This window comes from Mytilus galloprovincialis, chromosome 6, assembly GCF_965363235.1.
Source record: "Mytilus galloprovincialis chromosome 6, xbMytGall1.hap1.1, whole genome shotgun sequence".
In the NCBI taxonomy this organism is placed as follows: Eukaryota; Metazoa; Mollusca; class Bivalvia; order Mytilida; family Mytilidae; genus Mytilus; species Mytilus galloprovincialis.
The window spans coordinates 95,397,630-95,453,395 of record NC_134843.1 but is presented as its reverse complement, the minus strand read 5'-3'; the positions used below and the strand labels follow the sequence as shown (position 1 = coordinate 95,453,395).

The 55,766-nt window shown below is 32.4% G+C and overlaps 1 protein-coding gene across 3 annotated transcripts; it reads left to right on the top strand.

The window, feature by feature from the left end:
• Nucleotides 1-24,681: 24,681 nt before the first annotated feature.
• Nucleotides 24,682-55,305, top strand: LOC143080802 (universal stress protein in QAH/OAS sulfhydrylase 3'region-like). 3 transcript variants are annotated; one of them, XM_076256850.1, is made up of 5 exons: nucleotides 24,682-24,824; nucleotides 25,632-25,719; nucleotides 27,736-27,819; nucleotides 43,961-44,073; nucleotides 55,217-55,305. In XM_076256850.1, the coding sequence occupies exons 2-5, from the start codon at nucleotides 25,641-25,643 to the stop codon at nucleotides 55,265-55,267; spliced, it is 327 nt and encodes a 108-aa protein (XP_076112965.1). In that variant the 5' UTR covers nucleotides 24,682-24,824; nucleotides 25,632-25,640; the 3' UTR covers nucleotides 55,268-55,305. The 3 variants fall into 3 exon arrangements, 2 of the variants coding, with proteins under 2 accessions (XP_076112965.1, XP_076112964.1); XM_076256849.1 differs by lacking the exons at nucleotides 43,961-44,073; nucleotides 55,217-55,305 and adding exons at nucleotides 35,685-35,797; nucleotides 36,211-36,649 and having other exon boundaries at nucleotides 24,685-24,824; XR_012979802.1 differs by lacking the exons at nucleotides 24,682-24,824; nucleotides 43,961-44,073; nucleotides 55,217-55,305 and adding exons at nucleotides 28,966-29,095; nucleotides 29,509-29,947 and having other exon boundaries at nucleotides 25,700-25,719.
• Nucleotides 55,306-55,766: the final 461 nt, after the last annotated feature.

The window sequence follows — 55,766 nt, the reverse complement described above, 5'->3', positions numbered from 1 at the left end:
AGGAAAGGCGTGTTATGGCTCTGTTTCGCTCCGGGGCTCTACCGCTAGCGCACGAAACTGGCAGATACTCCAGGCCGCCTACACCCGTAGAAGATAGACTTTGTTTGTTTTGTGAAAGTTGCAGTGTAGAGACTGAAAAACATTTTCTGATGGAATGCGCACTTTATGACGATATTCGGTATAACCTTTTTCATGAATGTTCAAAATTAATTCAAAATTTTAACAGCCTTGATATAGATAATAAATTTATTGAAATTATGAACTGTTATGATATACAATATTTCCTATGCAAATTTTTATATAAATTTTTCTGGCGAAGAAAATTGTTTAACAGCTCTTTATGAAATTTTTACTAGCTTCAGAGTTTTATCATTTTAATTTTATCAGGAAAGTCAGATTTCGACAATTTTTATATATATATATTTATTGAATTTAGTGATTTTTGTATTTTAATGGTGATTTTTTTTGTGACTTGTATGTTTTTTACGGAATATATTTGAATTTTTATAGAATTTTAAGCTTTTTAGTGTCTCATAAGTCGTTTTTATGGCTGGATATTGATTGTTTTATGTGTATATATTTATATAATGTTGCTTATATTTATGTCAATCAATATGTGACACTTTAATAAACTATTTACTTACTTACTTACTTACTTACTTTACTTACTTACATAGAAAAAAGAAATGTCATCAGCGATCAGCTGACATATCACACCTGTAATTATTACCTATTAGCCTGTGGCACGGGACGTTTGCGCTTTTTCATAGGACATTTGCGCTTTTTTTTGTGGACACTTGCGCTTCAAAACATAGGACATTTGCGCTTTTTAAAAATGGACATTTGTGCTTTTTACATAGGACATTTGCGCTTTTTTTATATATATATCTATAACTTCCCGGCCTCCTCTTTTATCCGGGCTTGGGACCGGTAGGTTTGACTTGGCAGAGTTAAAGTCATTCTTTATGGTTAAAAGTTTAAAATTCATAGCACCTTCATATGTCATAGTACATTGTTGATATATGTTTAAAGTTTATGTACAGAAATAAAATCAAGTACTGTCATCACAATTACAGGTCAGTTTTAGCTTGATATTTGAAGCCCAATGAGTGAACAAATTTTGCTCTTGTTAACTGTCCTAATTGGTACTTAGCCCACATTTCAATTAAATGATCGAGTTTCTCCTTTTCAACGGTACATCTCCTTGAAAGGTCTCCAATTTTTAGGGTTTGGTCGAAACGATATAAAAATCCATCAAGACATATTCATTTTTTTTCTTTACTAGTCACTATAACTTTAAAATTCATGTTCACTGTGTAAATGTGAACTAACTAATGACAAATATAAGTTAAATTTATTTATGTAATGATTTACTTCTCATTAAGATTACAGGTAGTCGACTATAGGTAAAAAGCGCAAATGTCTGGTGAATTTAATACAGGTGAATCAAAATTAAAAGCGCAAATGTCCATAGTATTTGAAGCGCAAATGTCCTATCGTTTTACAGGTAAAAAAGCGCAAACGTCCTGTGCCCGTCTTACATTGCACCTTTGTGTTTTGCAAGACACGTGGTAAAAGTTGATAAAGCAATTACAGAAAACAAGAGAGCCTTGAGGGGCTACCTGAAAATGTCATTGACCGTGAAATTACTTTAATTGTAATTCTTAATTCAATATTAAGTCATATTATTTTGATGTTTATTTAGTGATGAGTTTACAAATTACAAGCTTAAGGTGGTATGGGTGTCTTTCGCCATCTTGGATTGTAAAAAACAGAGAATCTAAGGTCCATATTTTCTATCAAGTTAGCAAAATTTGATGCAGGAATGCGGAATTTAATGTGAATTTTCATTTAAAAGAACCAATTTGTAAGAATATAACTTAGAAATATTAATATTTTTACAAGTGTAGATTAATTTTGGTTGTTTTTGAATATTTTTCAAATTGGCATTTTAATGGGAGGTAACTCTATAACAGTGCACTTTCTGAAGGACTCTACATGAAATTTTCCTATTTTGTCTTTTAGCCGGAAAAAACGTACGGTGACCCTATCTTTTCTTATGATATTCTCAAAGCATTGTCTGAAAGCAATCTTTTTCTAATTTATTTTACAATTCTATCATTTTGTTTAGTTTTTATTCACAAAATGGTGTTTTTTCCTGTATAATCCATACAAAATTTGTCATTTTGTCACAACCTGTAGCTTGAGAAAATGCACGGTGACCTATCATTTTTATAATATTTTTGATCATGTATCAATAGATACTACATTTTGACAAAGTATGAACAAATTCTATCATTTTTATTTTAGACTCCCATACCACCTTAAACTGGAATTATGACATAAGTATTCTTCACTGTATTTTCACAACAATTTGATGTTTATTTTATACCACAGAAATGTCAGAAAATCAAGACAGTAAAATGACAATTGTAGAAATACTGGTAACGATACAAACAATAGAAGAGAGAAATCAGAATCAAAACAAAACTTAATAAATACCCCATACAAAAGAAAACAATTAAAAAAAAAAAAAAAGAACTGACACCAAAAAAAAAGGAAAAAAATAAAAACGTGCAGGAAAAAGAAATGATTACAATAGAAAAGTATGAAATGTTTTATTTTGGTGCGTATCATACTATATTAAATTTGTTTCTTGTTTCTGCAAATCGCAGATGAAGTGTTTTGCTAAGGTACCAGTATTTAAAAATAGAAGCACACCCTTTCAAATTATCTTTTACAACCATCCGATGGTACCAAAAAACACAGTAAAAAGATATTATTCATGAATGTGTGAAGTATGTGAAATGCTTTCTTGATTTAGATACAAGTTACTGTAATGACAAGTTTTTGGTAATGTTTTATTTTTTTAGTTTGACTCTAAATTTATATCAAGAAGGATTCCTCTTTTGCTTTGAAGAGATTTTGAAAATTTTAAATTGTTTTCAACGAATAAGGACAGTCCTCTGGCATTTGAATGAAATCTGCGAATCTGTTCTTTTGGATTTAAGACTAAGTGTTAAAACTGAACAACACAATGTTAGTTTGGTCGAAATTTGTCACATTTATTTTTAGTTCTTTGAGATTTTAACAAAAGTCAGAAGTTAGGTGACATATTTTGGATATTTGCTAAAGGAATCTGACCATTGTCCGAGTCTCTGGACAAATAAAGAAACCATACTTGTTACACTATCAATGCTGAAAATATTTACATTATTAATCAGAATAGAATCGCTAAATCACAGATTGAGTACAAATATTTGTTCAACTTTTGAAGAAACTAAATAGAAAAATTTCAATTAGTTAAATCTATGTATCAATTTGAATATATATTGTTGTAACTGCTCGTTAAGGAGACGGGAGTGCTTGTTCATAATTTTATCTCTTCTGTTTCTGATCGTTCCCATGCCCAGGTGCGAGTTCCAAATGTGTATTTAAAATGACGAAGTTTTAAAAAATGGTCTTAAAATTTAAAAGTATGTTTGTTCAGTAAACATTGACATAATTTAAAACATCTGTGGCTTTATTGATTGTAATGCTGTTTTTGTATTTGGAGGAAATGCCTGTTTTTATGAATATCAAATACTTCCGCCTTAAAGTACTTTGGTGTATACAAAAATATGTTGTTTTTATTATATTTGTGTAAGAAGAAAAAAAAATCATAAACAATGGAACTAATGGTCATCTTTTTTTTAAAGAAAAATAGCCTCATATACAATGATAAGTTTAAGTAAAAGACCCCCCCCCCCCACAATGTTTCCTGACAAACAAAGATAACACTAAATCTCAAACTGTGTGCCATAAGTGGAGCAGGAGCTGTTTATCCTTCACCAGGACCTAATATCACCCCCGTGTTTTAATGGGTTTCGTGTTGCTCCGTCTAAGGAGTCCTATGTTGTGTTTTTGGATACTATTGTTTTGTCTATGGTTCTTTTCAGTTTTAGCAATAGCGTTGCCAGTTTATTTTAATAACATGTTTGATATCTTTCTTCTCTCTTTTAATTGTTATGTCTTATAATTTTAAAGACTAGTAACATTGATTCGCAAAAAAATAATACAGGTGTCAACAGATTGTAGAGCCATGAATGTGTAGATGTATATAACAATAATATTTTATAGTTTGCTTTTAATTTACTGATAACAAAATCAATATTAATACCAATTAAAACAATATTCAAAGATCTAATTATAGTGATGATTTGGTAACCTTTTGGAATAAGTTTATTCAAAGGATCGACGAGATTAACAGGATCGTTTCTAAATTTCCGGGCCCGGTAAACAAAATCTCCGAAGCGAGGATGTATTATATGTTATATGAATGTCTACCTGTATCTTGGCATGACAAAAGGTTTTTCTCTGACTGTTTTTGACGTCTTTACACTATATACATATGATTTTTTATGTGTACTGATTGATAATTTTGTCTTATAGATGCATACTTTTATTGAATTTGTTATTGGTTTTGAACTAGCTGTCAGTAACTGCGAGTACTCTCAGGTCTGTCCTTAGTGTTTTTTTGCGTGTAAGAACCCGGTCACGCCCACTCTGTGTTTTTGTATTTCCACTGTATCCATCATATGAGTAAAATTTTAGATTTCACTTTGAAGCAAAAGTAGCTGTTATATCAAGCAGACGATGTAGTTCCGCCACGGACTTCCCGATAAGGACTACATCATCAGCAAATAAAAGGCAATTCACTTGGTGTGAGGATAGTTCGGCACAAAAATTGTTGGCTTCAAGCATATTTATGAGATCATTCATTAGAACGGAAAAGAACCGAAGACAAGACAACCTTGTTTCAAGCCAAATTCTTGATCAAAGAAGCCTGTTTCACAACCACCAAACAAAACTTTGTTTGATACATTACTGTAAAGTGATTTGAGCAGTTTCCAACTCTTACCTTGAATACCAGTTTTCCACAATAAATAGAAAAATCCATCACGCCAGACTCTATCGAAAGCTTTTGATAGATCTAGAAAAGCTAAACACGTTTTATATTTTTTAGCTTTTCGAATAGAACAAATACCTTGTAGAGTAAAAATATGATCCTCTGTTTTTCTATTTTTTCTAAATGCCCCCTGAACTTCGCCTAAAATATTATTTTCTTCTAAGTAGGTCATTACAGATACCTCCAAAATTTTTCGAATATACCTTGTACACATTAGACGTTAAACTGAGTAATCCCCCTATAGTTATCAATATCATAGACAGACCCAGCTTTGGGTAGGGGTTTGATGATGCCATTTTGCCAATCATCAGGTACAGCTTCAAGGTCAGTAATAATGGTGAAGAGATACACGTGCATCGCCACCTAACTTTAAACACTCATTGGGAATCTCATCGATACCACTAGCTTTGTGCGACTGAAGATTTCTTATAATTTTATCTACCTGCTCTCTGTCAATTTTTACTGAGATGTGCGAGTCGGTAAAAACTTCATTTTTCTTCTACACTCGAAAGAAATTCCTTAACATCATTTTGCATATTAAGTTTTAAGAAGAATCTCTGCCGAAAGAGTTAAAATGGTTACTCAAAACAGCATTTATGTCTTTTTCGTCCGTAAAAAAATCGGATTTTAAGACTTATTCTTTGGGTTCATAATTTTGATTGGGGACAGTACTCTAATTTTTGCCTTTTAAAAGGTCACAGAAGCCTTTAACTTTATTGGAGAAGTCAACACATTTGTCATGAAATTGTTTTCAATTTCAGAGCGTTTTCCTTCTTTTTAATAGCTTCCTGAACTTTGACTTTCCTGAGTTTATAAGTATTAGTTAAAAGATTGCCCGTCTCGCTATTACAGTCACGGGTTTTGTCGTGAATTCTTTAGACGGTTACTTTTTTTTCTGCTTTTAATCAAAAGGTCAAGTTCTTTGTCCTAGAATCTACGGTATTGCTTAGAATGATTTGCTTTTCCGATAGAAAAATCAGCAGCATCATGAACGGATTTTTTCCGTTGACCCCAAACAGTATTGATATTAGATGTTATTTTCGTGATAGGCACTGATGCGTTAAAATTTTGTTTAGGGTTGACCGAAAAGTGTGCCAATCAGTATTATCGTTTATTTTCCAAATGAAAGCAGGTTTTTTTTTTAATTTTTTATACTACACATTTTTACATTTATTTCAGTCCGTATTATTACATGGTCACTATATATATATATATGTAGACCGAAACTATAAAGACACGTGTAACGTTGCGACTAAGGGCTTCTGAAAGAAGAACAGTATATATAGTCTATCGCGGACCTCTGGTTGTTAAAAATACGCGTATACAATCCTTGGCAAATCGCGAGGCAATTATTAGCATATAGCTCACTTGCTTCTATAAACTGATGAAGCCTTTTACCATTATAAGATGCCAATTCACGCATGATATTAAAATTAGTAATTTGACACTTCTCGATACATTTTCCGTTAAAGTCACCCATAAGTAAAATTTCAAATATATTTCAATATACAAAAAGCGCAAATGTCCATATCTAAAAAGTGCAAATGTTCTAGGAATGGAAGCCCAAATGTCAATTTAAAAAAGCGCAAATGTAATATGAAAAAGCGCGAACGTCACGTGCCGATATATATAAGCACAGGGTTAACACTTAAAATTTTCATTTCGATTTTCCAAATATAAAGCGCACGGCTTTAAACTTAACATTTTATTCTGAATTCCCATATATATGATGCCAACGGGCTTACATTATTTTATTTGAAGTCCCATCTATAAAGCACACAGCTCTAATTAAATATTTAAACAAGTAAATCATATATATCACCAGACTTGATTTCTTAATTTTATACGCACCAAGTGGCGTCGTCCTGGAAAGACAAAAATAAGTGAAAGATGTCAAATTGGACCAAGACCGGTTGTAATCCACACATGCTTTTTGGGAAAATTAAACTAAGTTAATCGTCCAAAACCAATTTTGTGATATATGAACACTTATATGGATGGACAATGATAATACTTGATGCCTTGGCATTCTTAGGATATATAGATAGTCTACGCTGAAACCGCTGAAGTATCATGTAGTTTTAAAAAAAATCAAACTAGCCAAAACGAATATTTGATCGGATTAATGGAACTGTAGAAGTACAGGGAAGATTCCAGCGACAAATATTAGAACTACTATAGTGCTAGAAACATTATGATGTGTTAACGATACTATAGTACAATGTCTACGATACTATAGTACAATGTCTACGATACTATAGTACAATGTCTACGATACTATAGTACAATGTCTACGATACTATTGTACAAGGTCTATGATGCTATATTACAAGGTCTACGATACTATAGTACAAGGTCTACGATACTATAGTACAATAACAAACATGTAACAGGTACTTCTATCAAACAAAGCAGTCGATTGACTATAGAGAGTATATAATGTTGGAAAATCTTGTCACAGCTGCAATCGTGTAGCAGATCCATTAGAAACCTGATGCTTTATATTATAACTTTATATCAAAATATCAATATTGTCAATTATTTGTGAAAATTGTTTTTCGTAGAAACATAAATATTGAGAGCAAATGAATGAATTAAAAAGAGCTACCTAAATGTTATACTCGGGAATTGGGGAAAATATTATTGGAGAAAGTAAAAATATTTTAGCATGTTTACACCTGATATACCTACAGACTTAAATCGATTCCAACTATAGAAGCAAAAATATTTTGAGGGCCAAACAAATTACTACATGAAGGCCAGAATTCGCTACAGGGGAGAAAATTTCGTGGGAATTCTTTGACATCCGATCAAGCAGAATAGTTTGAATTTATTAATCTCTTATTTGTTGATTTTTGTCAATTAAGAAATCTTAGGGTTTAATTCCCTGTGTCAATATATTCTTGTAACTTCATTTTATCCATTTCACTTTCAGTTTTAAATTATAAACGGTCATTTCCTTTTAAACAGGGGCCGTGTCAATGAAAGTATCCTAGGATATGTCCTAAGATATGTCTTAGGACGTTATTTAGGATGGTCTTAGGACGTGTCTGAGACATGTCTTAGGATGTAAAACAAAGCTGTCTTAGGACAGTCCTAACTACGATGGTCCTAGGACCATCCTAACACATTTTTTTAATTGAAAAAATATGTTGAGATTGCTATGACATAGATTTAATGGTATTTTAGTATCTATATATATGTATAAAGAGAGGGAGGAGGACTTTTATATGGAAAACAATTAACGCAAAATAAAAGTTTAAGATTTAGTATTTATTTTTAGATAATAAATAACGTTGTTTAATAATATGATAAAAGATATATAAATGAATTTAATACGAAAACAAAAGTAAATAGAAAGGAAACATTGTTAAATGCGATATTCGTGCTGCAATTTTAGTCGATGAACTAGTTTTGTCCTTAGGTCCACTCGATTTTATTACATGTATCGAATGAGGATTAGTTTAAAAAAAAGTCATATTTTCCCCATTTTTAAATTAATATTGCACCGTTTTTAGTTTAGTCGCAAAAATGTTGTTTTAATGCTTGTATGTTTTAGGCTTCAAAAAAGGCAGCACGAAATAATATAATGTAATACAATTAAATCTTTAACAAAAATTAAAAAAATATTTGTTGTATTAATTTAATTCTCATAACAGTATGATTGTTTAATATTGTATATGTATTTTTAGTTTTGAGTGTTTGCCATATTTGTTGTTTTTAATACGTTTTAGGACATTGTAACCTTTAGGACTATCCTAAGACACCTATTTGTATGTCCTAACTTTAGGACCAAATTTAGGACATATCTTATTTTAGGAGACTTTCGTTTACCTGACTTAGGACTAAGACGTGTCCTAAGACCATCCTAAGACATGTCCTAGTCCTAGGACAGCTTCGTTGACACGGCCCCAGGTGTCTCAAATTTAATTATTGTCTTCGGACTACTGGACTTAAGCTTCATTTATTAATTGTTTCTATTGGTGAACTATATGATTCTGTTGCCCAAAGGATTGTATTAGTCATAACAGAACCTTGGATTTATTTTTCTAATGTTACTAAATGCACATCATTTAAAACAACTGCTTGGCAGAACAGATACTTTTCATAAACCCAATATAAGGATAACTTTTAACATTCATAATGATGCCGCTACATACAATACAATATACAATATATAGGTGCATTGTCGACTCGGAAGCTGAACATCTTCGCTAGCCAAAAGTTACGATCAAATGGATCCAATGGATCGTAACTCTTGGCTAGCGAGGATGGAAGCTGATACGAAATAGAGAATATAAGAGGCTTTAAATGTGCAACTACAAAAGCAAAAAAAAATATTTCTGTATACATAATAAATATTTATTTAGTTATAAGCGAAACAAGTTACCAATATCAAAATATTACATTGCCACAATAAAATAACACCAGTGTGGACAGTTTTTACACTTGCTAAATATTTTAATACACCTTCCAGAATTTGTTTCTTTATAAATTTAAGGCATAAAAAAGTAAGTATGGGGGTGACATTACATGTGAAAAAAATTTGGGCAACGAATTTCAAGGTAAAGTTCAAAAAGCACTTTATGCTCTATACAAGAAGATACAAAATATCTCACTCCCTATTGATTTACAGTTAAAATTATTTGATGCATTGGTGGTTCCTATTTTGACCTATTCCTCGGAAATATGGGGGTTTGAAAATAAAAATAATACTGAAAAATTACATCTACAGTTTTGTAAGCGCATTTTGGGGGTGCGATCCTCTACGCCAAATTTTATGGTGTATGGAGAACTTGGAAGATTTCCACTTGAACTGCAGATCAAGTTAAAAATGGTATGTTTTTGGCACAAGCTTGCAACAAACGATAAAAAAAATATCGGGTAAACTGTACAAGTTACTTTGGTACATGCATGAGCATGAAGGTTATAATTTCAAATGGTTTAACTATGTAAAATCCGTGTTTAATGACTGTGGCTTTTGTGAAGCATATAATATTCCGGTGCAAGTTGATTATAATTATATTAAAACTAATGTGAGGCAGCGTCTCCAGGACCAGTTTATTCAAAAATGGTTCTCTGATATAAATAACTCATCAAGGGGGGAATTTTATTTACACTTCAAAGAAGAGTTTTGCTTAGAACCATATCTGTTAAAATTGAGACGGGGTCATAGAGTTAATATATGTAAACTAAGGGTATGTAATACAAAGTTTCCCATTGAAACAGGAAGATGGAGAAATGTACCACGAAATGAGAGACTTTGTCCACTTTGTAAAGCTGGTCTTGGGGATGTGTACCACTATATATGTATATGTACCAATTGTGAAGTTAAAGATTTAAGGGGGAGGTTCATACCTCTATATTATTCAAAATATCCAAACGTTAAAAAAGTACTGGGTATGCTTAAATATTGTAATAATAATGTGCTGTCTAAGCTGTCAATTTTTATTCAAAAGGTAGAAAAGATGCTTGTCTGATTTAAAATTGCAATAAACAAAGATTTATTTCTGAAGATGTATATTTAAATATAAAAATGTATACTGAATGTATAATGAAATATGTTGTGATTTATATTGTGCATAATATGCTCCTGTTACGCAGTCTTCTGCGGCTGAGTTTTCTTTAATAAACAATGAAAACTATGGTAATGGTTTGGTCCAGTCACGTTGAAAACAATAAGTATATCTGAATCTGTCATGAACTGAATTACAGACAGGGGGTCTTTAATTCAGTTCATGACAGATTCAGATATACTAATTTTTTTCAACGTGACTGGACCAAACCATTACTTTACCTTGAAATTCGTTGCCCAAATTTTTTTCACATGTAATGTCACCCCCATACTTACTTTTTTATGCATTAAATATATAAAGAAACAAATTCTGGAAGGTGTATTTGAATTACAGACCCCCTTTAATAGATTGAAATTGTCCATATTTTGAGTTTTCTATAATTTTGACATCATTTGTCCCAATAGTAGTACACTTCACGTTAACAATCATTTTTGGAAAGAGCATGGGTGCATACTTTTCAATTTGCGTTTTTGTCTATAAGAAAATACTACGAAATAACTGTTCTCGAACGTCGGGGTCATTTATCAAGACAGTGAAGCCTGCATGGATTGTATTCAGCGACACGTATATATATAACACATCCCCGGTTTGGACATCCTATATGCAGCTATTTATTCGATCACTGCAAACAGGAAAACACTTTTAGGTCAATCTCCCGTTTTCACCTTTTCATCATGTATTCAGTTATATACTGAAAGAAAATTTTTTAACACTACAGCAGTTGTTTATCTCTTCTTTTTTTTTTGCACCTAAATGAGAAAGTGCATAGGTACATTGAAAGTGTGCAATTTTTAAACCCTTAACGCATTTAAATGGAATGCATCCTTATTTGCCGGTTTTAAATAAATTTTAATACGACCGACTATGTTAAAAAAAAAAGTGTTTACAAATAAAGTGCATATTTCAAATTAAAATTAAGGACAGAAAAATATAATATAAGTAATTATCAACAAAAAAGTTCCGAAAATGACACCGAACATATATAATCATAAATACAAAAAAAATGATCACGCTATAGTTGAAAATAAGATTATTTTGTATAGTTTTTCTAATAAGTAAATAATTACACAAACAGTCTGCTTTAGTCTCCCTATTCTACTAGCTCTTTATGTAAGCTTTGCTTGAATTTTTAAAAATATGCAAAATAAAGAAGTTTGTGATTTCTTTCTTCTCGTCCAAGTTTCACAGAAATTAAAATCTAATTATAATTTCTTAAGTCTGTGAAATTATTTAATCAACAAGGAAATATCTATGTGAGAATAAATGAGAGTATTTTTAAAATTTGTCATCGACGAAAAATTTGTAACAAATTCCTCTAGAAGACTTTTTGTGAAATATTAATTTGTGTAAATAAGATCATAAATACGGAGCACTTTTCTTTTCTTTCAAATGACCGTTAATTTCCATTAACAGTTATATTGCTATAAAAATATGATCATTGACCAATAAAAGTGTCAAAAGTTTTCACTTAGGTCAAGTGAAATATTTGACGCAATTTGTAACCGAAAATTACGAAACAATGAAAAACATTAAGAATAGCACTATATATAGTTGATTGGTTTTAGTTTGGTGTCGACGTGTTGTTTATACAGCTTGAAACTGACAAATGTAACACAAATGTACGGAATACTACTCCAGTCTTTTCTATGTGAGAAAATTGTATAACATCTTCAAATATACTAATGTATAATACTATTATATACTTCTTGTTTACGTGGATATTTTATAAATTTTATTTAGAACGTTTGTATTGCGAAACGTACATTCTAATATTTATTAAGAAAAACATATGATAAAAATATTCAATTACAAAAACCTTTAATATTCAATTCATCTGAATATTTGAAATTGGCCTTAAATCAGAATCTGAAAGCTGATTTCAAATTGTTTTACGTATTTATTGTTAGTTTTGATATTTTTTCTGATATTTCTTCTTTCTTTTTATAAAATTGCAGTTTCAATAATATCCAAAATTTCTCTCCAAGGCTCTTCTGAAATCTAAAAGAATATCATTTCGTATGTAAAATGTCATAATTGGTTGCATCTGTCAGACAATTTATTTTGAATTATAATTTTCACCTGCATGAATTAAGTAATAAATATGTTTTTTCTAAAACTTTTATTGATAATTGTTATCAAATGTTTCAATTAAATATTTTTGTAGTTTAAACAATATTTCCGATCTTTTCAAACTTAGAAATCCTGATTTAGCTTAATAAAAATATTTTCAGTTCGATTCATTGCTTCAATTTCATTCAATACACAATAAAACATATTAATTACTTGAGTGTACATGTGCATTTGTGTTGGGAGCAGCTAAAACCCTTAAGTTAAATCTTATCTCATCATGTAAACATTGACATAGGATTAAAAGATCACCATAATTAGATAAAAGTGACACTATTTTGTGATGTATCCCTCCAGCAAAAAACATTCAACGATACGACCAGTCTTGTATAGGCAGATTCTTCGTTGAAATTGACTCTTTTCAATCTGGAAATGAAATCTTGATGACTTAATTAAATTTACATAAGATATGATTTAATCCTTTAAATTCTGTCCTGTCACAAACTAATTGACAGCACAAGCCAGAAATGATGATTTCATCCCGTTAGCTATATTTCTGTCTCTGTTACCCGTGCCTTTTTCATTTTGTTTGTTTGTATTTTTATTTTTAAAAAACATCATAATTTAAAAAAAAAAGTATAATGATATTTATTCTGTTAATCTCCCCCCCTACCAACATTAAAAAAAAAAATTACTGATGTATATTAATGGAAGTACATCAAAAGTTAATTTCAACAAAAGTCATTTTGCTTTAAGACGGATAGGAATGGAAAGACTTTTTATGGCTTGTAAAAACACCTCAGATTTTAAACGATAGTTCAGTATAGATGTTTGTATGTGCTACTGCTATATACTGCTCACTGCACAGATTTATTTGAAGTCTTAACTTTAATAATACTGTTTCTCAATACGCAAGTATATTCTGAAGGAAATCAGGAAGATGGTACTAAGGAGGCAATACAAATAACTTTATACTGTTAATGATGAAATATTATTAATGTCTCTCAAAATGCTGAACACTATTATATTTTGCTTCGTTTACACATTTTAATTTTGGGCGACTAAATGTGTACGATTTTGTGACAATGTCAAAGACGTTTCTTATACATGCATATAGCTTTTTCCTACAATAATCACTACGAAAACCAAATAAATTGTTGACTCTTCAATCAGATTTTTAAAACTAACATGAATAGTTATTTACAAGGGAAAAAATCGAATCATATAATGATTAATAAAATATTATTATTGTTAATGAATTATTAAAATGTACATTTTTACTACTTCATTAAACTTTCGTCTTATCGAAGTTGTATCTACCAAATTCAAAATGTATTAATTAAAGTATTAATCGAATCCAATAAAATTTGTATAGAAGAACATTCCAAGGGTATTTACAGGCTTTGTCGGGAGTAATGGAATAGCGCCTAAGTATGGTGGTATTAGTCAAACATATTGTCAGTTATTGTAATTAAACTCTTCAATTGACCAATGCATTGAGGGCGAAATGGTAGCTTTTGTTCTCTTAAAACTGATTATCACAGCATTACATGCTTCGGTAATACGCAACGACACTTGTGATAATATTTTTGTTTCGCATTTAGGCGGTCCTTTTATTTAACTTTGGTCCACTAATGGGTTTTAAGGTAAACAATAACCGTAATAAATTTGTTAAAATGTCCTTTTTTGTATTGAGGAGTAAACACTCTTATGAGATAGGTCAATGCATGCACAACTCTGTACAAATGTTGTTCACGGAAACGTCTTATGAAATAGGTCAATGCATGCACAACTCTGCACATGTTGTTCACGGAAACGTCTTATGAGATAGGCCAATGCATACATAACACATGCCGACAAACTGTACATATGTTGTTCACGGAAACGTCTTATGAAATAGATCAATGCATGCACAAAACTCTGCACATATATGTTATATCGGTTGATTGAAGTGACACAGTTCTGTTTAAAAAATCTAAACATTAAAATGGACAAATAGACAAACATTTGTGTTGCAGCTGTTTATTTTATTTATGACATTGCTTGCATGCATCCAACCTAATTATGTTATACAGTCCAAGATTACCGCCAGTAAACTTCGAAAATTAAAAAAAAACATAAAATGCTAGCATACATTTTCGTCCAGACGGACCGAGTTTATGTTATAGAAAAAAAAAATCATTTGTTTATGCAAAGCTCTATTGAAATGTAACAAAAATTATATTTTAAAATTACGATCGTCAAAAGCGCTTTTCTATAGAAAAAAAAACATATATAGAAAGTCGAAGATGTATATATAAATACATTAACATGTGAGGCGCCAAAGGACAAACTTTGCTCGAGTTGGAACCTAAGATTCTAAAGTTCACTATTTTTAATCAACGTAGATTTCAAACCATTTTTTTTACATTTTTTAATACATTTAGTTAAAGCTTTTCTACAAAAGAAAAAAAATTGAAAAAAAAACATTTTTACGAATCATACATTGGTTTTATCTGAGACTACACAGATTTTTAATCAAAAATAAATCAGAAAATAAAAGGAATGTGTATTCCTTTCAAAGTCAATCGGATATTTTCTTGAATAAATACAATATTTTCAAAGTTTTCGTTGTAATATATTCCAGATAGAAACATATTGACTTAATTTTATTCAAATATTTCATTTATTTGTGCAGTTAGGAGTTTATTTAGTTAAAGTATTTCAATTGCCCTTGATAATATTTACATATATTATTGTGTATTCAAAATGATAAATACCTTTAGTTCTTCAATTTGTAGCTTAATTTAATTTTTAGAGTCTACATAAAGGAGTTCGCAGTTCGTTAAATCAACGCCACATACAATCTACCAGTTAAACAACGTTTTGGTTTATAAATACGTTTAAAAAGCAACAGAAACTAGACAGAAACTTTGTAATGTCTTGAAGGTGGTGCGAAACAAATAACATTCAGTTGATTTTTACAGAGTTGTCTCCCTGTGGTGTTATGAACCACCTTAAGAGCCAGTCTGTGATGAAACCATGCAAAATGGTCCAAATCCAAAATATTCCAATCAGGCTGATATTTTGTATTTTAGATAACTTATATGTAATAACTATTTGTGCAAAATATTTTGAAAAAATATTCAGCCATTATATGTGTATGCCGAACATTCGAAAATTGTCCATTTCTGTACTGACAAATGGCCATTTTAAGCCTAATTTAGGGTATTTTGACCTGATTTTTTTTTGTTTTATGGAAAAAATTTAGCTTAATGATAACATATATCTTAACAAACAACTTGAAATAAAAGGAAATTATGATAATTCAAAAAGTTGTGAGATTTCTCAATACCCCTACTGACAGGTTGAAATTGCATGGTTTTGAAAAAGTGCCGATTCAGCAAAATTTGTATATTTTTAAAGGCTTGAATCTTGTAAGATCATGTTTTATTTTCAATAAAATGTTATATTTCATGAAGCTTATATATTCATCTATAAAATTCTAGAAAACAGTGCTCGGCAAATGATACCTTATTACGATAAAATAATAATTAAAGATAGGCGTGATGGCCATTTTGCCGATTTTTTGATTTTTTTATCTGTTTCAATAGAAACTTTTTAAAAGTATGTGATAGTCAAAATATAAGAAAAATAATGACTGAACTAATGTTAACTGGTTATATTAATTGAAAAAACCAAGTTCAACTAAGTTTAAATTAGAAAATATACTAAAGGAGTAAACCTGGGGAGACCGCTTTTTTGCATTTTTTTACCCTAAACTGAGCATTTTTACAATATGTTTAAAATATTAACCTATTCAAAAGAAAATAACTTTAGTAACTTAAAAATGGGCTGTTTTATTTACAATACTATGCACACTCATCAGGTAATATCACCATGAGATCTTTACAAATTTAGCATTTTATAGTAGCCTAATTTTTAGACGCTTTTTGTCTAAATTCAAAGTGGCCACAATTGAGTTCAGTCTTAAATTTTTAAAACATGTTGTATTTGATAATGAATCATAAATGTGAAAGCCTTGTACATTCATGTAATTTATTTCCAGAAAAGAGGAAGATTTAATAGTTTTGTGAATTTCATAGAATTGTGCCTCTTACCTAGAAACGTGCTATATTTTCCATATTATGATACAGCTTTATGCCAAATATAAAGAGACTACTCCTAGAAGTTCCTGATAAAACTGCAACTGAAATTTTGTGACGCTGACATGAACCAGTTAGTTATCCCTATGTCAATTTTGGGAGAACAGTGGACATAACAGTAATGTTACGTTTCCTCCTAGAATGTAATCTCTAGCAATTTAAGGCTTGGGAATAAGACATGTAAAATGTAGTTGGCCTATTACTACCAGCTGAGACAAACACAAATATTTCAAATTGCAATAAAATTTATTTCATAACCACATGTAATAACCAGATACTCGGCAGGGCACAGCTTTATACGACCGCAGAGATTGAACCCTGAACATTTGGGGCAAGTATGGACAGAACATTTAAGCTTGATATAGCTCTGCATTTGGTTTGGGATTAAATAGTTGAAACAACACAATGAGTGTGGTCTAAGAACTTAAACTTAAAAAAAAATAATTTAACATTTACCTATTATGGTCCAATATCCAAAATCTAAATGCATGGTTATATTCAGCATATCATAGAACCCCAAGAATTCAATTTTTTGATGAAATCATATAATTTTCAATTTTAGTCCCTTAAGACCTCAATTTGGACCAATTTGATAACCGGTCCCAAATATTAAAAAACTAAATACATGGTTAAATTCAGCAAATTGAAGAACCCCATATATTCAATTTTGTTGAAATCAAACAAAATTTAATTTTGGACCCCGATTTGGACCAACTTGAAAACTGGGCCCATAATAAAAAATCTTAGTACATTTTTAGATTCAGCATATCAAAGAACCCTAAGAATTAAATTTTTGTTAAAATCAAACTAAGTTTAATATTGGACCCTTTGGACCTTGATAAACCAATTTGAAAACAGGACCAAAAATTCAGAATCTAAATTCACTGTTAGATGTGGCATATCAAAGAACACCAATAATTCATTTTTTATGAAAGCAAACAGTTTAATTTTGGACCCTTTTTGGCCCCTAATTCCTAAACTGTTGGGACCAAAACTCCCAAAATCAATCCCAACCTTTCTTTTATGGTCATAAACCTTGTATTTAAATTTCATAGATTTCTATTTACTTATACTAAAGTTATAGTGCGAAAACCAAATGTCTTTGGATGACGACGACGATGACAACGACAACGTCATACCAATATAGGACCAAATTTTTTCAATTTTTGCGGTTGTATAAATACAAATATACACAGATAAATGGTTAAACTGTTGAGCAGACATACAATTACCCTACCACGTCCACTTGTATTTTTGTCCATCGGATGAGTTGAGCCATTTTCAACTGATTTTTATAGTTCGTTCTTATGATTTACTGTTATACCACTGTCCCAGGTTAGGGGGAGGGTTTGGATCCCGCTTACATGTTTAACCCCACTACATTTTTTATGTATGTGCCTGTCACAAGTCAGGAGCCTATAATTCATTGGAAGTCGTTTGTTTATGTGTAACATATTTGTTTTTCGTTCATTTTTTATATACTTAAGGCCGTTAGTTTTCTCATTTGAATTGGTTTACATTGTCTTATCGGGGCCTTTTATAGCTGACTATGCGATATGGGCTTTCCTCATTGTTGAAGGCCGTACAGTTACCTATAGTTGTTAATGTCTGTGTCATATTGGTCTCTTAATTGTAGACAGTTGTCTCATTGGCAATCATACCACATCATCTTTTTTTTATTGTCATTAAAATGGTAAGATTTTACTGTTCATATACATGTAATATTATTGTGGTCTACCGTAAAGAAAAACGTGCAAAATGGTCTAAATACAAGTTTTTAGTCATGAATGAACATTATGAAGGTATTAGCAAAAAAGAGTAAAAGTATGATAGATCTAAAAAAAAAAGTTTCACATAATAAAGTCATCAATATCTATTTTAACTAAATATTAAACAATTTTGCAGCATCAGAGTTGAACATATTTTGATAAAAACAAGCATTCTGCGAGTAATACATGGCAATACATAGTCCCCAACCCGTTACAAATTCATTGTAATGGAACAAAAATTTGATCTATAATTTGTCATAATGTAAACTACATAAAAATATCGAGACAAAATCTTCCAGCAAAAAAATTGAATTCTAGAGAAAGGGCTTCAACTGAACAAAGAGAAAATCTTAAGCGTGAATAATGAATTTGACCTGTAACTTGTCATGATAAATCAAATCAAAATCTACAAGCACAAAAAAAGTCTGATTTGCCGACAGATAGACAGACTGACAGACACGTAGTGCAAACCTAAGTCCACTTAGACGTTAGCCGTTAGGGGACTAAAAATCAAAATCTCAAAGTATCAACAAACACGAAAGAGATGCTCTTTGGAGAGGGAACATTCAAGATAATTTTGGAAAAGCTTTCAATTTTTGAAGAAGTAGGGTTACCTCAAATGTCTTTCTTTTATCTTGATTTAATCTGAGATATAAATCAAAAACTTTTATATGGCACATTATAGTAAGTAAGTAAGTAAGTAAATTGTTTATTATAGTGACATGTGTTAATCAGCATAAATTTGTACAAAATATAATTACATGTATAATACACCCGGCCCAATGGACCAATAAGTCACCTTTTACTGTTAGTTCAATATAAATGTTCTAATATCACGTGTCCATTGCCAATTTAAATTTAAATACAGATAATTATAGATTAAGAATTAACGATTGTAAAAGTACATATATTATTCATCTAATGTTTGTGAAAAAGTTTAAGAATGTTAACTAGAGTAAACTGTTCGTTTTCTACGGAAAAGTGACGCTGCTAAGTATTTAGCTATTTTCCTTGGATGGTTCACCATTAGAAATGTTAATTTTCCCTGCTCATCTAGTTGCGTAAAGTCAGGCACCATTAATATCTCGCTAAAAACAGTTTGTCTGATATCATTATAAAATGTGCAGTTTATAAGAAAATGTAGCTCACTTTCAACATTTTGAGAATTACAAAATTATATATGCAAACATAATCTTTTTTCGTAGATAAAAAAAAAAATACGCTCTAATAAACACAACTTTCTAATCAAGACACTCAAAGAGTGATTGGCCCTATAATTGGTTGCATTCCAATCAAAAGTTTCAAAGAGGAAGATTTTTTGAAGTACAAGTATGTTCACAACTCTGTTTCATATAACAAGCTTTTTAAAAGACTGTCATCAATTGAAAGTATGTGAAAACCAGGTGCTCCGCAGGGCGCAGCTTTATACAACCGCAGTGGTTGGACTCTGAACAATTGGGGCAAGTTAAATATGGTCAAAATGTTCAAGCTTGATGCTGTCTGAATTTGGATTGTGATTGCATTTTTGACCAAAAAAAAAAGGGTTTTTGTTACAAAATAAATGTGGCCAAAGATCAACAAATCTATTGCACAATACTGTGCAATTGAAGATTTCTTGTTGAAAATTTTCAAAATTTGAAATTTGAAATTAAAAAAAATAAAAAAAAAATCCCTTAATTTTTTTTTTAACAAACCCCCCCCCCCAACTTATTGTAACCCCTCTTTCAGCAATATCCCTTAAAACAATCCCATCCTTTCCTTTTTAGTATAGAACCTTGTAGTACAATTACAGAGAGATCCATATACATGTTCTTAAACCCAAGTTATTGTTTGGAAACTAGAAATGTGCTTTTTTTCGGCCCTTTTTTGGCCCCTTATTCCTACATATTTTGGACAATTAATCCAAAACTAAATCCCAGCCTCCCCTTTGTTATATGTAGTATTGTGGTACAGTTTGAAAGAGATCCATACAATTACACACAAGTTATCGTCTTGAAATAAGAAAAATGCTTGTTTTGGGCCCCTTTTTGGCCCTTTATTCCTAACTTTGATTCCATGACCCATTTAAAGGAATCCAAACCTTCTACTTGTGGTTTTAAACATTATGATACAATATCAGAGCAATTGAAATACTTATGCACAAGTTATTATCCTTAAACTATAAAATGCTTGTTTTGGGCCCCATTTGGGCCCTTAATTCCTAAACGGTAGGGACCATCATCCCCAAAATCGTTCCAAAGCTTCCTTTTGTGGTATTGAACCTTCTGAAAAAAAAATCATAAAGATCTATACACTTAAACTAAAGTTATTGTCCGAAATATAAGTCTACTTTGATCAGTTTTTATTAGTTAAAATGTTAAGGGCCAAAAACTATTACAATAGTGCATTTTATAGATATTTGGGGGCATTTTTTACTAACTTCTCATTATTTGCCAGGCTAAATTTTTTTACTTGTCTTAGAACTGATATGCACCTTTAAAAAAATCCTAAAAGTTTAAAAAAATAAATATGATCTTGAGAGAAAACACCTACTGAGTACGCAAGTTATCTAATACATCTGTTGCACGAATCTCTCTGGCAACCTGCCAAAAAAAGTATGTCAAAATGCATTTTTCTTTTTTTTTTTATAATGTTCTTTGCAAAATATAACAAGATAATACTATATTTAAGAGATATATCAATTATTCAGACCTTTAAAAAGTACCTAAATTTTGGTGATTTTTTTGCATTATTTTTTTATAATTCACAAATATGCAAATAAGGCTGTTAAATGGAAAATAGTGTGAATTAACCCCAAAATTTTTTTTTTATCTTAACTCCTAAACACCCAAAGATTTTGGAAAAATATATAATGTTGCAAAGTTATTACTACCAATTTGGACGAAATTTGAGATTTTGCATGGTTTTATGGCAGACTGGCTCTTAAACAACGCAACGGTCAAGCTCCAAAAGTAAATAAAAATGACTTTTAAAAACACAATGTCGAAACACTGCCCAACGTACTCTTTAAAAAATTGCATATTTTTGCTACAGAAAGTTCCATATTTTTGCTACAGAAAGTTCCAATGTATATTTGCTTTCCTTATGTACCATTAAACCTGAGGCAAAATACGAATATGCAAATAATTATATCGGTATTCAAAGCAACACCCATACTAGTATAGTAGAAAATAATAAGTATATCGGTATTCAAAGCAACACCCATACTAGTATAGTAAAAAATAATAATTATATCGGTATTCAAAGCAACACCCATACTAGTATAGTAAAAAATGTTAATTATATCGGTATTCAAAGCAACACCCATACTAGTATAGTAAAAAATAATAAGTATATCGGTATTCAAAGCAACACCCATACTAGTATAGTAGAAAATAATAATTATATCGGTATTCAAAGCAACACCCATACTAGTATAGTAAAAAATAATAAGTATATCGGTATTCAAAGCAACACCCATACTAGTTTAGGGGCCAGCTGAAGGACGCCTCCGGGTGCGGGAATTTCTCGCTACATTGAAGACCTGTTGGTGACCCTCTACTGTTGTTTTTTATTTGGTCGGGTTGTTGTCTCTTTGACACATTCCCCATTTCCATTCTCAATTTTAGTATAGTAGAAAATAATAATTACATCGGTATTCAAAGCAACACCCACACTAGTATAGTAAAAAATAACAGGCCAAATCATGACAAAATGTAAAACATTTCAATAGAGTCTTATTATGAAAAAAAAAAACCAAGAGTCTCTCAGTTACTGAAAAATAGGTCGAAACTAATTCCAACTAATGATAAATAAAACATGTTCTCCAGGACTATCAATTTTTTAAATTTGATCGACGGGTTGTGGGTATTACAATGGGCACTATTTGTCCCAAATTTAATACGCAATTTGGGACCAATATAGTGCCCGTTATAATACCCACAACCCGTAGATTAAATTTTAAAGGCTTCACAAGACACAACAACAATGATAAAAGGGGATAATATAAGTTGCAAAACTTGTTTCACAATCCACTATAAAGAAATATGTTTAAACTAATGATAAAAGAATCGAGTTTCATTGTCGTTGCACATATTTCATCTCTCCAAGATACAAGGGTAATAACTATAAAGATAGCCATTTTTTCTGTAGCGCTAACGAGTCCATTTTCCATAAATTTAATATTTCCAAGGGGCATTGATTGCTCTTTAAAAAAAATTCGGTCGTCCACAACTTTTCGTAACCCATAGTATAAGTTTTATAAAAAAAAATAGCAAGAATTACTGGTATACCCGCGAGAGCGCTAACACGACCGGAAGGACGGACGGATGGACTCCTGATATTTCCATGTGCCCCGCAACGCGTTGGGCGGTTGACAACAAAAATGTTCCACAAAACATAATTATTGACAACAAGAATCCCAGCGGAAACTCCAAGTAAACCGGATGGGTTATTAATTATGCTTCACTAAGTGGCAGCCTATCTTATTTCTCATGACAATTAAAACCCAAAAGATACGTCGCATTTTGCAGTGTCATAAACGAGGAAAGGTCGACCGGCCGGTGTAAACATTTATAACGATAAACACATACAAGTTTAACAGCTATCATATAGGGTATAGCTAGTCACATACTTTTCCGGCCGCTTGGCATTAGAAAAGATCCTTCACTAAACATTCCTTTGCCAACAAAGGCCTCGATGTGATTGTCGTAAGCTTTGAAAGTATCCTTTACCACAATTTGTGTCAAACCAGTTCAATCGAAAATACAAATGATCACAAATGTACCTCCCTATACTACTTTAACAAAGATTATTCTGTACCTATCATTTCTTATACCTATACCATACTGATTACAACTCGCCAATAATATATTCGTGTGTGAATCACATTACATAAACAGATTTATAACGGAATAAGGTATTGCTACTTCAAAAAAAAAAAACCCACAACCTTGTATATTCAAAGGTCTGTTCATTTCGACAAAAGAGGAATAACTCGATTTCGCTTAACCTTATTGGATACTTTAATTACACGACAACGTTACATGCTAGACCCTCAAAACAACCATTTAACTTCAAAAAGTGGGGGGTAATTTTTTATAGTTTTTCGACACTGATAGTCAAATAATTTTTTTTTATTTATTTATCACTATATGTTTTGGGGAAATCTGGATTCAGAATAATTTATTTGGTCTTCTGCTTGACCACAATATTTGTTTTCCATCAAATTGGGAATCAGATAGGTTTTTTTTTTTAAACATACCCCCCCCCCCCCCCCCCCCCCTTTAAAGTTAATTGGTCGTTTCCTTAACATTTTGTTTTTTTAATCCAAAGATCTCAAAGATATTGTGCCTCTTGTAATAGTATAAGACATTTAACTTTTCTACTATTCACACATGTATAGGTATTCAGATCCATTCCAAACTAAAAAAGAATTGTTCCTATAATACTTTGTTTCAAATAAAAAGTACGACCAACGTAGATCTATACATATACAATGTATCTTGTTTTTGTGAGGGATAAATCGTACTGTGTAAAACAAACAAATCGTGTTCAAACCAACATGTGTGTGACGTTTGGAGAACGTGTTAAAAAAATAATCAGCATGAAACATGGGGACCCCAATTGTGTATTTCTTGATTCTTTGGAACTTGTTCCTTTATACATTTGAGCTGACTTCTTACAGGAGTTTCTTAGGAAGAACGAAAAGAAGCAATCGTTATTTTAAACGTCATTTCAGCTATATACACGATGTCTTCTCACAAAAAAAAAAGTTTGGTGACTTATCTTAGTTGAATGGATCTATCCCATCGAACTTGAAATAAAATAAAAGACACAGCATGCAGATACAGTTAAGTCGGCCTCATGTCATGACTTACATTTAGAAATTGACAGTTAATGAGGGTCAGTTGAGAACATAACTTAACGAAAAGAGAATAGACCTCGGCTTCAAAATTGTGAACGTGTCATTTCTATGCAGCAACATTTCAGCGCCTGTGAAGACCGGTCCTGTAAAGTGAGTATTAATATACCACCCAGTTGATACGGTATTCCAAAGCTTGCATTTTCTATCATGATTTCTTTGATATGTGATTGTTGATAACAATGGGCTATTAAATCAAAGGTTCAAAGTTGTGAAGATGAAGATACACTTTACCATTATCGTAACTACAATTCCGTTATATTTTCTTTTATTACAACATCACCGGATAAGACTTATCAGCGACTTTGTACTCACAAGCAACACGACGGGATGCCGCATGTGGAGCAGGATCTACTTACATTCCAGATGACCTGAGAATACCGCTGGTTTTGTTTGTGGGGGTCTTGTTGCTCGGTCGTAAGTTTAATTGGTATATTTCGTCTCTCTTTTATACATAGTTATCGGTTGAACATAAATTCTATAACGATCAACCAAATCATGATGACGTAGTAAAACTATCAAAGAAATGGTCTTAATTGTACCATTCAGAATCATTAGTGGGTCCAGTAGCTCCATTGTATAATTGTACCATTCAGAATCATTAGTGGGTCCAGTAGCTCCATTGTATAATTGTACCATTCGGAATCATTAGTGGGTCCAGTAGCTCCATTGTATAATTGTACCATTCAGAATCATTAGTGGGTCCAGTAGCTCCATTGTATAATTGTACCATTCAGAATCATTAGTGGGTCCAGTAGCTCCATTGTAAGCAGTATTAAAAACATCATTTCTTACTCTTTTGTTTTAAAGCGCATTTACGCTAAAATATTTTTCTAAGTTACTGCCTCATTTATGTTTTATTAAGATGAGGCCATATTGCAGAAAGACACCTAGATGGCTGAAAGACGCATAAATTATGAAAAATCAGTCATTTTGCATTAACCGTACCATCTTGGTGTGATATTAGCGACCCCATACGGGTTTATAATCTCATCGGTGTATATAATGCATACAGATACTGTATAAGGAAAACGAATATGCGTGTTAACTTAACCTACTCAAAAAATAGGACACTGTTTAAGTTTAGTCTTAAGTATCAAAATTGTGCACTTTAAATCTCACTGAAGAATACACCTTTATATTTACACATAATTATATAATTTTTTTATCTGATAACATATTTTTATCAACGTTCAAGGTAATGTTTGATTGTTTATTTTATAGTCGCAAAAGATGGATACAGTGGAGAAGAAGCAAAGGATATGTGTCCTGGCTGTCGATGGAAGCAAACATTCAGATCTCGCTTTGAAATGTAAGTTAAATCATGATATCAGATTGACCTATAGTCGCTGGAATTCATTCAGTCTAGTGTTTCAATTTATGTTGTGGTCATTCGTTGACTACATGACAAACTTGATCGTATGGTTGAAAACTGGGTTACTCTTTACCCATATAATATCCAAATACACCGACAAAATATAAACAGGCACAATAGATTGAAATACTTGTAAAATACTGCTAAAAGATAATAAATTGTATTTTAAAAACAAAAATTAACCAACGGAGGTACCGAAATTTTGTGTTTTAGGCATCGTTCAAATCATAATTCGTAGATTTCTTTGAAAAATGACATCGTTAAAGCCTCGGTCACACCTTACCGGATAGCTCGAACGGACGCCTAACGGATAACTTTTTTTCAGTCCGTTCATGTCCGTTAGACGTCCGTTCTTATCCGTTAGACGTCCGTCCATATCCGTTGCATGTCAGTTAAGCGTACGTTTTATCCGTCGACGTCCGTTCTGTCCAGTGGAAAATTTTGAGCATGTTCAAAACTTTGAACGAACGTCCAACGGATTAAATGTCCGTTGAACGTCCGTTTGGTGTCCGTTTTGTACGGTACTCGTCCGTTTCGTTTCCGTTTTGTATCCGTTACGTGTCCGTTATACATCCGTTGTAGGTCTGAAAGATAAATTCACCAACGGACTTCTACCGGACGTTTGACGGATAAAACGGACGTTGAACGAATAAAAAACGGACTTCTACCGGACGTTTAACGGATAAAACGGATGATGAACGGATCTGAAACGGATAAATGCCAATTGAAAAGTTCGCGTCAGAAATGCCAATTATTTGTATGTCAGATTTCTTAAGGTTCATGCATTCTTATTATTCATAACGTAAATGCACCACTTCACAATCAACTTCAGCTCTTATTCTGGCCAGACACTGCCCTTTGGCGGCATTTTGAAGAACAAACCAAAACCAGTCACACAGAAACATTTTGAATATTTATGCGATTTACATGTATTATTATTGTCGCCTTTAATTTTTCCGTATATCTTGTTCATTCGTTTTATCCGGTACGCTTCCGTTATGTGTCCGTTTTATGCGGTACTCGTCCGTTGGATGTACGTTCGACATCCGTTCTGTCCGGTACGTTTCTGTTTCTCGTACGTTGCATATCCGGTGTGTGTCCGTTACGCATTCGTTACACATCCGTTTTATTCGGTCAGTACATCAACGGACTCCTAAACGGATAACAATTTTGTCGGATGTATAACGGACACGTAACGGATACAAAACGGAAACGAAACGGACGAGTACCGTACAAAACGGACGCCTAACGGACGTTCAACGGACATTTTATCCGTTGGACGTCCGTTTAAAGTTTTGAACATGCTCAAATTTTCACCGGACAGAACGGACGTCGACGGATAAAACGTACGCTTAACGGAGATGCAACGGATATGGACGGACGTCTAACGGATAAGAACGGACGTTATAACGGACATGAACAGATTGAAAAAAAGTTATCCGTTGGGCGTCCGTTCGAGCTCTCCGGTAAGGTGTGACCGAGGCTTTAGGCGTCCGTTCGTGTTATCCGGTAAGGTGTGACCGAGGCTTAAGGTACTTATTATTTTACAACAAAACTTGGCATGTTTAACAAGATGGGGTTTTACTTCGCTCATCTATTTGTTCTTTAGTCCTAACTTTAATCATGGAAGTAAAATAATACTTCCATGCTTTTATCAACTTTATATAGTTTGAATGCCACTCTCGCTAACTTAAGGCCATTGGTTTTTATGATTTTAATCACACATTCAACCTAACTATAGTTGAATTTGAAACTCTTTGCTGCGAAGTAAAGAATGAAAAGCAATGAGCAGACCACAGAAGAACAGCATTGGGGTATTAGTTAAGTGCAACAGTCCAAATTCAAAACGACATTACCAGGATATCTGCATACATTGTATATATAATAAGTATCAAAACTTGACTTTGAAAACATTAATTTGTATAAATCAATAGTTGTGTATGTGTTTTACAGGGTATACTGAAAATGTTCACAAATCTGGGGACAAAGTTTTGCTAACACATTGTGTTGACCACAGAAAACATCTTACGTATGGCTGTAAGTATCAATAGCATAATACTTTTTTATTAGTATAAGGGCGAAATGTGTATATTGACATAGAAGATAGCTTACATGCAAGATGGGGCTTCACAAAACATGTTACATATTATTTTCAGTAATATTTTGGGACTCAGTGTTTTATGTACGTGTTAACTACACATAGGATCATGCATAATGTGAGGACAATTGTGTCTTCTTATAAATATCATATATGCATATATACACGACCCAACTGAAAAAAACATAACTTTTCAAAACGATTAACGTATTATACATGTTGAAGAAACCCTCTTATATGATTCAAAAGAAGAAAAAAGCATGTGCCCTTTTCCCAACACCATAATTGATCTGCTCTTCCGTGACTGGTGCCATGTTCTTTCTATTTCTTTTAGAGGCAGATAATTTGAACAAATGGTGGTGTAGCTATAGTGTGGTCTAAGTTCTATTAAAAGTTGGCTCTAATCATAGACTTAAAAATGTGTGTGTTTTTACTAAGCACACGGAACTTTTCAAACTAAAGCAATGACTGCACGGATCGGAGTCGAGTAAAATTTAACTGCATCTGGAAAATCGGTTGTGCACTCAGAAGTTGAGAAGAGTACATCTTATACAAAACTGCAGTTTATGTGTTTAGAAGGGTGACACTTGCACAACATTGTTTGTTGTTCGGTATGATCAAGTACATACACGTTAGATTGAGGAAAATAAGATGGAACCCTACGAAAACTAGATTTAGATAATATAGCAGACAATTTGATGTTCTCATAGTAGTTGAAAATTTTCAGTTGTGGTTGAAATGGTTATTAAAAACTTTTTCTGATTTTTGGTCGTGTTGTTGTCTCTTTGACACATTCCCCGTTTACATTCTCGATTTTATTTTAATGATTATGAGATCAACAGTAAAAATAATACCACGCATGTTAGAGGAAACGTCATTAATTAATGTGCACGAAAAAGAATACTTCATTTAAGAATATTCATAGACATATATATGTCTCTGGTATATTGAAGAAGAAAATTCAGAAATGAAAGCAATATCGTTTTCAAAATGTAAGGATGTGCTTTGAGTAAAGAGGGTCATAAGTATAACAATTCATTAAATGACAATACACAATTTTGAGGATGTATTGTCAAATTTTACAGAGCATATAATCTACCATTCCAGCTGTTGGTACCAGGTAACCCCGATTCTATCACTCACGCTTTCGCAGCAGAAGAAAAGAAAGCCAAAGAGCTGATGGAGAAGTATGTAGCGGATTGTAAAAAGCTTGGAGTGAGTATATGTGTGCACAAACTATAATAGTAGTACTCAACAATATGCAGACCTTTTCTGGGGCAAGAAATATTTCTTAGTGGGTTATTCAGTGACGGATCCAGAAGTTTTCATAAGTGAGGGCCCACTAACCGCCTTAGAGGGGTCCACTCTGGTCATGCTCCAGTGATTCCCTATAATTTCAACCAAATTATTCCAAGAAAAGGGGGGCCCGGGCCCACTCTAAATCCGCCTTTGAGTTATTTTATCAAAGTTTCCCTCTTTTTAACGAGGTCCTGCATTATCATCCTGCGTTTCTATTTGGCGATGGCGTTAATCTCTGTTAATTGGACTTGCGAGTCTATATCCCTTAGGTATATTTTAGTAAGTATTTTTAATTAATTTAACAATTCATTGAAATATCTATTTGACAGCTGCATGATGTAGATTTAGTGAAAGTAATCGGCGAACCAGGAGATGGGATCATAAAGGCTGCTGAAGAAAAGAAAGCGGACATGATAATCACAGGCTGTCGGGGTTTAGGACAGATCAGAAGAATAATGGTCGGCAGTGTCAGCGACTACATTTTACACCATTCGCATGTACCCGTCTTTGTTTGTAGACATTAACACTGCTAAAATATATATGTATGATCTCAAAATACAGGAAGATTGATATTAGGTCAATACTTTAAATTATTATGAAAATATATCATAAATGTAATGCCAAGTTATTGGGTAAACTATATTTATTCCATACCGTCAGTTTTGACGATATTTATACTGATATTTTAAAGTAAGATGCAATAAATATACCCGTTTTGATAATCGATTAAACTATTTCTGTTCTTAAAAATAAATAGATACATTCAAATCAGTTCGTTATATTGTAAACATGTTTTTGGCCCGGGAAAAATTTACCATTGTGCAGTAAAACAACTGATTGTCATCTTTAAGACAAAATTCCAAGACATATTGCAAATTAAAACACGAATGCCGTATAGACTGGCACAGTTGGTTAAGACCTAATCTACGGATCGGTGTAAGCAATGATTTGAATGAATGAATATTTTATTTGCAAAAGCATATATAACATGCTATGGCAATACATAATATATATATAATGTGACAAAAGACTGGTAACAGAGAACAATACAATAATAACATATATGTTGTAGCTAACCAATAATATCAGATCTAGCTTTCCATGCACTCTTCAAATAGTTACAGAGCTTTATTGTTAGAGATCTAGAATTAGCTTTCAACAAACAAGATAGTTTAAAAATAGTAGGCCATGAACAATAATAGCGTGGCAAAAACAATATTCTAATTACCCTATATGCTGGACATACCAATACAAAATGGAATTCATTCTCAACACATTGCATGTTACAACATACACAAAGACGCATTTCTCTTGGTATATCAGAGAAGCGACCAACTTCAACATTAAGTTTCAATGTACCACTTCGTAGTTTTGTAAGAATGTTAATATTATTAATGTAGCTAAAATAATTCTCAAGACAAAAATCAAACTTTATACTTCTATACACACTTAATTTCTCCCAGTCACATATATCTGCTGACCATTTTTGTAGATATTGATCTTTAATGCGTGTCTTTATAACATCAAACGATATATCAATATTATTCTGATGAATCCAAATATGGTTCATTCCAAGACTAAATAAAAAATCACGCACATTAGATGCCCAATTAATTTTACCATGATTTGCATCGTCATACAAAATTTTATATACATCATAATACAAAAGCTGGTTTATATATAACAATACGTAACCAATATTTTAAGATTAATTGTTTTCTCAAAACATACATAGGTAGATGACCAAGCTCGCCACAAAGAAAACTAATAGGAGCACGTTTACCTAATTTTAAAACAAACCTACAAAAACGGTTATGAATAATTTCTATGTCGTTGGCACGGTGAAAACCCCATACGGAAGAATAGTTCAGTACCGATCCAACCATACTGTCATAAAGAAGACATTGTTGCTTTGTAGAAATGTAAATATTATCTAAACATTTAAAGAGTGAGGAAAGAGCTCTTGATCCTTGTTGTGATAGTCGTTTTTGCGTGTGTAAGAATTTCCCGTTAAAGTGCAGCAACATTCCAAGGTAAACGTATGAATTTACGATTTGAAGTTCTTGATTATTATACATAAAATGATTGTTTACAGGTTGCCATCCATTTCTAAACACAACTATTTTAGTTTTATCAGTGTTAACTTCTATGTTCCATTTTCTACAGTATTTGGATAGTTTGTCAAGTAGCTGTTGAAGAAGTTTGGCAGATTTGGCCAATAAGACAGTGTCGTCTGCAAAAAATATCAAATAAATTAAAAGACCGTTCAGGTTCACTACATCTTCATTATCTGTAACAGTTATATCTTCAATAATATCGTTAATAAAATAGAGGAATAATAAAGGAGATAAAGGTTCGCCTTGTTTCACTCCTAACAAATTGTCAAAGGCATCAGAAAGAAGTCCGCCAGATCTTACTCGGAGACGCACAGACGTATAAATTGATTTAATTATGGCCACAAATTTACTGCTGACTCCACTGCGAAGTAATTTATAAATCAAAATTCTCCACCGCTTAATTTATCGAACGCTTTTCGAAAGTCAATGAAAGCACAGTATAGTTTAGTTTTTTGTTGAAGAATATGTACAATTATACCATGTAAAACAAAAATAGCATCAATAGTTGAATGTCCAGGACGAAAGCCAAATTGGTTGTCGATTAGTTTATCTTCGTCTTCGGACCATTCTAGTAATCGAGTAGTTAGGATAGACGTGAACAGTTTTGATAAGACACTCACTAAAACAATGGGTCGATAGTTATTGATGTGTATCCCATGTGTAACTAACAGTTGCCAGAACCTTTAAGAAAACAAAAAAATCAATTATCACAATGATCTGAGTCAACAATGACTGAACAATCAACATTTCATAACTTAATTATTTTTCCTTTTACCGGGTAATTACCTACGTCACATGATCTTATACAGGTAGTTTTTAAATGTACAGGTATATATATTTATATTTCTCTTTAATAGAATGTGTTGGCGTAGTCGAGTGGTTACTTCGAAACTTATGTTTAAATCAGTAATTTAACACATCGCGGGATCGCATCCCGTAGAAACCACTGACGCTGTCCAGCATTTTTGAACCTCTTTCCGTGTGTTTTTTCTTGTATATTGTTGTCGTTTAGCATCGAATAATAAGTTAGATGGAATAAAGGAAGCGTATTAGTGTAAGGGATAAATTTGTCCTGGTAAAATATGTCTGGGCGGACAAATATTACTAGTATAAAAAGTCCATGGTTTCAGAATATACTAGTATATTTAGTCCGATGTTAGTAATATATGTCCCCAGACTAATTTTCCCAGGTAAGCATGTCCTATAAAATCCTATAATAAATTCAATTGCATTTAAATTTTTAAGAGTTGCATAGTTATATTTTTGATAAAATTTATGTCCCCAGACTAATTTTCCTAGGAAATCATGTCCATGTCATTAATAGTCCTAGGATAAAATGTTCATGCCCTTAGTTTTAAAAGTTGAATATGAATGTAATATGTTTTAATATTGTTAAAGACAAAATGAAAGAGTTGTGTATCAATATTTTTTAATAAAATTGACTCCAGACGAATTTACCTAGAAAATCATGGCCATGTCATTATCAGTTATAGGTTAAAATGTCCATGCCCTTAATTTTACAAGGTGAATATAAATGTTATATGTTTTAATATTGTTAAAGAGTTGTGTATCACATTTTTAAATAAAATTTATGTCCCAAGACTAATTTTCCTAGGAAATCATGTCCATGACATTAGTATTCCTAGGTAAAAATGTCCATGTCTTTTATTATAAAAGGAAAATGTTACAAGTAATGGAAACTTAATATTCATGTTTTAGTTTTATGTTATAAAGGAAATGTCCTTTGTTTTAATTGGAAAAATTAAGGAAATTTTCGAACCTTAACGAAGATTTTGACTGTTTTTTTATGATGTAATAAAACTATTAGAAAAACAAGTCTTGTGACAATTTTTCCTAGGAAAATAAGTGCCAGACATATTTGACTAGCTATGGACTTATTTTCCTAGAAACATTTGTCCTAGGACTTACATTCCTAGTAAAATCATAGACATGGACTTGAATAACTAGGAAAAAAAGTCTGGAGAACAAAATTTTACTACCGGACCAAATTTACTGTTACATTAGCGCCACACCTTTTTTGGGGCTGATAACAAAATAACGTCAGCCAATCAGACGACGCGTTACATCCAATATTAAATTATTGCGTTATAACGCAAATATCTTGATTTTAATTATTCATTAAGTTTTGTATATATGTCCGTCTGTCATTTATTTCGGATGTGATTTACTAGAAGACAAAAAAAGAAACATACATACAAGGCCAAATCATTATAATAAATATGCATAGGAATAATGGAATACTTGAAGTGCAATTATACATAAATTAAGACTGATTTGTGTATAAGAAAAGTATATAATTTTACAAGAAAAAAGATATAGTATAGTATAATATAATTTAACAAGAAAAAAGATATAGTATAGTATATAATATAATTTAACAAGAAAAAAGATATAGTATCTATAATACTAAAATAACGAGGTCCAATTTATCAGCCGTCATCGGGTAAAAACGACAAATCAAAGAATTCAACTTTATTTATAGCTAATATAGGACAATGGTGTAGATTGAAAATTACACCACTCCAGACCCTTTTGTTTTCCACATAAATAATATTGCCAATAATTAACAAGTTCCGGGTCGAATCCGATACCGATACCAATAGTATATTGACCTGTTACCTATTACCTTATCTGTACGTTCCGCATCTGACAGGCGCACCATCAAACGGTGTATTTGATTTTGCTATATATACGGGTCATAATCACAGGGTTGACACTACTAAATTAAATAATTGTCAAATTGTTCCCTAATGTATGATTGTAGTATTTTAATTAGTAAGACTTTCTAAGATAACAATACGAATACTAAAAATCTGGACTTAAAATAAGTCGTATAGGTACAGTTTTCAATTTGTTAGCGGGCATGACGTAAAAAACGAATCAAAGAATTCAACTTTATTGGACAATGCTGTTGATTAAAAAAATACTCAATTCCAGGAACTGAGTATTACCAATAATTGATAAGTTTCAGGTCGACGGGTTCAAACAGAAAGATTTGAAAGCAGAGAAAACTGTGTATCTTATAATCAGCACGACTCAAGTTATCAGATGGCAATACCGGTACTAAAATAAGGCTTACGTGCATAGTTATATACTTTAATTCAGTCGCGGACCCGCGATATCACGGGTGTGTTCTAGTAGTATAATATAATTTAACAAGAAAAAAGATATAGTATATAGTATAATATAATTAAACAAGAAAAAAGATATGGTATAGTATAATATAATTTAACCCAAGAAAAAATATATAGAATAGTATATAGTCATATTTAAATTGAAAGATCAAAAATAATGTCGTACAATTATGAAACCTCCAAGTCAAATAGACAAAATGATCTTTCTGCTTTAAAATGAATTATTAATATAAAGGAAACATTTTTTTTAGATCTCAGAATATGATCAAGATTCTTTGATATATATATAGAAAGTCATTGAATTTCCATTTCAATATAATGACGTATTTTCATGCGCGTAGCTACGTTTACGTCAAAACTCCCGGGCGTACACTTGAATTTTGAAAATAAAACAAATAATAGACATAGAATAAGAAAAATTGGTCAAAAGCACATCAGCCTTGTGCTTCTTTTTTCAATGGATTGTAATTTTGAATAAAAAGGGACTAAATCTACTCAAATAGATCATTTAATATACTAGTATTTGTTCGAATCTTTTGTAAAAGTCTGAATCTACTATAACTCTACGTACTTTTCTTATATTTGAAGCAATTCACTGTCTGCTCAGATACGATATGCTGTTTGTATTTATGTCGAGCCTGTGATTTATGTCCCAAAAGCGAGACAAAGCGGCGTCAATATTTAGGTTCCGAATGTGGATAAAGTCTTTTGAATGACTCTCCGTGAAATTTTACGAAAGTTGGACAGAAACTGTCATAATGATCAAAAGAGTATTTAGAGCAATATAATAATGCAATTATATCTTTAATATAGCAGACAATTTGATGTTCTCATAGTTGTTGAAAATTTTAAGTTGTGGTTGAACTGTTTATTAAAAACTTTTTCTGATCTTTGGTCGTGTTGTTGTCTCTTTGACACATTCCCCGTTTACATTCTCGATTTTATTTTAATGATTATGAGATCAACAGTAAAAATAATACCACGCATGTTAGAGGAAACGTCATTAATTAATGTGCACGAAAAAGAATACTTCATTTAAGAATATTCATAGACATATATATGTCTCTGGTATATTGAAGAAGAAAATTCAGAAATGAAAGCAATATCGTTTTCAAAATGTAAGGATGTGCTTTGAGTAAAGAGGGTCATAAGTATAACAATTCATTAAATGACAATACACAATTTTGAGGATGTATTGTCAAATTTTACAAAGCATATAATCTACCATTCCAGCTGTTTCCATGGTACCAGGTTACTCCGATTCTATCACTCACGCTTTCGCAGCAGAAGAAAAGAAAGCCAAAGAGCTGATGAAGAAGTATGTAGCGGATTGTAAAAAGCTTGGAGTGAGTATATGTGTGCACAAACTATAATAGTAGTACTCAACAATATGCAGACCTTTTCTGGAGCAAGAAATATTTCATAGTGGGTTATTCAGTGACGAATCCAGAAGTTTTCATAAGTGGGGGCCCACTAACCGCCTTAAAGGGGTCCGCTCTGGTCATGCTCCAGTGATTCCCTATAATTTCAACCAAATTATTCCAAGAAAAGGGGGGCCCGGTCCCACTCTAAATCCGCCTTTGAGTTATTTTATCAAAGTTTCCCTCTTTTTAACGAGGTCCTGCATTATCATCATGCGTTTCTATTTGGCGATGGCGTTAATCTCTGTTAATTGGACTTGCGAGTCTATATCCCTTAGGTATATTTTAGTAAGTATTTTTAATTAATTTAACAATTCATTGAAATATCTATTTGACAGCTGCATGATGTAGATTTAGTGAAAGTAATCGGCGAACCAGGAGATGGGATCATAAAGGCTGCTGAAGAAAAGAAAGCGGACACGATAATCACAGGCTGTCGGGGTTTAGGACAGATCAGAAGAACAATGGTCGGCAGTGTCAGCGACTACATTTTACACCATTCTCATGTACCCGTCTTTGTTTGTAGACATTAACACTGCTAAAATATATATGTATGATCTCAAAATACAGGAAGATTGATATTAGGTCAATACTTTAAATTATTATGAAAATATATCATAAATGTAATGCCAAGTTATTGGGTAAACTATATTTATTCCATACCGTCAGTTTTGACGATATTTATACTGATATTTTAAAGTAAGATGCAATAAATATACCCGTTTTGATAATCGATTAAACTATTTCTGTTCTTAAAAATAAATAGATACATTCAAATCAGTTCGTTATATTGTAAACATGTTTTTGGCCCGGGAAAAATTTACCATTGTGCAGTAAAACAACTGATTGTCATCTTTAAGACAAAATTCCAAGACATATTGCAAATTAAAACACGAATGCCTTATAGACTGGCACAGTTGGTTAAGACCTAATCTACGGATCGGTGTAAGCAATGATTTGAATGAATGAATATTTTATTTGCAAAAGCATATATAACATGCTATGGCAATACATAATATATACATAATGTGACAAAAGACTGGTAACAGAGAACAATACAATAATAACATATATGTTGTAGCTAACCAATAATATCAGATCTAGCTTTCCATGCACTCTTCAAATAGTTACAGAGCTTTATTGTTAGAGATCTAGAATTAGCTTTCAACAAACAAGATAGTTTAAAAATAGTAGGCCATGAACAATAATAGCGTGGCAAAAACAATATTCTAATTGCCCTATATGCTGGACATACCAATACAAAATGGAATTCATTCTCAACACATTGCATGTTACAACATACACAAAGACGCATTTCTCTTGGTATATCAGAGAAGCGACCAACTTCAACATTAAGTTTCAATGTACCACTTCGTAGTTTTGTAAGAATGTTAATATTATTAATGTAGCTAAAATAATTCTCAAGACAAAAATCAAACTTTATACTTCTATACACACTTAATTTCTCACAGTCACATATATCTGCTGACCATTTTTGTAGATATTGATCTTTAATGCGTGTCTTTATAACATCAAACGATATATCAATATTATTCTGATGAATCCAAATATGGTTCATTCCAAGACTAAATAAAAAATCACGCACATTAGATGCCCAATTAATTTTACCATGATTTGCATCGTCATACAAAATTTTATATACATCATATACAAAAGCTGGTTTATATATAACAATACGTAACCAATATTTTAAGATTAATTGTTTTCTCAAAACATACATAGGTAGATGACCAAGCTCGCCACAAAGAAAACTAATAGGAGCACGTTTACCTAATTTTAAAACAAACCTACAAAAACGGTTATGAATAATTTCTATGTCGTTGGCACGGTGAAAACCCCATACGGAAGAATAGTTCAGTACCGATCCAACCATACTGTCATAAAGAAGACATTGTTGCTTTGTAGAAATGTAAATATTATCTAAACATTTAAAGAGTGAGGAAAGAGCTCTTGATCCTTGTTGTGATAGTCGTTTTTGCGTGTGTAAGAATTTCCCGTTAAAGTGCAGCAACATTCCAAGGTAAACGTATGAATTTACGATTTGAAGTTCTTGATTATTATACATAAAATGATTGTTTACAGGTTGCCATCCATTTCTAAACACAACTATTTTAGTTTTATCAGTGTAAACTTCTATGTTCCATTTTCTACAGTATTTGGATAGTTTGTCAAGTAGCTGTTGAAGAAGTTTGGCAGATTTGGCCAATAAGACAGTGTCGTCTGCAAAAAATATCAAATAAATTAAAAGACCGTTCAGGTTCACTACATCTTCATTATCTGTAACAGTTATATCTTCAATAATATCGTTAATAAAATAGAGGCTGAATAATAAAGGAGATAGAGGTTCGCCTTGTTTCACTCCTAACAAATTGTCAAAGGCATCAGAAAGAAGTCCACCAGATCTTACTCGGAGACGCACAGACGTATAAATTGATTTAATTATGGCCACAAATTTACTGCTGACTCCACTGCGAAGTATTTTATAAATCAAAATTCTCCTGCTTAATTTATCGAACGCTTTTCGAAAGTCAACGAAAGCACAGTATAGTTTAGTTTTTTGTTGAAGAATATGTACAATTATACCATGTAAAACAAAAATAGCATCAATAGTTGAATGTCCAGGACGAAAGCCAAATTGGTTGTCGATTAGTTTATCTTCGTCTTCGGACCATTCTTGTAATCGAGTAGTTAGGATAGACGTGAACAGTTTTGATAAGACACTCACTAAAACAATGGGTCGATAGTTATTGATGTGTATCCCATGTGTAACTAACAGTTGCCAGAACCTTTAAGAAAACAAAAAAATCAATTATCACAATGATCTGAGTCAACAATGACTGAACAATCAACATTTCATAACTTAATTATTTTTCCTTTTACCGGGTAATTACCTACGTCACATGATCTTATACAGGTAGTTTTTAAATGTACAGGTATATATATTTATATTTCTCTTTAATAGAATGTGTTGGCGTAGTCGAGTGGTTACTTCGAAACTTATGTTTAAATCAGTAATTTAACACATCGCGGGATCGCATCCCGTAGAAACCACTGACGCTTTCCAGCATTTTTGAACCTCTTTCCGTGTGTTTTTTCTTGTATATTGTTGTCGTTTAGCATCGAATAATAAGTTAGATGGAATAAAGGAAGCGTATTAGTGTAAGGGATAAATTTGTCCTGGTAAAATATGTCTGGGCGGACAAATATTACTAGTATAAAAAGTCCATGGTTTCAGAATATACTAGTATATTTAGTCCGATGTTAGTAATATATGTCCCCAGACTAATTTTCCCAGGTAAGCATGTTCTATAAAATCCTATAATAAATTCAATTGCATTTAAATTTTTAAGAGTTGCATAGTTATATTTTTGATAAAATTTATGTCCCCAGACTAATTTTCCTAGGAAATCATGTCCATGTCATTAATAGTCCTAGGATAAAATGTTCATGCCCTTAGTTTTAAAAGTTGAATATGAATGTAATATGTTTTAATATTGTTAAAGACAAAATGAAAGAGTTGTGTATCAATATTTTTAATAAAATTGACTCCAGACGAATTTACCTAGAAAATCATGGCCATGTCATTAACAGTTATAGGTTAAAATGTCCGTGCCCTTAATTTTACAAGGTGAATATAAATGTTATATGTTTTAATATTGTTAAAGAGTTGTGTATCACATTTTTAAATAAAATTTATGTCCCTAGACTAATTTTCCTAGGAAATCATGTCCATGACATTAGTATTCCTAGGTAAAAATGTCCATGTCTATTATAAAAGGAAAATGTTATAAGTAATGGAAACTCAATATTTATGTTTTAGTTTTAGGTTATAAAGGAAATGTCCTTTGTTTTAATTGGAAAAAATAAGGAAATTTTCGAATCTTAACTAAGATTTTGACTGTTTTTTTATGATGTAATAAAACTATTAGAAAAACAAGTCTTGTGACAATTTTTCCTAGGAAAATAAGTGCCAGACATATTTGACTAGCTATGGACTTATTTTCCTAGAAACATTTGTCCTAGGACTTGTATTCCTAGTAAAATCATAGACATGGACTTGAATAACTAGGAAAAAAAGTCTGGAGAACAAAATTTTACTACCGGACCAAATTTACTGTTACAAAATCATGTCCATGTCATTAGCAGTTATAGGTTAAAATGTCCATGCCCTTAATTTTACAAGGTGAATATAAATGTTATGTTTTAATATTGTTTAAGAGTTGTGTATCACATTTTTAAATAAAATTTATGTCCCTAGACTAATTTTCCTAGGAAATCCTGTCCATGACATTAGTATTCCTAGGTAAAAATGTCCATGTCTTTTATTATAAAAGGAAAATGTTATAAGTAATGGAAACTTAATATTCATGTTTTAGTTTTAGGTTATAAAGGAAATGTCCTTTGTTTTAATTGGAAAAAATAAGGAAATTTTCGAATCTTAACTAAGATTTTTTTCTATTTTGACTGTATTTTTATGATGTAATAAAACTATTAGAAAAACAAGTCTTGTGACAATTTTTCCTAGGAAAATAAGTGCCAGACATATTTGACTAGCTATGGACTTATTTTCCTAGAAACATTTGTCCTAGGACTTGTATTCCTAGTAAAATCATAGACATGGACTTGAATAACTAGGGGAAAAAGTCTGGAGAACAAAATTTTACTACCGGACCAAATTTACTGTTACAAAATCATGTCCATGTCATTAGCAGTTATAGGTTAAAATGTCCATGCCCTTAATTTTACAAGGTGAATATAAATGTTATGTTTTAATATTGTTAAAGAGTTGTGTATCACATTTTTAAATAAAATTTATGTCCCTAGACTAATTTTCCTAGGAAATCCTGTCCATGACATTAGTATTCCTAGGTAAAAATGTCCATGTCTTTTATTATAAAAGGAAAATGTTACAAGTAATAGAAACTCAATATTCATGTTTTAGTTTTAGGTTATAAAGGAAATGTCCTTTGTTTTAATTGGAAAAAATAAGGAAATTTTCGAATCTTAACTAAGATTTTGACTGTTTTTTTATGATGTAATAAAACTATTAGAAAAACAAGTCTTGTGACAATTTTGTCTAGGAAAATAAGTGCCAGACATATTTGACTAGCTATGGACTTATTTTCCTAGAAACATTTGTCCTATGACTTACATTCCTAGTAAAATCATAGACATGGACTTGAATAACTAGGAAAAAAAGTCTGGAGAACAAAATTTTACTACCGGACCAAATTTACTGTTACATTAGCGCCACACCTTTTTTGGGGCTGATAACAAAATAACGTCAGCCAATCAGACGACGCGTTACATCCAATATTAAATTATTGCGTTATAACGCAAATATCTTGATTTTAATTATTCATTAAGTTTTGTATATATGTCCGTCTGTCATTTATTTCGGATGTGATTTACTAGAAGACAAAAAAAGAAACATACATACAAGACCAAATCATTATAGATATGCATAGGAATAATGGAATACTTGAAGTGCAATTATACATAAATTAAGACTGATTTGTGTATAAGAAAAGTATATAATTTTACAAGAAAAAAGATATAGTATAGTATAATATAATTTAACAAGAAAAAAGATATAGTATAGTATATAATATAATTTAACAAGAAAAAAGATATAGTATCTATAATACTAAAATAACGAGGTCCAATTTATCAGCCGTCATCGGGTAAAAATGACAAATCAAAGAATTCAACTTTATTTATAGCTAATATAGGACAATGGTGTAGATTAAAAATTACACCACTCCAGACCCTTTTGTTTTCCACATAAATAATATTGCCAATAATTAACAAGTTCCGGGTCGAATCCGATACCGATACCAATAGTTTATTCACCTGTTACCTATTACCTTATCTGTACGTTCCGCATCTGACAGGCGCACCATCAAACGGTGTATTTGATTTTGCTATATATACGGGTCATAATCACAGGGTTGACACTACTAAATTAAATACTTGTCAAATTGTTCCCTAATGTATGATTGTAGTATTTTAATTAGTAAGACTTTCTAAGATAACAATACGAATACTAAAAATCTGGACTTAAAATAAGGCGTATAGGTACAGTTTTCAATTTGTTAGCGGGCATGACGTAAAAAAACGAATCAAAGAATTCAACTTTATTGGACAATGCTGTTGATTAAAAAAATACTCAATTCCAGGAACTGAGTATTACCAATAATTGATAAGTTTCAGGTCGACGGGTTCAAACAGAAAGATTTGAAAGCAGAGAAAACTGTGTATCTTATAATCAGCACGACTCAAGTAAACAGATGGCAATACCGATACTAAAATAAGACTTACGTGCATAGTTATATACTTTAATTCAGTCGCGGACCCGCGATATCACGGGTGTGTTCTAGTAGTATAATATAATTTAACAAGAAAAAAGATATAGTATATAGTATAATATAATTAAACAAGAAAAAAGATATAGTATAGTATAATATAATTTAACAAGAAAAAATATATAGTATAGTATATAGTCATATTTAAATTGAAGGATCAAAAATAATGTCGTACAATTATGAAACCTCCAAGTCAAATAGACAAAAAATGATCTTTCTGCTTTAAAATGAATTATTAATATAAAGGAAACATTTTTTTTAGATCTCAGAATATGATCAAGATTCTTTGATATATATATAGAAAGTCATTGAATTTCCATTTCAATATAATGACGTATTTTCATGCGCGTAGCTACGTTTACGTCAAAATTCCCGTGCGTACACTTGAATTTTGAAAATAAAACAAATAATAGACATAGAATAAGAAAAATTGGTCAAAAGCACACCAGCCTTGTGCTTCTTTTTTCAATGGATTGTAATTTTGAATAAAAAGGGACTAAATCTACTCAAATAGATCATTTAATATACTAGTATTTGTTCGAATCTTTTGTAAAAGTCTGAATCTACTATAACTCTACGTACTTTTCTTATATGTGAAGCAATTCACTGTCTGCTCAGATACGATATGCTGTTTGTATTTATGTCGAGCCTGTGATTTATGTCCCAAAAGCGAGACAAAGCGGCGTCAATATTTAGGTTCCGAATGTGGATAAAGTCTTTTGAATGACTCTCCGTGAAATTTTACGAAAGTTGGACAGAAACTGTCATAATGATCAAAAGAGTATTTAGAGCAATATAATAATGCAATTATATCTTTAATATAGCAGACAATTTGATGTTCTCATTGTTGTTCAAAATTTTCAGTTGTGGTTGAACTGTTTATTAAAAACTTTTTCTGATCTTTGGTCGTGTTGTTGTCTCTTTGACACATTCCCCGTTTACATTCTCGATTTTATTTTAATGATTATGAGATCAACAGTAAAAATAATACCACGCATGTTAGAGGAAACGTCATTAATTAATGTGCACGAAAAAGAATACTTCATTTAAGAATATTCATAGACATATATATGTCTCTGGTATATTGAAGAAGAAAATTCAGAAATGAAAGCAATATCGTTTTTAAAATGTAAGGATGTGCTTTGAGTAAAGAGGGTCATAACGTCGCTGGGCTTCTAAAATGTCGTATATGACTTTTTTTGGCTGAAAATACTTTTTGACACCAATGGTCTGGGCGGGAGGAAATCTTTGGTATTACAAAATAGAATACAGTTAGACCAATCAAAATGTGTGAAATAAGACATTTTACAAAATTGCCAATGTCAGTTGTTTGTAAAGTTTGCTTCCAAAATGTTGTATGAAAACTTCAAAATCGTTGTAGAATGGCTTTGGGAAAAAAATTAATTGTACGTTTCTTCATTTCTGTGAAAATAATTTAAGTTCTTGGATAATCCAGAAATGTCAAAGTTTTTATTTCACTGCTATTTACAAAAATGTTCAAGTTCACATACGACATTTTGGAAGCATGCATTTTGCCAAAATTTTCAAAGCCTGTTTGTGAGATATTTTAGTCTTGAAAAATTTGTAATTTACAACATTTTAGAAGCCCAGCGACGATAAGTATAACAATTCATTAAATGACAATACACAATTTTGAGGATGTATTGTCAAATTTTACAAAGCATATAATCTACCATTCCAGCTGTTTCCATGGTACCAGGTTACCCCGATTCTATCACTCACGCTTTCGCAGCAGAAGAAAAGAAAGCCAAAGAGCTGATGGAGAAGTATGTAGCGGATTGTAAAAAGCTTGGAGTGAGTATATGTGTGCACAAACTATAATAGTAGTACTCAACAATATGCAGACCTTTTCTGGGGCAAGAAATATTTCATAGTGGGTTATTCAGTGACGGATCCAGAAGTTTTCATAAGTGGGGGCCCACTAACCGCCTTAGAGGGGTCCGCTCTGGTCATGCTCCAGTGATTCCCTATAATTTCAACCAAATTATTCCAAGAAAAGGGGGGCCCGGTCCCACTCTAAATCCGCCTTTGAGTTATTTTATCAAAGTTTCCCTCTTTTTAACGAGGTCCTGCATTATCATCCTGCGTTTCTATTTGGCGATGGCGTTAATCTCTGTTAATTGGACTTGCGAGTCTATATCTCTTAGGACAAAATGTATTTCGTTCTGCAATTAATAAATGGTCTCAGTTTGGGCTTACATTTTATTATTTCTCAATTACATTAACTACTGGTCGAACCTTCATCAAATATTATGAAAATGCCGAAGAAGCTTTTTCTATGACTTTTGTCTAAAGGTTGCATTTCTGTAAATATTGACAATGCAATTTCCAATAGGAACTCCTTTTACGGCTAAAACTGTACCACTTTAACTATGAAGTTTTGAAAAAAATCTTATCCTACAATTGAAAGTTCATATGCACCACAATTTTTTTCAAAGGTCAGAATATAGATCTGTGCGGCATATTTTCAACGTTTATATGCTCTGAACTTCTCAGAGTTTAAACTAACACTAATTTTCTTAACTACCCCAACCTCGAATGAAAGGTTACCACAGATTTCAATGTAAACAATATGCACCATGCATGTACATTTACTGGTAACATTTCCAAGTTATGTCTCTGTGAGATGGAACACAGAGAGCATAACTGGGAACCAGTATGTAAACAAAATTAATTTTCTATGAATATTCAAGATCTCCCCATTAGAGGCGTGTTTTGATAAACAGCTGTATTTACAAAGTGCAACCTATAATAGCTAAAATTTTGAAAGCATTTGTTTTCGTTCATTTTTCTGTTCTTTTCTGATAGACAGATAGCCGGACTTTTCTTTACGCAATCAATTGTTTTACATGCTCAATTTATAAACCTTCACTAGATTGTCGTGAAATATTCCAGATCAAGAAAAAATATCAAAAGATATTTTTTTTTTTAATCCCTTTAAAGTAATGACAAATTGATTCACTTTTTGTGGGAAGACATCCTAGGTGTTCCAGATTTTTTTTATATTGCACCTCTTAGAATTTTTTTTTTTCGTGTTCATTAAAAAGTGCTTTTGTCGATTGTATGCTCAGTCACGGCACCCTTTAAACTTATTTAAAAGTAATATTGGTTTGGACGTTTTCTCTAAAACCAATGACCATTAGGCTAGTTTCCAGTTTAACACGATGAATAAGTTAACATATTACAAAACTTAACCAAAACAAATAAACCATTTAGATTCAAAAGTATGTTGCTATCAATGATTTTTTACTGACAGGAATCATTAGGGTATCTCATTCTCGATAGCTTTCCCTTTCGAACCCACTACCAGCAGGTGCTTTAACATTGAGCGGTTGGAACCCCTCATATCCCTCGCCAAGGTTCGGGCGTACACGTAAAAATGACCCAGCTACGGCACTGATTTTTAAGATGCTTGAGTAGCAAAATGAATAGAGAGAACATAATTTCATAAATAAAACATCTTCATTCTATACATTTATTGCCAAGGGGTAGCTTGTTTGAATCTAACCTACTTTAAACAGTTCTCACACGAGAGCTTACTTTGGAAGTATATTTATATTCGGTTATAGCTATATTAGCAGGGTTGATTTTTTCTTCGGTATAACCTCAATTTACTCAATTTTCTTTGTAATATATATCCTAGTAGTAACATGGATATTGTTTTGTGAGGCCTTTATAGGTTGTTGTTCAGTGTTAGTCAATGCTCCGTGTTGAAGACCGTACTTTGGCCTATGATGGTTTACTTTTACGAATAGTGACTTAGATGGAGAGTTTTCTTATTGGCACTCATACAACATCTTCTTATATTATTCTGCTCATTATTGAACGCAATCGCTTTTATTTTGATTTTTCATCTTAGAGTTAAAGTCATGTCTTCAATTGCAAATGTATCATATGCAAGTATAGTACGGCATTCATGCAGCTTGCATTATCATTTAAATTGTATAACAAGAAAATGTTCCACTGTGAAATATTTGTAAAAAAAAAAAGGTTCGAGTAGAACTTATTCATTGTTTCTATAGAATATGTTCCTTCGCAACTTATATCACAGGAACTTATTACACTTCATTGGAACAAAATCCATGGAGCTGTGATTTTTGTTCCAGAACTTATATCCATTTGGTCCAAAAATTATCTCGGGAACAAATTTTACAATGCTGGAACATGTACGTATATTCCGTTATACATTTTCCGTGATATAAATTTCGGTGGAACATATGTCCGATGAAATAAGTTATCGGAACAAATGTCACGCCGGAACGAATTATTTGCTACAAAATCTTGAACGTGATGAGCGTAGTAAGATCATGATAATCGTAGAAAAAGCGTGCTGAGAAAGTGCTATAATCGTAGCAGGGTCGTTGTAGAAGCGTAATGAGGACGTAGTATCATCGTGCAGACAACGAAAATTAAAACATTCATGCCGCTTATACCGCGACCTCACCACGACCTGAATTAATTGAAGACAGCAGGGAGCGAGGTGCGATCGTGGTCTAGTTTGACTAGGGCTTAAACAATGCGCCAGTGTCTCTTCTACAACACCTTAATAACCGGACCGTTACCTGTCACAATATCTGTTAATGGGTCAAAAATTAACTTAAATTGGCCTATCCCTCCCCCACCACCAATTTCATTTTGTCTATTTCACAGTTTCAGTTTATCACTGTAACTTCAGATTTTCAAACATAAACCACTCTGGAGGTTTCTTAAACGATGCGCCAATGTCTCCACCTCAACACCTTTATAGGCTTGCTTGTCACAAGCTCTATAAATAGGTCCAAAATAAACTTAAATTGGCCTACTCCCTTAATCTCATTTTATCTATTTCACAATTTCAATGTTTTAACCGTAACTTCTGATTTTCGAACATAAACCACTTTGGAGATTGTCTTAAACGATGCGACAATGTTTTCCTCTCCAACATCTATATAGTCGTTGCCCGTCACAATCTCTTGAAATGAGTCCAAAATTAACTTAAATTGGATACCCCCTGAATCTCATTTTCTCAATTTCACAAGTTCAGATTATTAAACGTAAATTCAGATTGTTAAAGCATAAACAATTCTGGATTTTTTTTAAACATTGCGCCAATGTCTCCTCTTCAGCACCTTCATAGTACTTGCCCGTCACAATCTCTATCTATGGTTCAAAATTACCCCCCCCCCCCCTCATCATTTTGTTAATTTCGTAATTTAGGTTTTTAAACCGTTACTTCAGATTTTCGAACATAAACCACACTGGAGATTTACCTAAACGATGCGACTGTGGACAATGTCTCCTACAACATCTTCAAAGTCGTTAACCTTCACACTCTCTTTGAATTGGTGCAAAATAAACTTAAATTGGCCTACCCCCCACAATTTTATTTTGTCAATTTCACAATTTCCGTTTTTTAAACGAAACTTCAGATTTTTTAACAATAACCAGTTTGGGGATTTTCCTAAACGAAGCGACAATGTCTACTCTACAACACCTATAGTCGTTGCCCGTCACAATCTCTATAAATATGTCCAAAATTAACTAAAATTGGCCTACCCCTCTAATTTCTTTGTGTCAATTTCAGTTTTTGGTGGAAGACTTTCAAGTCTTCTGTAATCCTATACTGCCGGCTGTAAAATCATTAAACCATTAACCAGGAGTGTTGCCGTATCCCTTTCTGTGCTTTACTATTTTATAACAACTTCCGTGCCATATCTTGACACCGATGTTTACACTCACATGATCTAAGCATCTGCATCATTTTATTATTAAATTGATTGTCGATTATAAAATTCTTATGTTGTACTGTTATACCACTGTCCCAGGTTATGGGGAGGGTTGTGATCCCGCTAACATGTTTAACCCCGCCACATTATCATATGTATGTATGTGCCTGTCACAAGTCAGGAGCCTGTAATTCAGTGGTTGTCGTTTGTTTATGTGTTACATATTTGTTTTTCGTTATTTTTTTGTACACAAATAAGGCCGTTAGTTTTCTCGTTTGAATTGTTTTACATTGTAATTTCGGGGCCTTTTATAGCTGACTATGCGGTATGGGCTTTGCTCATTGTTGAAGGCCGTACGGTGACCTATAGTTGTTAATTTCTGTGTCATTTTGGTCTCTTGTTGACAATTGTCTCATTGGCAATCAATCATACCACTTCTTCTTTTTTATATGTTCTCTTGTATCTTGGTTCCTCTTTTATTAGTTAGGCTTGAAAAAACAATCATTATCGTTAGTGTTATAATTTCTCATATTTAAATTTATTAATATCTACCCTTTAATTTATGTAAATTATTAGATTTCATCTCATCTTACAAGAACGTTTTTTCTTTACTTTTAACTGGATGTTTTAAAGTAGATTTGGTAGTACACATGCGTGAATTTGGTATTGGGTTAGTTCGCCCTTGGTCAGTTCGCTCTGAGTTCGTTCGCCCATAGAGTCCGTAGGTTGCCATTCACCAAGTTGACCATGCTGAGACGAATGTATGGAATTTAGTTATAGAATATTTAATTTGAATCAACAGATTTTTATGTTAAGTAAAGTGAGTTTTGGTTGAGTTATAAGTATCATTAAAGATTATTATTTTTGGAAGAAAAAAATACGTTGAAAGCAGGCATGCGACAGAGCAGACTAGGTTGGTGGGGGCTGCATTTATGGTAATTCAAGTTACCTTTATACATATTTTCCCACCTCAGAGCAATCAGCTCTTTGATTTAATTGAAGAACCCGGGGTCAAAATTCGGTGATATGAAAAAGGTCTATTGTTCGTTAGGTCTCTATAACTGTTCCCTAGCAGTTCCCTTGATTGAAAAAAAACTTGATTGTCTTACGTGAAATTGTGGATTTTAGTTATACATCTTAATTGTTCGTTGGTTAATTTTTCACTACAATTGTTCGTTAGCTCGAGTCAAATAGTAGCTGTATATATGTTAGACTCAGATCGACGTCCGGCCTCTAATCGACGTCCGTTCCTCAAATCGACGGACTTCACATTCACAAATCGACGTCCAATATTTCGAGACTCTAATCGACGTCCAATTTTGATTTTTACGTCATGTATTGACAAAATGACGTCTGATAACTTGACTTTCACTTATACATGTACATGTTTTATAGGGTTCAAGATTATGGCAAGTAAATTTTCAATCATCGATGTTGAAACATCAGCTGAAGGTCTCCTCTGGGTGCGGGAGTTTCTCGCTGCATTGAAGACCCATTGGTTGCTTTCGGCTGTTGTCTGCTCTATGGTCGGGTTGTTGTCTCTTTGACACATTCCCCATTTTCATTCTTAATTCTATAGCCAATTGTTTTGAGAGTATTATAAATTGGATTCTGTTTACACCTGTAGTGAAACATATATACGCAATAAATTGGCATTATGTTTAATGTTGTGCTGTTACACCACTGTTACAGGTTAGGGGAGGGTTAAGTAACCCCACACAGGTTTAATCCTGTCACATTCTTTATGTGCCTGTTGTCTAGTGGTTTTTGTTGGTTTTAAATGTCTGTCATTTTTGTTTCTCGGCATTGTTTTGTTATAAAAGAGGGTTGAAAGATACCAGATGGACATTCAGACTCACAGATTGAAAATAAACTGGCAACGCAAAAGCTAAAATAGAAAAAGACAGACAACATAGAAAACTAACGAATAAGCAACACGAACCCCACCAGGCACCTGGTGAATTAAATAACGCAATTGGAAATATATAAAAAAAATAATTTACAATATACCTGTATGCATTGCCCAGCGTAGATCAGCGTATTCCTTTAATTGAGCAGTACACCCTGTTTGGTATTATCATATCTATTCAGTTCTGATTGATATATACGTTTGACGATCCTTCATTAAAAGAAATATAGGCACTTAAACACTGATATTACTATATAATAAAACTATCATTTTGGCTAGACAGCAACCATCAATCTTTTGAATCTTAAACCTTCACCCTAGCCACACAAACACATACAGGCATAGTCGATGCCTAACAAAATTCAAGAAATTCGTATTTCTTTATATCCTCTACTGTAAAATTCCTATCTGCTTAGGAACTTGAATAATTGTGGTCATTACACTCAAATCTGAGAGTACTGAAAATTACTGGAAGCCAGTTGATTGAGTGATTTTTAAACATCCAGTGTCAAATATTTATTCAAGCTCGGGACAAAAAAAAACAAATTTACAATAAATACAACTTGGAGCTAGGTCCTGTAATAGGTATCGTCCAGGACGAAGGTCTGGAAATTTAAAGATATTGGATAGGAGCAGAAATTTGCCTTTCAGTATACCAACTACAAACTCCTAAAAGAGTTGCATTCTCTCTACAACTAGGCATCGGGTTTAATGTCCCCATTCTGACCAGACGTGACTGCGTATTTATACATCCTGCACATCCAAACGGACGAACAACATTGGCAAGTCGGGTGAAGACAAAGTGGAAAGCTAGTTGAAAACTAACTACTAATTAAAAAACGCATTTGTCTAAGTTGAGGATCATTCAAGTTTTTGTTGATAGAAGTGAAATGATCTGAACCAAACTTCTAGTTTATAGTTTCTATATATTAAGTAAAATCGTAAAAGCATTCAATTCTATCCAATATTCCATTCACTAAGGACGAGAGACTAGTGTACACATTCGATAATTAAAGAGTTTTGACAACTTCACTGGATTTCATCTATAGATCACGTTGTTTATTATTTTCTTTGATAAAAAAAATATTTGTGAAAAAATTATGTGTAGGCACGTGCCTAAAGTGCCTAACGGTAGCTACGCCCCTGAACATCGAACATCATATTGCCTTTTTAACATTACCGACATCTTATTCTATGCACCGAAAATTATTTCAATTCAAAAGCAAACACAAAATCAGCAACAATTGTTTTTGTGACCAGTCAGCCATTCAGCGATCTTAAGTTCACGTATTGCTTTTCTTTTTTTTAAAGCATTTAACGGGTTAATTACCTGCGTCACGTGATTTTACACAGGTAGGTTGATATAAGTATTATATATTGACCACTATAATACTGTGTCGGCGTAGTCGAGTGGTTACTTCGTAACTATTTTATATTTTATATTTTATAAAGATAAAAAAACTTCGTAACTATTGGATGGAGAGTTGTCTCATTCACTGGGGTAAAGCTGATGACCGTAACTGCATTCACGGTCATCCCAAAATGTCGGATGAAAAATTAGGTCAGTATATGTATTGTCTGTTAAAGTGTTTCTATATCATTTTCTTTACAAATCATATGTTGATACGATGTAAATGTATAATGACTACCGAGAAATGTGCATGAAACAGAAATTTCGATTTGAAAAAATCGCCAAGATGACCGTTAATCACAATCGAGATGACCGTAACAGAATCAGCGATTCATTACAAGGGTGAGCGTAATTGGTTTTAAGGTTTATGTACCCTTCTGTAGCCATTTTTGTACGAATTTTTCAAACCTCAATTGTATCAAAACTAAAGATATAATAAATAATAGAGATAGGCCATTTAGTACATGTTCCAAGGGGAAACTTGATGCAAAGCATTATTTTTTACTGTTTCATTGCATTTGATAGAAAAAGAGGACTTTGTGGCAAATAAATCAAGATTTTTATATTTTTATTTGCCATAAAGTCCTCTTTTTCTATCAAATGCAATGGAACAGTAAAAAATAATGCTTTGCATCAAGTTTCCCCTTGAAATATGTACAAAATGGCCTATCTCTATTATTCATTATATCTGTAGTTTTGATACAATTGAAGTTTGAAAAGTTCGTACAAAAATGGCTACAGAAGGGTACATAAACCTTAAGATGACCGTAATTTATAAATGATGACCGTAACTTTTAAAAGATGACCGTCAATTATAAGAAATATCCGTATTTATATAACTACCTTTTTTTTTGTATCAAATGATTAATTGTGTTGGTATTAACTTATTTATATGAGAGTATTATCTTAGGTAGAAGAGAATAAGACGTGCTTCAAATAAATAGTTCACGATATGTATCTTTTTGTCGAGCCTGCAACTTTTGTTGCAGAAAGCTCGACATAGCGATAGTGATCAGGCGGCGGCGTTAGCTAACTTCTTAAAAGCTTTATATTTTAGAAGGTTGAAGACCTGGATGCTTCATACTTTGTATATAGATGTGTTATGTTAAGAAGTTTTCGTCAGTCAGTCACATGTCCTATGTCCTTGACCTCATTTTCATGGTTCTGTGATCACCTTGTAATTCTGAATTCTTTCTTATTATAAGTGATAGGATAACTATATTTGGTATGTGCGTACCTTGCAAGGTCCTCCATCTTCGCTAGCCAATGGTTACGATCCACTCCCGCTATCGTAACCCTTGGCTAGCGAAGATGAAGGTCAACATGCCAGTCAGACAGTTTTCACTTGACCTCGACCTCATTTCATGGATCAGTGAACAAGGTTAAGTTTTGGTGGTCAAGTCCATATCTCAGATACTATAAGCAATAGGTCTAGTATATTCGGTGTATGGAAGGACTGTAAGGTGTGCATGTCCAACGCGCAGATGTCATCTGACCTTGACCTCATTTTCATGGTTCGGTGGTAATAGTTAATTTTTTGTGTGTTGATCTGTTTTCTCATACTTTATGCAATAGGCCTACTATATGTGTTGTATGGAATGATTGTAAGGTGTACATGTCTAGCGGGCAGATGTCATCTGACCATGACCTCATTTTCATGGTTCAGTGGTCAAAGTTAAGTTTTTGAGGTTTTGTCTTTTTATCTAATACTATATGTAATAGGTCAACTATATTTGGTGTATGAAAATATTTTATGATCTATATGTCCGTAGCGCAGGTTTTATTTGACCTTGATCTCATTTTCATGGTTCATTGCTCAGTGTTAAGATTTTGTGTTTTGAAATAGATATAGGAAGAGGTGGTGTGAGTGCCAATGAGACAACTCTCCATACAAATAACAATTTAAAAAGTAAATCATTATAGGTTAAAGTACGGCCTTCAACACGGAGCTTTGGCTCACACCGAACAACAAGCTATAAAGGGCCCCAAAATTACTAGTGTAAAAACATTCAAACGGGAATGTCTATTTTTCTTAAACTATAAGCAATAGTATGAAACTATATTTGTTGTATGGAAGCATCGTTAGCTGTACATGTCTGTCTGGCATGGTTCATCTGACCTTGACTCATTTTCATGGTTCATTGATCTTTGTTTAGTTATCTTGGTTAATGTTAAGTTTATGTGACAGTTGTAATAAAGCTTTATATTTAGGACTATCAACATAATATCAATGATTAGTAAAGAAGGCGAGACATTTCAGCGTGTACACACTTGTTTACGGTAAAGGGTTTAATTTTTAAAATGAATTTGCAACAAGACATGCACATGAACAAGTTGGGAAAACATGCAAAAAAAAGCGCGATAAAATGACAACTTACTAGTATAATAATAAAAAAAAGGCGGTGCACAGCCTACCTAAAAGTCAAGAGATTTGTTTTTTATTTCTGGGATTCCTTTTAATGACGTATAATAAATACACCATTTTAAAAATGCTAATGCATGTAAATCCATTGATATTATATCGTCTTTGAAAATGTTTTTTTTTAAAATAATACGACCAAACTAGCAAAATAGATCCTTAAAATAGTCTTGTACGAATAGCGTATCACAAGGGGGAACCTTGTCAATTAATATATATACAGGAATGTTGTTAATATATCAAGACAAATTAAGATTTTAATCTGCTTCCTCTGGAACCATACACATGGGCTCGATTACCGGATATTCAAATGTTTACTTAATGGTTTTTTTATGCTCCATTTATAGGCATTATGTTTTCTGGTCTGTGCGTCCGTTCGTCTGTTCGTTTGTCCGTATGTCCAGCTTCAGGTTAAAATTCTTGATCGAGGAAGTTTTTGATAACGTTGAAGTCAACTTGAAACTTAGTACACATTTTCCGTATGATATGATCTTTCTAATTCTAATGCCAAATTACAGTTTTATCCCATTTTTACGGTCCACTAAACATAGAAAATGATAGTGTAGATGAGGCATCCCTGTACTAGGGACACATTCATGTTTGAAATGCTTCAACTTTTAGTCGTATCGCTGTCGATTTGTATTAAAATTTTAACGTCGTTATCAATGAATATTTCATTGTTTTCGAGAAATATGCAATTTACTATCATTGTCACGAACCCAAAATACGGCAAATAGTTAAAAAGAATTTAACGAAACATATTTATATCCGCTAACCGAGACAAACTCAACAAAAAGCTATGAATACAAATACGGATATTTCTTAAAATTGACGGCCATCCTTTAAAAGTAACGGTCATCCTTTAGAAATTACAGTCAGCCTTTACAAATTACGGTCATCCTTTACAAGTTACGGTCATATTTTTACCAATCACGGTCATCCTTGTTATATGTTACGGTCATCTTGAAAATATTTTGATGATGATTTACGGTTATCTTAGCGATTTTTTCAAATCGAATTTCCCGTTTCATGCACATTTCTCAGTAGTAATTGGTGATTTTTGTGTGAATCTTTTATAAATTTACATCTTATCAATGTATGCTTTGTAAAGAACATGATATAGAAACACTTTAACAGACAATACAGAAACTGACCTAATTTTTCATGAATGCAGTTACGGTCACCAGCTTTACCCCAGTGCTCTTTGGCACATCTTTCTATATATATCTCACAGTGTGGGAACGGAACTGTACGGTTTTCTAATAATTTGGTCATTCGGGAGACTGTTAAGCGGGGCTCCGACATTTGCAAAATAACAAATTGCTTGATGGAAACTTTGATGAACTCTTATGTTCCTATATAACGTTTCTGATTCAAGTTTTGATAGCTAAAACATTCTTTATGTAAATATAAACCAATAAAACAATAAGAACGATGTATGCATCCAAAACGATATGAGCGTCACTGATGAGTCTTATAATTATATATACTAGTACAGTGATAATCCTCAACATCAGATGGCCAAACAAAATATCCAACAATGAGTTATGGAGAAGAACCAAACAACAGCCAACAACCCAGACAATAAGAGCAAGAAAGTGGAAGTGGATCGGGCATACCCTCAGTAAAAAGGGCACACACATTACCAAGCCAGCCCTAGAATGGAACCCCCAAGGACATCGAAAAAGGGGAAGGCCAAAAAACACCTGGCGCAGGGGACTAACAACCGAGCTGATTAAAATTGGGATGACCTGGAAAGAAACAAAACGAATAGCCATGGACAGGAAGAAATGGAGAGAAACTGTAGTCGCCCTATGTCCTCCTTGGGACGAAGTGGATTAAGTCAAGTAAGTCAGTACAGTGATAATGGACGTCATACTAAATTCCGAATTATACACAAGAAACTAAAATTAAAAATCATACAAGACTGGCAAAGGCCAGAGGCTCCTAACTTGGGACAGGCGCAAAATTGTGGCGGGGTTAAACATGTTTATGAGATATCAACCCTACTTTTATACCTCTAGCCAATGTAGAAAAATAAAC

Coding starts and splice junctions, on each gene's coding strand:
- LOC143080802 (XM_076256849.1), top strand. CDS start 25,641: ATGGATACAGTGGAGAAGAAGCAAAGGATATGTGTCCTGGCTGTCGAT. Junction 25,720..27,735: donor TTCAGATCTCGCTTTGAAAT/GTAAGTTAAATC, acceptor TGTGTTTTACAG/GGTATACTGAAAATGTTCAC. Junction 35,798..36,210: donor CGGATTGTAAAAAGCTTGGA/GTGAGTATATGT, acceptor TCTATTTGACAG/CTGCATGATGTAGATTTAGT.